At 48.8% G+C, this 72,089-nt stretch overlaps 2 protein-coding genes across 2 annotated transcripts in view; both read right to left on the bottom strand.

The window, feature by feature from the left end:
• Positions 1 to 22,376: 22,376 nt before the first annotated feature.
• LOC149359318 (juvenile hormone acid O-methyltransferase-like) lies at positions 22,377 to 53,143 on the bottom strand. The gene is made up of 4 exons (XM_089571572.1): positions 53,054 to 53,143; positions 48,103 to 48,720; positions 43,454 to 43,619; positions 22,377 to 22,558 (listed from the first exon to the last, which is right to left on the bottom strand). The coding sequence occupies exons 2-4, from the start codon at positions 48,655 to 48,657 to the stop codon at positions 22,377 to 22,379; spliced, it is 903 nt and encodes a 300-aa protein (XP_089427698.1). The 5' UTR covers positions 48,658 to 48,720; positions 53,054 to 53,143.
• A 6,009-nt stretch (positions 53,144 to 59,152) lies between these two features.
• The window catches only part of LOC149359317 (juvenile hormone acid O-methyltransferase-like), a 19,246-nt gene continuing 6,309 nt past the window's right edge, over positions 59,153 to 72,089 (bottom strand). Inside the window, exons 3-4 of the mRNA XM_089569021.1 lie at positions 68,919 to 69,087; positions 59,153 to 59,319 (exon numbers count right to left, since the gene is read on the bottom strand). Coding sequence (XP_089425147.1) covers positions 59,153 to 59,319; positions 68,919 to 69,087 — 336 coding nt within the window. The remainder of the gene's footprint in view (positions 59,320 to 68,918; positions 69,088 to 72,089) is intronic.

Here is a 72,089-nt window from a genome sequence, read left to right as displayed (position 1 = left end):
TTTTGATCCTGCTCCCTCCGATGCCTAGGACTTCATTGGGTGCTGCAGGAGCGCCACAATAGCGCTTAGAAGCAAACCCGCTGGGCTCTAAACTTTTGACAAAGGCTGTACGTATATAGCACGGGCGAAGACTGAGAAAAGATGTAAAAAGCAGTGGTGTTGCCAACCTTCAAAGCAGTGAACACTTCTCCGTTCGCCAAGTTCAATGCATTGTTGACTCCCGCGCCAGTGTTGTGAGGCTTCCCGATGATTATGCCAGGCTTAGTGGTTCCCAGCAACCTGCTATCGTGCAGACGCACTCATCGAGATGCCGCCCTGTCGTCACCGAGTGTCGTTCTCGGTTTGAACATCCAACGAACGCCGCCGAGAGGTAAGGGACGCCGAGGGACGGATACGGTGGGAGGGGCAGGCTTGAGCTCAGCAGGTGGAACGCTTGCAGAGAGTGATTGACGTCGCGGTTGTTGAGTGAGACGACGAGCAGACTCGGAGCGGTCGGATGTGGAAGCTCTGACTGCTCGCCTGAGAGATCGCGGTTGGGGTTGCTGTAAGCCACAGGTGGGACGCACACGGTGACGGCGGAAGCTTGAGACTCATGTGTGCATATGCGTCTGGCGACAGCATACCGCTAGGGAACAGAAGTGCGCCACAAACCGTCGACCTTCGTTCATTGTCAATAGTGTATAGAGTTTAACGACCGGACGGTATGGGTTGTGGTGTGGCATGTGGGTTTAACGTCGGGAAGAGACGCATGGGCTATGAGAGACGTCATGGTGAAAGGCTCCGGCGCTGGCATCACACAGCACGCGGGCCTTTGTTTATTTTATCTTCATCGAAATTACGCCGGGGCTGCCGGGAATCGACCTCTCAACCTTGGACTCGGCAGTCGAACGTAAAATCCACTGAATGGTTTAGTTTGGTTTATTGGGGTTTAACGTCCCAAAGCGACTGAGGCTATGAGAGACGCCGTAGTGAAGGGCTCCGGAAATTTCGACCACCTGGGGTTCTTTAACGTGCACTGACATCGCACAGTACACGGGCCTCTAGAATTTCGCCTCCATCGAAATTCAGCCGCCGCGGCAGGGATCGAACCCGCGTCTTTCGGGTCAGCAGCTGAGCGCCGTAACCACTGAGCCACCGCGGCGACTGATTTATCACACAATTGTCGCTACAGTTGAACGATTGCCGTCATATCGTTAGATACCCTGCTTTGCAGAGCTGTGGTTCGTGCTCGTTCACTCAGAAAAGAGAAAATGTGGTCAGGCTGCGTTTACACCGAACAATTTTAGCGCAAACTGTCTGTAATGCGGTTTGAGTGACGCATAGGCATAAGGTGTCATTGAAAACAATGTATATCAGTGTCTTTCACCCCGCGTAGATGCCCCAAAACTGTTGACCAAAGCAGCCGGTGTTTCAGCCACAGATTTACCATGGGCAATTTGAGAAGCAGTGGAGGTAATAGATTAAGGTGTCAGTGTGTTGCTTAGGTCACGTGATGCATACAAAAAGCTGCAAAATACATTCGTTGCCTTTCCGGCTCTTGATGAACGCTTGCTTCAACACTGTAGAGAATTAAAACGATGAAGCAGCGGTTATATCGCAGTGTTTCCATGCCACATTTGAGACAAAACCACACTTTGACGTCACAGTCATCCTTGGGCTGCTGAAACCGAAACTAAAACAGCATGACAGAAAAATTCGATTATAAATTATTTAGCAGTCGTAGGCGAATATCGCATGCAGATTCATGCATAGTAGTGTCTTCCGCGTCAGTGTATAGATGAAACATGCCATCAAAATTAAGTGTCTAAGCTCCTTTAAGGAATGCGTGGCGTAAGTCAGCATTGCGAGTTAGTGTAGCGTGACTGCCGCCAAGGACGCGCTTTGTGCTTTCGGCAGTGCAAGCAATAACTGGTAGGGTTGGGGCGACGTGGCACGAGCAAATGCAGAGTGGATATAACTAATGTTGAGCATTTTTTTTTCTCTGAATACCACTCTCAGACTGGATGATAACGACAGTAACACGCATTGAAACGGGAAACAAAAGCCCATCTGAAAGATGCCATCTCACATCTCTCACCTGTATTTGCTGCAAATGGCAAGGCGAACTACGACAGGAGGCAAAACAGGACATTTTGACAGTACACGGGCCTCTAACGAAATTAGACCACCGCAGCCGGGATCGAACCCGCGACATTCTGGTCAGCAGCCGAGCGCCGTAACCCCTGAACCGCCACGGCGACACATTAACCCTATCTAAGAAGAGACAAAAATTGCGAAATGAGCATTGGAGAATGAAAAAGCGGTCGAAAAGGGGCGAAATTCTGCACGCCAGATTATTCAAAACTGTTCAGTTCAGTCATCCTGGCGTCCCAGAATAACACAACCGTTTAGTTATTACATTTTTTTATTGGTCTCGTCCCATGCGATGTTTAAGAATTTTAGCGCCTTGGCTAATTAAGACAGAATTATTTTAGCGGCAGGCTACATGTGGAGCAAAACGCGACGTTGTGATGTTCTGGTGAGACTAAATTTAATGTAATTGTTTTATAACTTGCTCTAAACTTTACTAGTGTTTTCTAGCTCTCTAGGATAGTCCGAAAGTCCTAAAGGAATAGAGTCAATGAAGACAAGCGCGCAAAAACTATAATGAAAGCTGTAGAGAGACGCGAGCAACGCCGATGCCTTTAAGCGTTTTGGTGTTCTCAAAGGCACGCAGCACAGAACACGGAAGAAAATGGAAAAAAAAAAATATGAAAAGTAGAATCTGTATAGAAAGGCTTCTGAACCTCAGTGTCGCCCTCTGCCCAGCGGGGTTGAGAAGCTATTTGTACAACACATTCTGACAATGCAACAAACTGTGTTCGGTCTGAACTGCAAACAAATTAAAAACCAAGTGTTCACGCGTTACGAATCGCACTAAACAACAAGTCTGTTTTACACTGTTGAGCGAAAGAGCAACTGCTGGGATACGAAAAAAGAAAAAAAAATTGCGATGAAGGCAGGAAATTCAAAAATATTGCATAGGCAGGCTACACGCAGAACCCGATGGTAAAACTGCGTTGACTGCAGTGGGCCATGCGCGAAAACAGCGCCAGGTTCGGTCTTAATTCAGAGTCTGTCATACGAACAGGCCCACAAGATTATCTAGATTCCCATGGAGCCAACTTTGTGAGTATTCATGGCAAAGATGAGCAGTATAGTGGTTTTGAGACGGCGTCTTATTTTCCCCCGCGCACTGTCTCATTTTACCCCAAGTGATGGGGCAAATAGCTCCATTTCGAAGTTTCAAATTTCGTTAAATATTAAGGTGTTCCTATTGAGCTGTACTTTTCATAGTTAGTCAGCGTAATGCCAAGACGTTAGAGACTAATTCGACGTTTTTGTTTTTCGATATGGGTTAATTAAAAATAAAGGAGACGATTTGCAAATTTGTGTCACGTTTTGCCTCATTCTCTCCTAATTGCATCTCACGCTTAGAGAGAGCTAAATAACCTTTTTTATGGTATTCTAATTAAGAGCTGATTTGCATTTTAATATGAACGGCAGCCTACGTACTCATTGACATCAGGACAGCTTTCGACCGCATAGCTTTCCAAATTATCTTCACTCCGACCAGACACGTTAACCTTAGCATGTTTCATAGCTTTCTTCGCATCGCCAGTAGTTCTCTATCTGTAAATAATCCGTCCTCGAATCTTTCATCTGTTACCTCCAGTGTGCCGCAGGGCAGCACGTGCTAGGTTCCATAATATTTATTATCGATATAAAGGATTTGTCTAGTAACATATCTTCCTGCATGCGAATTTTATGCAGACGATTTCATTATCTACCACATTATTAATTCTACTAATGGCTACCTGGCATTCCAAGCTGACCTTGGATTTAACGCACTTATAAACGATTTATGCAACATGTGGTTGATGACCTGTAACGTATCGAAGTGCGAAGTATTCTAATTCAGCCTGCAAACAGTTTATTTAACTACACATATCGTGTTCTGGATGACTTAGTATCCGTCTACAAATTCCTTGGTGTTGAACTCTCTTCAGATCTTTCATGGCCTTCCATATTACATCCATAAGCGCTGTCACCTCGAACTCACTGGGATATCTACGCCGAGTCTCAGAAACACTCCTGCTAATATTCATCACCTATCTTTACTTATTTTTGCTACACAACTACTCAACTTTGCTTTCTCCGTTTGGTCTCCCTATTCTAGCGACACGTTCACAACGTTAGAATGTGCCCCAAATAGGGCAATACAATTCATTTAACTTAGCTGTAACTACCATTGCAGCGTAACTCATATTAAAACTAATCTTTCACTACACATTTTTGGAACACTTTCTTAACACTATTTCAGATGTCTGTAAACTTTAATACACCACGTTATTTTGACCTGAATGTTCTATCCCGCACGTCTAAATACTGCACAATAACTTCACCTTTACACAATCTATGGTAGTCCACATTGGATTTCAAGTCACCAGTACTTCATTTAGCTATGAGATTATGGAATAGAGTATCAGTCAACGCAGCTTCTCAGTGTAATCAAGATTCATTCCATCATTAACCCATCGCATATTTTGCTGAAGCCGCAGCCTAACATACCTTGGTTCATATGTCTTGTCCTTTCGTTGTTGCAGCTGTTAAGTGCCATTTGGTAATACTTTGTGTTTCCGTTTTCCTTTAGTACTTTTCCTTTCTTCCTGTGATCCATTTTTACTGCTTTTCTCATCGTATCCTGTACGATGCGACGACTTGTTTCACTGAGCGCTGACAATAACATCCGCCACGTGCGTTTTATTTTATAGCGCTATATGCTGTGTCTCATATTACCTCGTTTTATTTCCTTTCACCTTTGTTTGGTCCACTTCTAAACTATTCATGTGTTCAGATATTTTATTGCTATGTATTACAATATTTTCATTCCCGTTTATTGTATTGAGAGGTCCGTTTTAATTTGTTGGGAATGTGACGCCCCTGCTTCACAATGGCCTATGACCCTATAAGGTATTTCAAACAAACAAACAAACAAACAAACAAACAAACAAACAAACAAACAAACAAACAAACAAACAAACAAACAAACAAACAAACAAACAAACAAACAAACAAACAAACAAACAAACAAACAAACAAACAAACAAACAAACAAACGAATTGGTTTGGTTTGGTTTGGTTTGCGAGGTTTAACGTCCCAAAGCGACTCAGGCTATGAGGGACGCCGTAGTGAAGGGCTCCGGAAATTCCGAACACCTGGGGTTCTTTAGCGTGCAGTGACATCGCACAGTACACGGGCCTCTAGAATTTCGCCTCAATCGAAATTCAATCTCCGCGGCCGTGGTCGAACCCGTGTCTTTCGGGTCAGCAGCCGCGAGCGCCATAACCACTGAGCCACCGCGGCGGCTTTAAATAAATAAATCAATCAATCAATTAACAGAGCGACCAAAAACTGAAGGGGACACTATAAAGCTCCGCCTTAAGGGTATGACGCCATAACGCTAATGGGTTAATGCCCATATGCACGGAATTGATTGTTCTCTAGTTTACAGTCAAACCACTGGGAGTCTTACCATTCCTGGCTCAGTGGTACAGCAGTTAAGCCATGCGACACTGCCCCGGCAGGTGGCTCGTTCAAACACAGCCATCGATGGGGGATTGTGCGACCCGTGTTGCTCCTCCCGAGCAACCGCTCGCAACCCATCATAAATTTAAGAGAGGCCTGCCACGGTGGGCACGTCATGATGACGTCACAAGATCAAATAATTTAGGTGGCCCACCTGTCTCCTAGGTTGCTTTTCTGGGGATCTTTCGCTCGAGACGACGACGCTGGGTTTTTCGCTAAACGGGTACCTTAATTGTATCGCGTTAGCGTTGTCCACCAATTCATTTTGTAGGTTGATTCTTTAACTGTGCCGCAGTCTTACAACGCGAGGCTTTTAACGAATCACAATAGTAGTACGAATGCTGCTTCATTGGCGTGGTTCATTTTATGCCGTTGAATTGAGGAAGTGCACTTGACACCATCGGGATTTGTTTCTTAGCCGAGAAAAGTAGGAGGCTTCGTTGTCGACCATACACTTTCAGAAGTCAACAAGTTCCATTAAGGGGAGGTCTGTCGACCCTCGTTAAATGTGACCTGACGTGCATCCTACTTCCGTTATAAACGCTGTATGGTCGACCGGCATACTGGGCTGATTGACCGCACAGTGGAGTGGTGTGCCCTCTTTGCCCGTGTTTTTCCCATATTCGCGTTGTTTTTAGGCGAAGGACTGTTGCTGACAAGGCTTCATTTCCATCCTGATCGACTTTTACAACGTCACGCGTTGACCTGACGCAACAAAAAGATCCGCAAGACAGCGGTGTGCTGCGGATGCTTTACGTGACGTAACTTCATAGTGAAAACTGCATGAAATATCGGAGTGTAGTGGCGGACACTTAGTGCTACTTCCCAGAGCTCTAAAAGTGCCTGACAGAAATGGACAGTCCTGCTCGCTATACTGCGCGCAGAAGCTCGGCGAGGGACAACTACAGTGTCCTAAGGCTCCTCCATTGAGCTCGCACTATATTTAACAAAAAAGGGCCACAAGTGGGCTCTACCGCACTCTGCGTAGTTAAGTTGTTGTTTGACGCGATACGAATCACTGACCTGTAAACGCAACGGTTTTGCCCAGGACCCTTTTTCCCCAGCTTATCACTCCAGAGAAGCCGAGCCTCAGGCCGGTCGAGTAAATCTTGTAATCATTAGAAAACCTGTTGGTATACCGGCGGCACTGGCGATCGAGCTCAGCACCTCCTGAATGTGACGCGGATTCTCTACCACAAGTATACAAAAATCCAGGGTTCTTGGACATCAGTATTAATTGTGAGGTAACAGTGGAATATTCTAAGGTACTGTCGTGGAAATATTGAGGGTAATTGTGCATTCTACCGATGAGTGGCAAAATCATTTAAAGTTTCTCCATCGCTCGCATAGAGTAGTTAAGACTGCCTTAGCAAACCAATGGGGAGTGTTTTTAACGATAGCAAAAATGTTAACAGGCAAAAAAATACTAGCCTGCTGAGGGGATATCTGCGGGTATTATTATTGTTACAGTGGAATCTTACGATATATGAAAACATAGATTAATAAACTATTTTCCGTTAAAAATGCGTTTGTACAGAATTTCTTGGTGTGCTTCGGCGAAATTCAGCGGCAGGAACCGCAGGCAAATGACAAGGGCGAGAAGTGACGTGAGAGAAATTTTGGGCCACCGGTTGACCGTTCGTTCCGGAGCGACTCGGTCACGTCGTGTTAGACTAAGCTCACATGGAAATCGAAATAAATCAGCCAGCAGAAAAAATTCAGTCTGTCTCGTCGTCAAGAGCAGATGTAGGCATCCAATGCATTGTATCATTGAATGCATTGAATGAATGCCCTAAACGGTTGACACGCTGCATACATTTCCAATAGCTAAGCATTTCAATGCTAGAACACTCCACTGCTATTGATGCTGTAAAGAGGGACGTCTGCAATCATTTTGTCCAGATGCAGTCGACCCAGACTGCTTAACAAAAACTGGTGAAGCCAATTCCAACGCGGAAGCAAGTCTAATGGCTACGATATCACTTCTTCGCAGAGTCCGAAGAAAAAACGAAAGCTACAGTTAACTCGAAATTGGCGACGGAACCGAGTGATGCCGTTAGTAGCGCAAAACAGGTTCGCTGTTCTGTCGTCAGAGCTTTCTAATGAGACGAGTGAAGAAGTAGAGCTACACATGGAGTACACACAGCATAATTAGGGTTGTTCGTTTTCGGGTAAAACCCGATTTTACCCGATTTTTGCACCCCGAACGTGTTCCTAAAATATCGGGTAAAACCCTATTTTTCCCGATTTGTGAAACAATTGTGCCCATGGAATTGTGGAAACTGGGAGCCGTACTCGATCCGTTCCAGAAGCGGCTGCTGAGTCAGTCGTTTGATGACTACCGACCTCTCTTTATTTCCGTGATGGACGATGTAGGCTCGCTTCGCGAGGAGTTTAACCCGTACTTGCTGGAAGCAAGCCCCATAAATGAAGGTGTTGAAGTGATGGACTATTGGAACGACGCAACTGGGCGTTACCCAAGGCTAGCAAATGCAGCATTGTCATTGTTGTGCCTAGCTAATGGCAGCTGTGACGTTGAGCGAATGTTCCCTCAGCTAAGGTACCTGCAGAGTCTAGACAGGTCTCGGTTAGGAACCGAGATGTTGCGCATGCAGATGATTATGTATGTTAATAAGGACGTGTAGAACGTCGATGGACAGCCCTCGTGAATAAAATGTTTCTTTTCTCAAAACTGACCGTTGCCTCTCACTGCGAGTAATAATTACTTACCAAAGAAACGCCAAATTTTGCTATACTTTCTTGAGCGCAGCCCAAGATATAGCCGTGAGTGTTATCCACCGGTTAGAGCAAATCGAATAAATTATTAGTTTGCAAATTTAACCCGATAAAACCCGAATTTGGGAGTTTTTCCACGAAAAACCCGATTTCTCCCCTATTATCAAGCCGAAAAATAACGCCCGATTTTTACCCCCCAAATTTGGAAAAATATAAAACCCGAAAACGAATAACCCTAAGCATAATCATCCTCTACAACACTCAAGAATGAACAAAACAGAAAGCGCATGCAGCCGATTTGCGCTGCCGATGAGTTCCCTAACTAGAGTACTGCACACGCCAGCAGGACGAAATAGATAAACATATTTCAATGCTGACAGCTGAAATTTAAAAGCTGCGCCAGAGGAAAACCCGCTTAGTGGAAGAAGACAAGATCAGATCTGCAGACAGAGTTGCCTGCATACAGCAGATCAGCAAAGTTGGTGAATGTGACAAAAGTTAAATCAGCCGCTAACACTTCAATGAGGGAGGCGATACTAGGCACCTTTGCGCAACAGAAACAACTTATTCAAAGCAGTGTACACGATAAGGGATAGCACAATGAAGCTCTAGAGGGCTTTCCAATAAAGTTCGAGAAATTAGAACAAAGTTATTACACGGGAAGCTTCACTCCTGGGCGTTCCTGATACGGGAACAGAATCGGTTGAATGCCATAACGGGATATATTGGGTACCAGTGCCCTTCCATCCGTGATCAACGAGTAAGAGCAGAGATGGAAACGCCAGGAAAAGCTGCGGCATATATAGCGGCCAACATTCTCAAACACGAATTGATTTGTGTAGGTGGTGTAACAGTCAGCCGGAGGTCGCTGCTCTACTCACGCGCCCAAATAAAACACCACTACTACTAGTGTCATTCTACGCACGACCAAGAAACATGGTAGCCAATATCGGATTGGTTAAATACATTCGTATAACATACCCCGGAACACCTGTACTAATAGGCGGGAACTTTAACGCTCCGCACATGGCTTGGGAACACGGCCATGACTCCAAAAGAGGGGATCGAATTCACACTGCATTAATAGACATGGAGTTCACGCTGCTCAATCAACTCGAGGTAGCAACGCTGCCCGCAACACGAACGCACTCTTCAGATCTGGCGTGGTGGAAAGGTTGCGGTACACGTGACACGGAGGCAGAGTTAGATGCATGGGGTAGTTACCATACCACCATAACCATAGCTTTCAAAACGATACAAATTAAGAAAATTCGAAGAGAAGACAACAGATTAGTTCCATGGACTGACGAGACGGCAATGAGCGGTACTAGAAACAATAAACAGAAAAGCAATGCGCACCATCCCCGCCTTGCCTAAAGTCACGCCCATTCCGATTATCCAGGAATATGCATAGTTGAACACACTTACTGTACTTATTGAACATCGAAATGCAACAAGACACCTCAATCTTACGCCCGTTGCAGCTGCATAAAATGTGGTGACATAAACGGTGGTGGTGACAGCACAGCCTCCGAAAGTGGAATACCACACCCCAAGCTTTATAGTACAGCAACTCGAACAGTGGTTGATATAGGTCCAGGAACGTGTATAGCTTATACGGACACATTGTTCATAGAAAAGGACGGAAGAATGGCGACTACTAGTCCTACACATTCTGAGGGAATTAAACAACGGGAATACGTCTCGAATAATCCGGACCCGCTTGGGATGAAGCTCTACGCTATCCGTGGTGCGATGGAGAGTGCAAAATTACATACCGTATGTAAGAAAAGCGTATATCTACACGGACATCTTAGCGGCTGTCAAACAACATAAAAGAGTGACGAAGGCACTAAGCATCCCTCATGAGATATATGCTCTCAATATGAAAAATAATGAAACGCATATCCAGATACATTGGACACAAAATACTCGGACTGTTCACTAGAGGAAAGCAGGCGCTATTACACACCATGCTCCAAATACAAATGCCTCTCCGACTAGCCTCCCTTTTGATCTCCGCTCTGCTCTTCCCATCTTGCTGTCCTCTATAAGGAGGTGTACACGTGCCCTAATTCTCCCGTGCACGTACCCCCTCCCTCAAAGCGAGGTTGGAGGAGGCATCCCTTAGAGGGATAAGAGCTTGGGCAGCTTTTACCCCTTCGGTGACGTGCCGATGGGGCACTCAGGAAGGTGCAGAGCCAAGCAACTGTCCAAATGTTCCACGCCGGCCGCTGAGGTGGATCTTCGCCACCTTTTGTGGGCCTGCTCAGGAAAGCAGGACTCAAGAAGAAGGTTACTGGAAGTTGGACTTACGGCTACAAGGGAGGAACAGCTGTCGTTGATGCTAACGGACAACGCTAGAAGCAGGAGCCTGCTCAGGTTTCTGGAAGAGAACAGACTGCACGACCTACTTCAGCTTATCGATAGTCTCTTTTTATGCCTCAGGGCAAGTCTCTCAATAAATAAAAATGAGTAGCGCATCCTATCACGGCTTATGTATGGTGGTGCAGCTGCATCCGAGTCGTGTAGCCTCCGTCATTGCGCTCTTTCTTTGCTTTTCGTGGCCTTAACAACTTTTGGTGTGTGTCGACCCATGTGACAAGCGGCGGCCTCCGAAGAGGGGGCGGCGTCAGCATGCGCTTCAGATCGCGGTCGTGACCGCATTTATTGCAATTGCGTCGACGTGGCGGTCGACGAAGCAGCAGCGGCGTCCTACCGAGGCGAAGGTCGCAACGTTCTGCGTGGCACGTGCCGGAGCGACCTTCTCTTCTTCGGCACGTGGTCGGCACTGGCTGCACGGGTTACTACAGTTGCTGTTAGAGCTACTGCGTTCAGCCACATTTGCTTTCGTACTTGGCAGCGCGCTCGTCTCTCGCTGCATTCGTAAGATCCCGCTCTCTGTTCGAAGCACAGTAACGCTCGCTTGCTCTTGAGCGTCACTCACCGCGGTGGCATAGTGGTTAGAGCGCTCGGCTGCTGGCCCCGAAGACACAAAATTCAAGACAATTCATTCTTGGTTCCTCTTGTTACCTAATACCACATTACCAGCATTGCTGTATCGTAACATAGTAAAGGGGTCGGGGCCTGCGCAAAGCTTTCAGCCCCGAGTTTTTTTAAAAGCACAATCAATCAATCAATCAATCAATCAATCAATCAATCAATCAATCAATCAATCAATCAATCAATCAATCAATCAATCAATCAATCAATCAATCAATCAATCAATCAATCCCTTTTGACTCTGTAAAAGGCTGTGTAACCTGACTCTGTCAAAGGCTGTGTTATCTGATTCTCGTGCGCTTCGTCCTCTGAACTTGTGGAGCTGCTCATGATCGGGCACGTGCGCTGTGAGTGCACGGGCTCTACTTCCCCTGCGCGTGGCCTTGGGGTTCGAGTTTCCGGAATCAGTATAATTGCTGTGCGCAGGATGCGCCGGTACCTTGGCCGCACGCGTGTGCTTTTCTAGGGCAGACGTTGCAAAAAGGCCGGGTTGGGGCGCACAGAGTGGAAATGAGCGGTTGCAATCCGAGGCGGCTTGTGTTTTCTTCGGACATTTATATTGATACGAAGTTGCGAGGTCGGGAACGGGTTTATTTACAAGCGGGGATCGGGGACGTCACTGAACAGTCAGCGTCAGGCGGTCTCCACCACAGTCTCGCGCACCTCGAGTTCATCATCGTCTTTCCAGCGCACTGCAGTGCGGCAGCGCCGCAGCGCGGCGCAACACTTTGCCCGGGGCAGTCGAAGCTCGTCCTCGAGCAAGTTAGTCAGCGCCCGAGGTTTCGTCGACCGGGCAGTGGATGAGTCTGGCTCCCTGAATTTCACGAAAGACTCCATGATCACATATCATGGTCTCACCAATAATTTTAAACTAGAGAGAAGTATTTCCCCCCCTCCAGACAAAAGACTTACTAAAGGACAAGAGGTTACGTGGCGTCGTCTACAGACGAGATCGATACGCACCCCATCACTCCTCGCGCACATTTATCCAGATCTTTAGAACCCAAACTACAAACACTGTGGCCAACGTGCTACCTACGATCACATCCTGTGGGACTGCGAAATAGAGCCACCTCCGGGTGATCTAGTTACAGCTCCTTCTCTCGAGCGGTGCGAGACCGTGCTGGCTAGCTCTGACCCCAGAACGCAAGTTTTGGCGGTGGAGTGGGCTGACAAAGTCGTCGAGGGCTATGTACTCTCGACCACTTAACGCGACCTCTTGCCAAGCTCTTTCCGGCGAATAAAATGTTTTACAATCAATCAATCAGCGTTGCGATGGCAGCGTTTGGGTCGGGCTACGTGAACAACCTGGACCTTGCGAGAGCGGCGATTGCCTGGGGTGACTTTGGCGATTGTGTAGTTGACTTTACTCAGGCGATCGAGAACAACAAAATGGCCGCAGTACTTTGCGAGGAATTTCTGGTAGAGGCCCCGTCGACGCAGTGAAGTCCAGAGCCAACGTAGTCACCGGGCTCATACGTCCCCGCAATGTGTGCATTGTCGTAACGGCCCTTGGTGCGAACTTGTGTTTTGAACGTTCGGAGGCGAGCTAGTCGTCGCGCTTTTTCCGCATGGCAAAGGGCTTGCGAAAGGGACGGATCACGATGTCCAGAAAAGGGAAGAATCGTATCCAGAAAGGTGCGTGGTATGTGCGCGTAGAGCAGAAAGAACAGGGAGTATACAGGGTCGTCGTGTGTTCCAGTGTTGTAAGCGTGTTACAAACGGTAGCACGGTGTCCCAGTTCTTATGGTCGACCGCTACATACATGGACAACATGTTCGTGTGGGTGCGGTTGATGCGCTCCGTCAGGCCATTCGTTTGCGGATGGTAGGGCGTCGAATGGCGATAGTCACAGTTTCAGAGCCGTAGGAGTTGTTCCACAACATCGGCAGTGAACTGGCGCTCACGGTCGCTGATTACGACCGAGAGGAGCTCCATGGCGAAGGATCACCGAGTGCAGCAGAAAGGACGAGATGTCTGTTGCTATGGCGGACACGAGAACAGCTGTCTTCACGTAGCGAGTCAAGCAGTCGACGCAAACAATAATTCAGAGTTGGCCCGTGGTAGACTTGGGAAGCGGACTAAAGAAGTCGACCCCGATCTTCTCAAAAGGTGATTGAGGTGGTCTGATCGGTTGCAACAAGCCGGCGGGCGAGGCAGTGCGATGCTTAAAGCGTTGACACTGCAGACAGCCTACAACGTACTGCTAAATTGTCTTTTAAAGTCTAGGCCAGTAAAAGCCGCGTCCTGTGGAACGTACGAGAAAACCCTTGATGTTCGGCAGAAATATCGTCATGCATGGCATGCAGGAAAACGCCACGAAAACTGGCTGGGACAACCAGAAGCAGACATGCACCCTCCACGGAATAGTTCTGCTTAAAGAGCGCGCCCTCCGATATGACGAACGGCGTTACCGGTTTGATCAAACAACGGTTGGAGACTAGGATCCTTGAGTTGTTCTTGCTGAAAAGTCGCAAGGCTGGGAAACTCGGCAGAGACCGAAGATAAACAGTAATCGAAGTCCTCTTCGCAACTTGCCGTGTCTGGTAGAGGGAAACGGGACAAACAGTCTGCATCAGCATGGTGGCGACCGCTCTTATACGCCACAGTAAAGTCGTATTCTTGGAGGCGTAAGGTCCAGCGAGTTAGTCGATCGAAAGCATCGCGGATGCCAGCAAGCCAACACAACGAGTGATGGCCTGTAACAATCTTGAAGTGACGTCCATGTAGATGTGGTGGAAACTTTTGCACAGCAAAGACGACAGCAAGACACACGATTTCTGTCGTGGTGTAGTTAGTTGACTTCCGATTTGGTCAAAGTGCGACTTGCGTATGCGACCACGTGCTGGACGCCGTTGTGGAGTTGGATAAGCACTGCGCCGACGCCAACACCGCTGGCGTCGGTGTGGAGCTCTGTCGGCGCCGCCGGGTCGAAGTGGCGCAAAACAGGTGCAGAAGTGAGCAAAAACTTCAGCTGCTGGAAAGCAGGCTCATAGGCAGACGACCATACAGACGTGGCATCTTTATGAAGGAGGGAAGTCAAGGGACAAGTGAGTTGGTCGAAACCTTGGATGAAGCGGCGGAAATAGGAGCAGAGGCCCACAAAGCTTCTAAGGTGCTCCAAAGAGCATGGCTGTGGGAACTCCTTTACGGCAGCGATCTTCTGTGGGTCTGGCCGGATACCATCCTTGTCGACAAGAAACCCGAGAACAAGGGTTTGTCGTTCGCCAAAGTGGTATTTTTTGGAGTTCAATACCAGTCCAGCTCTTCGGAAGCAAGCCAGCTCCATACCTAGTCTTTCGTTATGCTCGCGAAAGGTTTTTCCGTAAATGATCACATTGTCGAGGTAACATATACAGACCTCCCACTTAAGCCCACGCAATAATGTTTCCATAAATCGCTCAAAAGTAGCGGAGGCACTGCATAACCCAAAGGACATGACGTTAAATTCATACAGCCTATCAGGCGTAATAAAAGCTGTCTTTTCCCTGTCCGATGGATGCATGTGGATCTGCCAATACTCAGAGCGCAGGTCAACCGACGAGAAGTACGACGCAGATTGAAGACAGTCCATGGCATCACCAATACTCGGGAGTGGGTAGACGTCCTTCTTCGTGACAGCATTTAACCGACGGTTGTCCACGCAAAAGCGCCAGGAGTTATCCTTCTTGCGCACTAGTATAACAGGAGCAGCCCATAGACTTGACTACTCCCGAATGACGCCTTTCTGTAGCATATCTTGAACTTGCTCGTTGATCAGGTTTCACCCAGCCTGCAACACACGATAAGGCTTCTGTCTGATGAGATGAGTGGTACCGGTGTTAATGTGACGCTGCGTGCGAGAAACTGACAGCGAAGGTGGAGTGGCTGGCTGAGCGAAATAAAATACCGGCGCATACTGGGCAATAACAGTCTGTAAACCGAGCCGTTCGGACGACGGAAGCGACTTGCTGATCATACGCATGATATTGAAGGAAGAGTCTGCTGCTCGACTGGAAGGCTCGCACTCAGACACGGATCGGATAGTAAGAATGTCATAAGCATGAAACCGAGCAAGTTTAAGCCCCGCGGAATCAAAACAGGTTCTGATGAAGCATTCACTGTCCATAGTCGTGCGCAACCGTCGACTACGGCAACAATGGCCCGGGGCACCGGAACAATCTGTTTCGCGGTGTTGTGCTCATCTGGCTCAACAAGAAAGTGGCAGGTGTCCGTGCGGTTGTTCGAAGAGTGAACAGGGACGAACATTGCTGCCATGGCTGGTAAAAGCACATCTTGCGTAACACTAAAGGCACAATCACTGCGGTCGGGTGAATTCTCATCCGCACCGCCAGAAAACATTAGGGGCTCGCGCTGAGGCGGCTAGAACGTGACCTGTTCGGAGCTGTCCCGGCTGGATGGTGGACCCGGGTAAGACTTGCTGGCAGCTTGTGGATGGTTGTCGTTGCGGGTAGCCATCAAGGAAAATGCGGGTGGTAGCTCGGCCAAGCGTCGGCTGCTGCGAACGGAGAGAGGGTGCAGGACGCCAAAAGCCCACTTCCACCAAGTGATACGAAGTTGCGAGGACGGGAACGGGTTTATTTACAAGCGGGGATCGGGAACGTCACTGAACAGTCAGCGTCGTTGTCGTTGTTGTTCACCTCGTAGACTGGCGCATACCCACACTGGGGGATCATCATCTTCTTTCCAGTGCACTGCAGTGCGGCGGCACCGCAGCGCGGCGTAACAATCTATTTCCCCCTCGAGAGCAAAAAAGCGCTCATTTGGTGCCCTTGGTTTCCCGCCGGTATAAGTGTGCGCTCGGCTGCCGCGCATCCCCAACAGCTGGCAACTATGCTGTTAACAAGTGTACCTACAGCTAAGATGAGCTGTAACCATTCTGGGTTTCTGAAAGAACTCTGAACACGCACTTTTCTATTTATTTTGTTTGATTATTCTGAATAACTCAAATACCTGATTGAGCTCTGGGCGGCGCAAACGAAACATTACGTGTTGCTTGGCGTTTTTTAGGTTGTCAGTATCAAACCGATGCACGATGCTGGTCGGACTACCTTTCGTGTTATCTTGCTATTACCACAGTTTGCCAATTAACACATTGACTGCTTTTAGACACCAAAACAAAGCGCCAATTGCGAGTGGCAGGGCCTTACTCTGCTCTGGCCTCAATAAGACAGCCCTGCTTAGAGTTACTAGAAAAGTTTTAGCTTTTAATTTTTTTTACTTAGCCATCCTACAAGGCTATAACGTGTACTACTTTTTGCCATTTTATTTGAATCACAGAACGGTTGCAGTTGTTTTATCGAGAGCCAGTTGTGCCACAGCGCCTCGCGGGACAGAAGATCATCAGGCGGGAACCTCGTCACACTCGCTGTGCGACTGTGCGCCCGGAGTTCATACCATGCTAGCCGTCGCCATATCCAGTTATAATTATTTCAACGTTCGGTACGACCCATAATCATCATCATCATCATCATGAGCCTGAATACGCCCACTGCAAGGCAAAGGCCTCTCCCATGTCTCTTCAATTTACCCTGTCCTTTGCCAACTGCGGCCACCGTATCCCCGAAAACTTCTTAATCTCATCCGCCCACCTAAATTTCAGCGGTCTCTACCTGCCCTAAGTATACATATTCTCTTACTACTTCCAGCACCTCGCTACCAATTGCGAACTGCTGTTCCCTTCCTAGACTGTTGAACATTACTTTGGTTTTCTGCAAGTTCATTTTTAGACCCGCCGTTCTGCTCTGCCTGTCTAACTAATTGATCGTGCTTTTCGGTTAATCTCCCGAGTGACTGAGCAAGGCAATGTCATCAGCGAATCGCAGATTACTTAGGTATTATCTCCGACTGTTCCGAATCCAGGCCTCGAAACACCTCTTGTAAACAGGCGATGAACAGCACTGGCGAGATGGTGTCTCCGTGCCTGACATCCTTCCTTATTGGAACGTTAATGTTGACTTTACGGAGGACTATGGTAGCTGTGCTGTTGTTATAGATATTTTCGAGCGTTTTCACTTACGACTCTTCTACACCCTGATTCCGCAATGCCTGCATGCCTGCTGAGGTTTTCACTGAGTCTAATGCGTTCTCGTAATCAATGAAGGCTATATATTGGGATTGGTTATATTCTGCGCATTTCTCTCTCACCCGCTTTATAATGTGAATATATTCTATTGTCGAGTATCCTTTCCGGAAGCCTGCCTGATGATTTGGTTGACTGAAGTCTAAGGTTGTCCTGATTCTATTAGCGATTACCTTAGTAAATACCTTGCAGGCAATGGACAGTAAGCTGATCGGTCTGTATTTTTCAAGTCCTGATGTCTCCTTTCTTACGAATTAAGATAATGTTAGCGTTCTTCCAAGCTTCTGGTAGGCTGGAGGTCATAATGCATTGCGTATACAGGGTGGCTAGCTTTTCTGGTGCAAGCTCCCCTGCGTCCTTCTACAGGTCTGCTCTTACTTAACCCTCACCAGCTGCTTACCCCTTTGCGTTGTTCCTAAGGCTTTCTTTACGTACTCTTTTCTTACTGGTGGGATTGCTGTGCTCTACTGCCTCTCTCATTAACGTTCTGATTGCTTTGGCTACTGTATAGGTTTGCGTGGAACTCTTCGGCTAATTTAAGTATCTTATTCATGTTAAAAATGACATTGCCCTCTATGTTTCTGAACGCATACATCTGTTTTTTTACCAATTCCTAGTTTCCCCTTCACCGCTTTTAGGCTACCTTTGTTCTTTAGAGCATGCTCGATTCTCTCCATATTAAACTTCCTTATGTCGGCTACCTTGCGCTTATGAACTAACTTCGATAGCTCTGCCAGTTCTATTCTGGCCGTTGGGTTAGGCGCTTTCATGCTTTGGAGTTTCTTAATCAGATTTTTGCCTCCTGAGATAGCTTGCCGGTATCCTACCGCCCACTTCTACCGCGCACTCCGTAATAATAGTTGTCAGATTATGGTTCATTTTATTAACAGTAAGGTCGTCTTCCTCAGTTGAAGCCGAATATCTGCTCGACAGTGATGTCCTTAGTTTCTCTGCTTTCCCTCTCATCGCTAACTCGCTAATTGGCTTCCGCTTCACTAGTTTCTGCCATTCTTTCTTTAAATCTAATATTATTTGAGATCTTACCTTTCTGTGGACGCTACAACAAACCTTTACGAGGACCTCCACGTCCTGCACGATCCCAGGGTATGAAAGCTATTTCACTTTTAGTCTCACCATTCGGGCTCTTCCTGTTCTCTCGTTTCCAGAAGAAGGTATTGGAGATCTGCAAATTATTGCTGTCTGGGAACTCTGCTAATAGCTTCCCCCCTGCTATTCCTGGAGCCTATGCCATAGTCGTCTACCGCCCGGTCTCCAGCCTGGTTCTTTCCTACCTTCCCATTGAAGTGGCCAATCTGTAGAGTGTACTGAGATTTTACTTGTTGATTGCCGATTCCAAGTCTTCACAGACGCTTTCAACGATCAGGTCATCATGGCTGAATGTAGGGGCGTAGGCCTGCACCACCTTCAGTTTGTACCTCTCGTTAAGCTTAATTGTGATAGCTGCCACCTTCTGTTAATACTATAGAACTGCGCTATGGTGCCAGCTATACTTCGATTGATGAGGAATCCCGCAACTAGTTCTCGTCTGTCCGCTAATCTACGATAGCACAGTACGTGCCCGCTCTTTATTACTTTATACGCCTCATCTGTCCTGACCTCACTAAGCCCTATGGCATCCCATTTAACACCATATTGAAATATACCTGCGCTTAAAAGACACGGACTGAAAGAAAGAGACACACACACAAAGCGTGTGTCTCTTTCTTTCAGTCCGTGTCTTTTAAGCGCAGGTATATTTCAATATGGTAAACCAACTCGCCCAAGAAACCACTCTGCATTTAATACCAGCTAGCTCCTCGAACAGCACTGCTAGGCTAGCCTCACTGTATAAAGTTCTAGCGTTAAACGTTGAAATGTTCCGTTTCCAACGGCGGCCTGTCCGGAGCCAGAGATTCTTAGCACCCTCCGCTGCGTCACAGGTCTGACCGCCGCCTTGGTCAGCTGTCCCGCAGCCGCTAGGGAGTGAGGGCCGAGGGTTAATTGCTTCGTTCATAGAAGGTTGTGGCCAAGTACCACAACAGGGCGGCCAAATCCTGCTCTAGCGAGGGAGTGCGTTGTCGGTTCTGGTCAACGAGATCAGGCCGCACTTCAGACCTGGTTATGGAATTCCAGCGACACGCGGAGTTTTTTTTTGAAACCCGGTGGAGAATTGCGCGGCGCCGGGATTCGAACCCCGGTCCTCTTTCACGCGAGGCGGATGTTCTACCTCTACGCCATCACTGAACTAATAGCGAGGGTACTAGAAACAGGAGAAATGAAATATAAATTTTCAGGACGAGAAGTATAGGAGCAAGCATTGAACTTCGTACGAATTTTAGTATGAAGTCTTTCTAGACACTTCAACGCCAAATGTCTGTTTTTAAAATGATAACGACATTACAGTACATCTGTATATCACTCGTTTTAAAGTGCCGCTTCGACATCCACGTGAACACGCAGAAGAAAATGAATTCGTCTTACAATTCTAAGTAAAGATCCTTGATTACGAAATCCCATCCGGGAACTCCGTGATCTGTTTTATGAGATACATTTTTATTTTTTCCAGGTTTTGAAATTTTAGCTGAATGCCACTTCCGTTATTCTGTTGGAGCGATATACACATTTGCGATGCGCAGTGTTCACTGCTTGACGTCTTTTATAAGTTCATTGCACGCTGATTGGCCTCCGTTTAGTGTCTTGAAATCACGTACGCTGCAGTATTAGCAGTTGGAATGCTAGAAATTTCGGTCGCAGGATAAGTTCGTGCCAACTGTTGCTTTTAGATAATCGCAGCGACGTAAACCCTTCTGCAACATGTAAAGTTTGTTTACTTCGGAGTGCTCTGAGGTAGTATTGCCGGAGCGTCCGTAGCGACGTGTTTATCAATAAGAAAGCTGCGCAGCCCCTTTTTTGCTCTGAAACAACCCAGGGGCAATGCTTCATTTACTTGTTTGTTATCATTCCTATATACAAGGCACCTGCAAAGGCACTGCTGCAGGGTGAGATAACAAACTATCAATCAATTCACGGAATAAAAGAAAATAAACAATAAGAAACTGGCCACACATAGTGCATGTTAAACGTTGCAAATTCAAAGAGGCAAAAAAGTAAACGCCACCTATCAGTGTGTAGTCTCCCATACACTGTGACTCTGCGTGCATTGTGTTGTATGTGAAAGACCTGGCACTACCGGCCCTGTTCTTCTTTTTAAATGGGCTCTGCAAGGGGCTCAATAAAGTTGCAGTATGCCTCGGATGTTAATGGACACCGCTTCATGAAATCCTCCAGTAAAAATTTTTTGAATGCTGTGTTAGAATCTGAGTTATCTATAGTCAAAATTTTGAATTTCAGCATTTTCGTGCCTTTTCGTACTTTTTTTTTTCACGCTAAAAGGTCGGCGTTGCCCCGCCGGTCAAACCCACTCGCCCCATCGTCGTCTGCTAACGCGCACATCGTAATGCGCGATTTATGCCGATTTATGTCGAATTGATGTCTGCCTAATCTTATGTTTATACTTGCCTACAGCTTTTTACATAGTTTCGCTTAATGAATGTCACCCTTTAAAAATCTCAGGTTGTGTAATGGATAGGGCAATAGTCTACTATGATAAAGGCCATTTGTTCGAGCTCGAATGTAACTGGATTTATTGTTTTCTCACGCCTTTTCACTTGTATTTAGTCCAACAAAAATGTCTGCTTTTTATTTCGAAGTTTTGAATTCAGCATATTTTTTCTCGAGTGCTGCTCTGCCAGGTACGGCGCAGTCCCAGTGTCCAGCGTCAGACTGTGCCCATAAACTGACCACACTGGGTCAGTGGCTTCCAGTGACGCTGGGTTTTCCAATACGAAATTCTCCCGGCCAAGAAGAACGCATGTGACGGGCTACCACTCAACTAACATATATATCTGAGTGTTGTGTGCGTTTAATGCGTGCGCTTAATGAGGGGTACTAACATTTGTAAACGACGTTGATTTCAGAAAAAAAAAAAAATTCCAGATACACCTGCGCAATGCCGAGTGCAAATGCTTCAACAAAAAATTCGCAACAAATAACCATAGAAATTCGTGTATTCTATCGAGGGTATTTCTTCTACTATTGTTCCCTCCTCTTCCCAGCTAGCCTATATGACATGGTTAACCTACCTATCTTCCCAGCCTACGCTACCAAGTATCCAAAGGACCATACACGTGAGCATGCGTACAGCGTACGCCTAAAAAAACGAGTTATTTTTCGTTAGGACTGATGCTTGGGCGAGTTGGTATGCTATGTTCAAGAAGAACAGCGCGAAATAGACAATGACTATAAAGGAAGATACACACAGACAGGCGCTGACTTTCAACTAAAGGCTTATTGCTCGGAACTTGGAAATAAATAAATCAGGCTCCAAACAACAAAATTAAAACGTACGGATGATACACTTGTGCATGCACACAAAACCAAAATGATACGGCAGCATTACTTTCCTGCAGATAGAAATTCTAATTCTTTTGTTGACAACGATAAGGAGGGACTGCTGACACATGCGTCCTTTAGCCAGGCGATTTCAGCGGCTTCAATAATATCTCGAGTCAGCGTATTGGGTTGTCTACTCAACACTTTTGTTTGTTGAAAGTGTGACCGGCAAGTTTTGCTTTCACAATCTCGGCAGTGGATGCCGAGATGCCCTTTAACAGTATTATGAACATTGTTATTATGTTCTCTCAGGCGCTCGTTCAGGCATCTGCCCGTCTGGCCAACGTGCTGTTTTCCGCACGAAAGTGGAATGGAGTAGATGACACCTTCTTGGCATGCAACAAACTGATTTTTCTGCTTTACAGAGCACTTTTGTGGTGCGAATTCGTCATTTGCCAGGTGAGGCACTGCAGCGCGGTGGCGGAAGTGCTGGAAAATAATAAATTCCTGTAATAAAAGTCTGACCACAGCAGACTAGGCAGCAGCCTCCGGCTTCTGCGAATGCGCTAGGATGAAGTCATAAGACAAGGCGAAGCCGCCGTCAGGAGCTCTGGAGTTGGGTTGCTCCAAGAGCGCGGACTTCCAGGCGTCCCGAAAAGCATCGCGCCTCTCCGGTGGCACATTGGCGTCCAGTTTGAGGAATGGGATGTAGATATCTGCAAAAAATTCAGGGGGCACTTTGACTGTCTAAAGTGCGTAGAGGCGAAAGCGTTTTCCGGACCACTTTGACTGCTTCTGTGGCACTGGTGGCGTCACATGTAATTGAGTACTAATTACTAAGTGACGACAAATCACTAATTAATGGTTAATTACTGACTTGTGCCTGAATACTAATTAACTGCTAATTAATAAAGCTTAAGCTTCGCCTTTAGGAGTGGAGCGCGACAGCGTGTGGGAGTCCACGGAACGCCACCACCCGTTCGGCGCGATGCCTTGCCCTTTGAACGCTTTTTGAGGAAAGGAAATGGTGCAATAATTCTCTGTCATCTCGGTGTACACCTGAACCGCATCGTAGAGGAAGGGAGGAAGTGGGAGTGGAAGAAGAAAGACAAAGAGGGGCCGTAAGGAAGAAAATGAAAATTTTATTTGAGGAAAGGAAATTACGCAGTAACTGTCTCACATATCTCGGTGGACACCCGTCAAAATTCACGGGGCCACTTTTTTCACCTAAAGTGCGGTCACTGATGTGTGCATAAGATGTTAAGCTTCGCCTCTAAGAGTGGAACGCGACAGCGTCTTGCAATGCTTCCAGGAGTCCATATCGCCCATTCGGTTGTATGCCTCGCTCGTCGGTAAATTGGTTTTTGAGGAAAGGAAATGTAACTGTCCCTCATATCTCGGTGGACACCTAAACCTCGCCGGAAGGGAAGGGAGGAGGATGGGAGTGAGCGAAGACACCGTATTCACTAGACGCACCTTTGTTCTTCCCAAACCATCAAGCTGGCATGGCGGAGTGGATAGCATGCTCGTCTCACACTCCGAAGACCGGGGTTCGATTCCCGAGCTCGACCAATTTCTTACTCTGTTTTATTTATATATATGGCCTGACTAGAAAAGTTAATTAGGCTAACTGAGTAATTAAGCAGTTAACTAAGCTCAGTCCCACTTACTTGGAGCATCACTATACGATCCCTTCAATTGGTTGCCTGGTTACTAGCCAAAGTACAATTGGCCCCGTTTGAAATTCGCGCACTGTGACGTCACGATCGTTTCGACCAACTGAAAAGCGTGACATTTCTGTCGACAACAGCTGCTTACAACGATGAGACATTAAAGGCTTTCGCCTTAAAAGAAAAAAAAAACGGCGTGCGAGAGATTTACGCGACCAGGGCAGTGCATCTGCGGAACCCAAAGGCTCCGCATTCAATTCGCCAGTTTAGCGCAGAGAGAGAGAGAAAACTTTATTTACAGAGGAATTCGGGGCACGCCCCAGGGCCCCCGCACGACCCCACTGCACTCAAGTGTTTATGTTCCGAAGGTCCATAACACTGGTAGCACGGCCGGTGGCGATGGTCTGCACGGCCGGGTCCTCCGAGCGCAGCAGGGTCTCCCAGTCCTCCCAGGTCTTGAGGTTCTCTAGGTCCCGCGGGGGAGGGTCCGCCGGGCAGAGGGAAAGGATGTGGAGGGAAGAAGCGAAGGTTGGTTTGGTTTGGTTTATTGGGGTTTAACGTCCCAAAGCGACTGAGGCTATGAGAGACGCCGTAGTGAAGGGCTCCGGAAATTTCGACCACCTGGGGATCTTTAACGTGCACTGACATCGCACAGCACACGGGCCTCTGGAATTTCGCCTTCAAGAAATTCAGCCGCCGCGGCCGGGATCGAACCCGCGTCTTTCGGGCCAGCAGCCGAGCGCCGTAGCCACTGAGCCACCGCGGCGGGGCAAGAAGCGAAGGGTTCTGGGCATAGAGTGCATGCCGGAGTGGGGAAGGAGGGATGATAATGGGCTAGGGTAAGGGGTGAAGGGAGTGTGTGTGTCTGTAGTCTGCGCCAGAGTGTTGTGTGTTTGTTATCTAGGGAGGGGTGGGGCGGGGGGTAGAGCTGGCGTAAGGCTCTGTGCGCCTGGGTCAGCTCACTGAATGAGTGCATGCGCTCCTTCGTGAATCCCCGATCAGAGGCCACCTGAGCCCGGTTTAAAGAACCTCGGGCTAAAAGGTTGGCGGCCTCGTTTCCGGGATTCCCGGAGTGCGCGGGCACCCATATCAGCTCCACTTGGCGGGGCGGGGGGGCATCGGGCGAGTCCAGTATGCCAAAAGCAGGGACATGGACTCGGCCTCGAGCAAAATTTAGAATCGCAGTTTTAGAATCGCTTAAAATGTACCGGGCTTCCGTGCGGGTTATAGCAAGGGCAATGGCGGCTTCCTCTGCAGCCTCTGGGGACGTGTCTGGAGGGAGAGGTAGTGTGAGGAGGGCGGATAAAGAGGAGTCCACCACAGCTGCTGTCGCTTCATCACCCGTGCAGGCAGCGTCCACCCACACGGCGTCCGGCTGGGGGCCGTACGCTCGATGAAGTGCTTTCGCACGGGCTCTGCGGCGCTGCTCATTGTGGGAAGGGTGCATATTCCTCGGGAGCGGCCTGATGAGGAGCTCTCGGTGAAGGGATCGTGGGATGGCGAGGAGGGTTGGGTCGTTGGCCGGTATTTTGGTTCCGAGGGTGTCCAGGATATACCGACCTGTGGAGGTTTGTGTGAGCCTGATGTATTGGGCCTGTCGGTGGGCCTCCACCAGTTCCCCGATCGTATTGTGGAGGCCCAGGCCTAGTAATCTGTCTGTGGGTGTGTTGAGGGGAAGGTGAAGTGCTACCTTGAATGCCTTGCGAATCAAAGCATCCAAAGCGTTTATGTCATGTTTGGATAGGTGTAAGTATGGGGTAGTGTACAGCACACGGCTGAGGACAAAGGCATGAATGAGGCGACTTAGGTCGCGCTCCTTCATGCCTCTATGACGTCCCGAAACCCTGCGGATGAGGTGCGATATCGCGCCTACAACCTGCTTGAGTTTCTTGAGGGTGGTGGTGTTTTTGCCATCGTTCTGGATGTGCAGGCCCAATACACGGAGGGTTCCAACCTCAGGTACCGGGTCACCATTCAGTTCAATGCCAATGGGGGAGCGGGGGCAGCGGTGGTTCTTAGGCCGGATGAGGAAGAGTTCGGACTTCTCTGGGGAGCAAGACAGTCCGATGGTCTGTGCGTAATTTTGGGTGAGGGTGGCTGCTTCCTGTAAGGTGTTCTCTATGTCTCCGTCACTGCCGTGAGTGGTCCACAGGGTGATATCGTCGGCATAAAGAGTGTGCTTCAGGTGGGGAATAGTGGCCAATTTCCGGGCGAGGGGGATGAGGGTAATGTTAAAGAGAAAGGGAGAAAGGACGGACCCTTGAGGGGTGCCGATACTCTGAAGAGTGTAGGAGGGGGAAGACAGAGGGCCGAAGTGTATCTCAGCTGTGCGGTCAGTGAGGAATGCTTGAATGTAGGCATACGTGCGCACACCCACATTCAAGGGGGATAGAGCAGTCATGATCGCCTGATGTTCAATGCGATCAAAAGCTTTGGAGAGATCCAACGCTAAGACTGCCTTGGTGTGACCCGGAAGAAGCGGGTCGAAAATGTCGTGTGAGAGTTGCAGCATAGCGTCCTGTGCGGATAGATGGGGGCGAAACCCTACCATGCTATGCGGGTAAAGATTGTTGTCCGCCATGTGACTTGTGAGTCTCGCTAACACAACATGCTCTAGGAGCTTCCCAAGGCATGAGGTTAGCGAAATAGGGCGAAGGTTTTGAAGTGTAAGTGGTTTGTTGGGTTTAGGTATGAATATTACCTTCGCGTGGCGCCAGGACTGCGGGAGGTTACCCTCCCTCCAGCACTGGTTGAAGTATTTCGTAATGTGAGTGATCGATTGGTCATCCAGATTACGGAGCATGGAGTTTGTGATTTGGTCTGCACCAGGTGCGGAGTTGGCGCGGAGAGTCAGGAGGGCCGCTCTGACTTCCGTCTCCGTGATTTCGGTGTCGAGTGTTGGATTTGCTTGTCCTGTGTAGTGCTGTAGAGGTATGGGGCCGCCTGGAGATGTGTACATGGTTCGAAGTGTGTCTAGAAGGGTGTCGGGATCGTCAATGTGTTCATGTTTGAGGCGTGTCACGTGGTGCTGTGTTGCTGATTTGGTGCGCGTGGGGTCAATGAGGTGTCGGAGGAGTTGCCATGCGCGTTTGCTGGACAGGTTTCCGGCGATGCCGTCACATATCTGTCCCCAGTTGGATCGGCAGAGCTCCTCAGGTGCCGCCGCGGTGGCTCAGTGGCTATGGTGCTCGGCTGCTGGCCCGAAAGACGCGGGTTCGATCCCGGCCGCGGCGGTTGAATTTCTTTGGAGGAGAAATTCGAGGCCCGTGTACTGTGCGATGTCAGTGCACGTTAAAGAACCCCAGGTGGGCGAAATTTCCGGAGACCTCCACTACGGTGTCTCTCATAGCCTCAGTTGCTTTGGGACGTTAAACCCCCATAAACCATAAACCAACCAGAGCTCCTCAGAGTGCTGTTGGATTTGTGTCTGCAGCGCGGCCAGCCGCTTCTTAAGCGTTCTGTTGTGTTTGTTGCCTTTCCAGCGTTCTAGGATGCTGTGATAAGCCTCCCAGAGGTGGGCTAGGCGTGTGTCAAGGGTAGGTGTTTCGGTTGTAGTTTCAATGTCTCGCGTGTTGTGGTGAACGTCATGCTTGAGTGACTGCACCCATTCGTCGATGTCTGCGATGGGAGTGTCTGGGAGGGCGGTGCGTACAGCGCGAAAGGCATCCCAGTTAATGAGTTTGTGTGTTGTATTTGCGTGACGGGGTGCTTTGTACGGGACAGTGATTTGTATAATGTAATGATCACTGCCCAGTGTATGTTGTGTTCTGTTCCAGGTAACGCCGCGGATGCAGCGGCTCGGCGTCAGGTCCGGACTGGTGTCCATGCTGACACTGTTGCCGATCCTCGTAGGCGTCTGAAACGTGTTGTGCACAGTGAGTTGGAGGTTCTGCAGGAGCAGCCAGAGCCTGCGACCTCGATGTGTCGTGATTGTGTATCCCCAGTCAGTATGCTGACTGTTGAAGTCCCCGCCGATGAGTAGGGGATGTTTCCCTGCTAGATGATGTAGGTCTCGCAGAAGTGATTCTAGCGAGGCCATCGGCTGGGACGGGGGGTGGTATATGTTTGCTATAAATATGGAAGGAAGTGAATGTGTGTGATGTATAAGTTCAGTGATCACGCAGGGCGTCTCAGACGTGATGTGATGAGTTTTGTAGGTGAGGCTGCGGTGGACAAGTGTGGACGCCCTGGGTGTGTTAGTGGTATCTGAATGTGTAGATGTGTAGGAGGGGAGTGTTGCCCGGTGTGCAGTCTCCTGTAGAAGTAGTATGTGGGGCGTGGGTGTAATGGTGGGAAGGAGAAGTTGCAGAGGCGCGCGCTTTGCCCGGAAGCCGCGGCAGTTCCAAGTTAAAATGGGTAGATAATTAGTGTTCCCCCCCGCCATATTGGATGGTAGGGGGATTGAGGATGGAAGTAAGACGGGTGTCAATTGGTATGTGTGGCTCAGGATAGGTGGTTCGTGCTTGCGGAGGAAGGATGGGGGGAGTGGAGGGGGTTTGAAGTTGGGTGAAGCGATTGTTAAGATTATGTTCCAAAAGTTCCATCATCTTGGTAAGCATAGCGTCCATGCGCTGCTCAAGTTTTTCGGTGAGGGTTGCGGTAAGGTGATTGAATCTGGCCTCGAGGCGTGCGTCTAGCTCTTTTAGTTTGTGGTCAAATTTGGCTTCGAGTGCTGCTAATTTAGCGTCTATTTCTGAGGGTACGGGAGGGGGTGTGGCGTCTGTGGTGCGTTGTTTCTTTGCGGGAGGGGTGCTCGATGTGTCTGTGGATGATGGGGTCGAGTTAATGACAGCGGGTGCGGGTTTAGGGGGCATGGAGGGGGCGGGGGTGCTTAGGAGGGAGGAAAGGCGGCTTACCTCTTCACGCAAGGCCTTGAGCTCCTGGTCTCTGGGATCTGCCTGGGAGGACTGGGGTGGTGGGGGATGACGGGTAGCCTTGCCAGAAACGCGGTCTGCCCAGGTGAGACGCGTGGCGTTCTTGCTGCCATTCTGCCGGCTTGTAGAAGGCGACCGGGAAGTCGTCGATCTGCGTCTGCTGGCTGTGCCTGGTTGATCGCAGCGGGAAAGCCGCGATGTATCCGGAGGATAGAGAGCGTTCTTCGGAGACGCTAGTTTACGGCCCCGTCCCTTGCAGTTCCCGGTGCCGGTCATATGAGGGCCGCCGCAGAGAATGCAGCTGGGGGTGCATGAGGGCACATCTTCCTTTGGGTGGGACTGCCCGCAGCGGGGGCACTTATGAGACCTTGGATGGACGCACACATCCGCCCGGTGACCTGGGACGCGGCAGTTCGTGCAGGCGTCTATATGCCCTCGGTACGGTGTGCATCTGTGGAGGGCTCCTCCATAAAGAACTGCGCGTGGGACAGGTCCAGCCCGGAAAGTTATTAAGATGGAACGCGTGGAGCCCATTCGGCGGGCGTCCACGATGAGGGCGTCTGGGTTGCCGGTGAGCAGGTCTTGCAGGAGCTCTGACGGGGTCTCATTCCAATAAGCATTGGAGATGACTCCGCGTACTGCTCCGTCCGGCGGGGCTATGTAAGGTGCTACGGCGAATTCCTTGCCTTGGTGTGTGATGGTGTTCACCCGAACCAGAGCGAGCGCGTCATCCTTTAGGGGCGTGCTTACGGTGCAGGTGTTGTTGACCGGGTGTACCCTGATTTGGGTACGCGCTGGCTCCTTAAGCTGGGACGCCGCTTGGAGGATGGCCTCTCGTAGTTGTCGGGGTGGAAGCAGGTCCAGCTGCAGCCCGCCTCGTGATCTAAAAACGATCTTGTAATCTGCAGCAGGAAGCGGTGGCTGCTGCCGCGAACGCTGCGCAGCTGTGCGCGTTGCTTGCAGGTGCGCTGACTTTTCAAGGCATGGAGACTTGGGGGTACCGGTAGCAGAGGCTGCGCCCTCCTGGCGTCGGGTTGTTGAAAGGACGTCCTTGGAGCGGGCAGGCACACTAAGAATGTGCGTCCAGTCCCTTGGGTCGTAGTCGTTGGGGTTTAGAACCTCTCCCTGCACCTGCACCTCCATGATGGCGTTGGTGGCGGAAGCGTCCGTCGGAGTAGGCCTAGCTCCCAGCGGAGAGAGGCCTAGCTCAGGCGGAGAGGTCACAGAGAAGAAAGGGCCGTGGGTGCCCGAAAAATGGCGCAGATCCGTGGGTGGTGAAATTTTGGCCGATGATGCTGGCGATTGGCAAATTCCGCTGTCTTTGTGCGGAGCCGATGTGGGGTGCGTCTGTACTACACGGCCCCCTCTTTTGCGCAATGACCACTTAGCGGAGGAAGTTGATCCGTCACAGGGACTTGTTGACTTTGTTGATCTCGCATGTTCTGTACTGTGTGCCCAATTAACAGCGGTTTGAACAGCGCCTAGGAAAAGAAGATGCGAGGACACGGACGACACATCTTGATACGTCTTCAGTGTCTTCTCTGTACATTTATTTCCTCGATGCTCGAACCCCAGCGAATGCGTACCATCTAGTCCGGATTGAGCTTTGCTCTACTTCCCCTCTTTCCATTATTTCATGGCTTCACTCCCTTTTCCGCAGTACAGGGTAGCTAATCCGACTAGTCATGGTTAACTGGCCTGGTCAACCCGTGCCTGTTTTTCCGTATCCTGTTTTATCTGTCTTGTCTTCGTCTGTTCCACTCCTGTCCACACTGCGGCGAACGTTGTGAACGAATGCCTCCCACACGGCGTCGGGGACGCGAGCGTTCGCACGGGGAGTCAGACGTGCTGTTCGTCGGCTCCGCTGATTTTCAGCCGGAGCAGCGGAAGTTTCCGCCTGACCCTAGCAAGTTCATCCCCAACGTGCACCGAAAGCTGTCGGGAACATCTGGACACCAGTTTTTTCCAAGGTGGGCCCGGTTAAACCCCTTTTTCGGGCAACACATGGCCCGATCGGGCCGGTGGCGCGGCTAGGCCTAACGGCCGAACCGGTACCCGGCACATCGGGGCCTCTGGCCACTGACGCCAGTATGGCTGCTCCGCAAATCTCCTGCCGAGGCTACGACCCCGAAAACATGCACTGGACAACGGTTAACCCAGCGGCAACCGAAGGCCCAGTTTCGGCAACGGTTACCCCAGCGGCAACCGGAGGCCCAGATTCGGCAAGATTTCGCAGCGCCGCGTTGAACGCCGCAGTGCTGCGCCGAGCGCAAGACCAAGCCTTAAAGCCGGCGTCCGTAGACGCGGCCGGCGTTCACGCCGGAAACCAGCAGTCACCCGCCCCGCACGCGTCGGGCCGCAGTCGGCGACTGCTCACGAAGTGGAAACCGCCTGTTATACCCAAGCCTGCTCCAAACGACTACGTCGTCGTCATCAAGCCCCGGACCCGCGTATCGTTGTACGAGACTTTCCAGGAGACCGGCTACGGCCGGGCGTTCACGGCTCTCCTGGGCACGCAACCCGCAACTGACCTTACCATAATACCGGTAAGAGAACACAACCTCATTATTGTTCAGACTGCGAAACCTGAGCTAGCCGACCGGATCATCGGCGAATTTGAACTTAATGGACCCGACGGGAGGGTCCCCCTTGTGGGGCACCTGCGCCAAGACGGCAAGGACGTCTGCTACGGCGTCATTACCGTCCGTAACTCTGAAACTACGGACTCGCTCCGTACTAGGCTCCAATGGCGCTACGGCACCATCGTGGAAGTGCGAAAATTTGGGACATCCAACAAAGCGAGACTGACTTTTGCCGGAACAGAGAAGCCACGTTTCGTGCACTACGATTCAGAGCTTGTACAAGTTAGGCCTTACCAGCGAACCATTCCAGCCTGCCGACATTGCGGTGTGGTCGGCCACCGCGTGGACGCCTGCCCCGGCCAGAGGCTGGACCGGTGTGGCCTGTGCGGACAGCAGGCTCTACTCGTTGAGGGGGTGCGGGCCCCTCACCAGTGCAACCCAAAGTGTTCAGTGTGCGGCGGGGCCCATGCCACGGGGGGCCCTGCGTGTACGGCTAAATATCGCGCTATCCAGCCCCCGCATGCCGAGCGCGGCCGTAAATCGAAGCGGAATCGACGCAAGCGTGGCAAGCGTCGCCCGGACAAGCTGAAGGCCAAGGCTGCCGACCAAGCCATGGACCAGCCTGTGAATTCCTCTACCGGGAGCCAGGGGAAACCTCCAGCTGCGCCACCGCCGCCTCAAGCCGGTGCAGCGAAGCCCCTCGGACCTCCCCAGAACGGCGGCTCCAAGACGTGGGCAAACGTTGTCAAGCAACACTCCCAGGTGAGCGGCGCGGGCAGGGCAGCTTCTCCCTTCCCTCCCCCTTCCCAATCCCAACCACGGCCAATCTCTGCCGAACAAAAAGAAATATCTGCTCTCCGCGAGCAGGTTGCAAATTTTCAAAAGCGCCTCGCAATAGCGGAGGCCCGCCAAAATTCCCCCAACCACACCTCTGCCTCACCCGCAGCAGAGGCAATGGAAAGCGACGCAACCCCTTCAGGACAGGCTGCGCATGCCCTCACGGCACTCGAGGCGAGAGTGAGCGCGCTCGAAACTCAAGTTAACAACAGAATATCCGCATTGGAAACGCAAATCAATGCCACACTTACGGCGGCACTCAACAAAATTAGCCACCTTGCGGCATCTATCCCAAACCTCATAACCGCTCAGTTCGCTCAACTCACCCGCGCTCCCAAGCGCGCTGGCCCGCTCAAAACCTTCGCAGGCCGGCAGCTCAAAGCGTCTAGGCGTCGAATCGCCGGAGAAGAAGAAGAGGTCCCCTGTGCCATCCCCAGTATAGAGAACGCTCCTCTCTTTGGAGCCACTGGCTCTCAAGCCTCCTCTCTCCAAACTCACAATTCTACCCTTGATCATGGCGGGCGCCCCTAGAAATAGGAAGCATCCGCGAAGCAATTCGATCCCTATTCAAATTGTACAGTGGAACTGTCGCGGATTCAAGGCACGCACAAAGCGAGCCGATCTACGCCTTTTCCTTACAACTTTCCCAGAATTACCTGCTGTGGTGGCCCTTCAGGAGCCAGGAAATGGCGCCACCCTTGCCAGTTACACGGTGTACCAGCAGGATGCGCAGAGCTGCCTCTGCGTACATAAAAATTACACGGCCTCCCAGGTTGACCTGGATCTTAGCGCTAATTTCTCCTATGTAATGGTGACGATCCTTCCGCTACGCAAACAGGACCCCCCATTGCACATACTCAACATTTACTGTCCCCCAAAGCTACCAAATGTTACATTCGCAGACATCTTCAGCCGGGCTTTGAAGGTCGCGAATCGGGATCCCCTCATAATCGTTGGGGACTTTAATGCTCCCAGCACCTTATGGGGGTACACACGTGAAGAGAAACGCGGACGCAAGTTGGCGGAGCTTGTTTCCACACTGGGCCTTACTCTTCACACGGATCCCGCGCAACCCACTCGTATAGGTAACTCCGTTACACGCGATACGTGTCCGGACCTCACCTTTACGAAAAATATTCGCTATGCAGATTGGAGGAACACCGAGGAATCCCTCGGTAGCGACCACTGCATAATTACCACTACAATCCATACCAAACCACTCACAAGACCACAGGCCAATGCAAAACTACCCGACTGGACCAAATTTAGGAGCAGCTACACCAATCCTCAATGAATAATGGACCAAGGATACTCAACGTGGTCCCAACACCTGTATCCCACTTGAAATCAGTCGAGCAAAATGTTCAACTCTCAGAGGCGAGCCCGGCGGTGGATAACCACCTCCTCCACCTCTGGGAGGCACGACACAGCCTAGTCCGCCGCTGGCGTCGTCAAAAACACAATCGGAAACTCAAAATTCGCATCGCGGATATCACCCAACAGGCGGCACAATACGCGGCCCAACTCGGCGACTCCAATTGGGTGCACCGATGCAACACTGCAGCTCGGCAAATGTCGAGTCGGAGTACGTGGCGCCTCTTCCGCGCCCTTATTGATCCGGCACAAACCCGTACTGAGACACAAAAACAGCTTCAAAGGGCTATACATAACTTCACTGGAGACACGGCCAAACTGACCGATGCGCTCCGCGACAAATATTTGAGTATACACCAGGATCCCCGTGGTCAGGCGTACTCGTATGCAGGTTCCGAGAACGCGGATTTGGATCAACCGTTCCAGCTCCATGACCTAAAAGCGGTCCTGGCTAAAATGAAGCGAGGTACAGCACCAGGCCGGGACAAGGTGACGGTAAAGCTTATTGCCAACCTCCCAGATCCCGCCTACGAAACTCTCCTCGATTACTTCAACACTATCTGGATTGGAGGCACAGCACTCCCCATAGATTGGAAAACGGCACTAGTAACTTTCATTCCCAAGCCAGGTAAAGCCATTAACACCGACAACCTCCGGCCCATCTCCCTCACTTCGTGTGTGGGGAAGCTGATGGAGACTATGGTCCGCGACAGATTGTCGGCTTTCCTGGAACAGCAAAACATTTTCGCAGACACCATGTACGGTTTCCGCCCACACCGATCCGCACAAGATGTCCTGTTGCAACTTCACAAGGAGATTCTCGACCCCGTCGAGCACCCCAGCAATGATAAAGTAGTCGTCGCACTTGACCTGCGGGGGGCTTTCGACAATGTGACCCACGAGATCATCCTATCCCACTTGTCGCAAACAGACTGTGGGCGCAATACTTTCAATTATATCAAAGAATTCCTTACAGATCGCCAATCCTATATCCGGCTGCAAGACACAGAATATGGCCCATATCAACTTGGCACACGAGGGACCCCACAGGGAGCTGTCCTCTCGCCATTACTATTTAATCTGGCCATGATGAAGCTCCCTACCCAGCTGGCAGAGGTCGCCGGTGTGCAGCACGCTCTGTATGCGGACGACATCACCCTCTGGGCAACACAACAATCGGTTGGAGACATCGAGACCAACCTGCAACAAGCGGCAGCTATTGTGGACGAATACGCTCGTCGCTGTGGTCTTGAATGCTCCCCGAGCAAATCTGAATTTGTGCACATACGCCCCAACTCAAAGTGCACAACCAAAATTGCCCTTTCCCTACTTAGCGGACCGATACCTGAACACGAGGAGATCCGGGTACTGGGGCTTTTCATTCATCATAGGCGCAAGATAGACACTACCCTAAACAAGCTACGTAAGGTGGGGGACCAGGTGGGTCGGATGCTCCGCCGGGTGTCCAATAAAAGGGGGGGACTACGATGCAAAGATGCCCTGCGGCTGGCCAATGCATTCGTGACCAGCCGGATTTTATATTCGGCTCCCTACCTCCACCTACGCAAATGCGATGAGAATGCCTTAGAAGTAGTTCTCCGCAAGATTTATAAGAGAGCGCTCGACCTCCCCATAACGACGTCCAACAAGCGTCTCCTCGGTCTGGGGATGACCAACACCTTTGGGGAGTTACGAGAAGCTCATCTTAACAATCAATACTTGCGCCTAAGCAAAACACCTGCGGGGAGCCGCCTTCTGACCCGCTTACACATATCCTACGCAACACATACAGAAGAACGGGTCCGCATCCCTGAAGCCTGGCGCTTTGCACTCCAGGTGCGACCCCTTCCGAAGAACATGACTGCAGACACCCATGATGGTCGCCGTCTCGCGCGGGCGGAGGCTATTTCTCAACAATATGGCCATAAGCCAGGTGTCTTCTATGTGGATGCGGCCGGCCCACACCATGGGGGTTGGTACACGGTGGCCGTCATCCACCAAAACACTACAGTTCAGGGCCTTACTTTCCGTGCCCCAAACATTACATTTGCGGAAGAGATCGCCATTGCACTGGCCGCCGCAGATCCAGAGTCCCGAGTCATTATTACGGACTCCAGGGGCGCCTGCCGCAATATTGAGCAAGGGTATATTCCAGACCGTGCTTTCAAAATTCTCCACGCATGCGAATACACAGGGTTTCCGACCCATCGTACCATCGTGTGGGCTCCGGCTCATGCGGGTCTTGAGGGGAACGAGGCAGCAGACGCTGCCGCCCGCGCGCTTACTCACCGGGCGTCGCCTCATCCGCAGCCTGATCCGGAATTTAATTTCAATCCGACCATCACCTTTAAAGAGATCACCTCTCTTTATCAAAATTTTCATGGTCTCTATCCCCCTCCCTGTAAAGGCCTCACCAGGGTGGAGGAGCGCTGGCTTCTCCGCCTCTATACCAATACTGTACTGTGCCCGGCAGTACTTAAGCACTTCAATTCTTCTTTCTCGGGCGCGTGCCCACACTGTGAGGAGGAGTTCTCGGACGCCTACCACATGGTGTGGGCATGCCCTTCCAATCCTGCCTACCCACCCCACCTCCACCCCACTCGAGAGGACTGGGAAGCTGCCCTGCGCGGCTGCTCCGAACTCCATGCCCAACAGGCATTGGTAGCTAGAGCCCGGGCCGCTGCGGAAGCTACAAGGATCCCGGACTAGGGATCCCTCCTAGTGTTTGTAAGGGGCGGGCCCTTCCGGCTCGCCCCATCGACCTCTCACTGTAAATAGGAATAAAAGTTTTCCTCCTCCTCCTCCACACGGCGTCGCTGGAAGCAGGACTCTCGTTGTTAATGCTACCAGAATATCACACGCTTCTGTATATCTTTTATGCCCGCTTATATCGTAAAGTAGTTTAAAAAAAATTAACATAGCATGAGAGAACAGGAGAGAAGGAAAAACCACCCGAAGCAAGTTTCAGAACACGGTACTCAACCCCGTGGTACCTCTTATTGACTATTCATTCTTCAATGAGGCTTCAGATTTGCAATGGACACAAGATATAGAGGAATTCGACCGCGGCGGCAGCGTTTCGATGGAAGCGAAACGCAAAAGGCGCCCGTGTGCTGTGCGATGTCAGTGCACGTTAAAGATCTCCAGGTGGACTAAATTATTCCGGAGCCCTCCACTACGGCACCTCTTCTTTCCTTTCTTCTTTCAGACCCTCCTTTATCACTTCCCTTACATCGTGGTTCAGGTGTTCACCGAGATATGTGAGACAGATACTGCGCCATTTCCTTTCATAAAAACCAAACCATTCGTAATTCTTAAAGGTAAAACATCAGCACATGCAGGAATAAACTTTTCCAAAGAGAAATTAGAATTTTTTAGGTATACCGCATCTCAGACGTGGTTATCTGATAAGATCCTCCAAATCGCCGCAGCCAGAGCCAAAGCAAAATGCTAATCAAGCAGAAAAAAAAAACGCGGTGTACCTGCATATATCCGGCCTAATGTCGCCTCTTTCTCTTTTTTTCTTTTCACTTCTCGGCTCTGCAAGGGCTGTTTTCGCTTTTCCACAGTCTTTCCCTGACCTCTTTTCTTGCTTCTGGCATCTTTCTCGCATAGAGCAGGCTTTTCCGTCACGGCTGTCCTTTCCCTCTCTTCTTTCATCGTTTTAGAGCGCAGCTCTTTGGCGTCCGTTCCTGGGTTTCGCGTCGGCGTCGGCGTCGGTGTCGGCCTCGTAACCAGCTCCGCCCCCAATGTCACGCTTTTCAATTGGTCGAAATGCTCGTGACGTCACAGTGCGCGGATTTCAAATGGGGCCAATTGTACTTTGGCTAGTAACCATGCAACCAATCAAAGGGATCGTATAGTGATGCTGCAACTAAGTTGGACTGAGTTTAGTTAATTGCTTAATTAATCAATTAGCCTAATTAATATAGAGGAGAATGAAGAGGTCAGAAGAAAAGAAAAGAAAAGAAAGACGCGCGCCGCAGCGACAACAGCGTCCGCGGAAGGAGACGCTGCTGAAAAAAAAAACAGATAAGTACGAAGCCGCGTTCCCTCCACCACCACGCACTACCCTACTCAGTAAGACGTTGCTCGTTTCATATACGTTGTGTCGAACATCCTAGACAGTTCCAACAATTGACAGGTTAATGACAGAACACGATGGATAGAAATACAATAATATAAATATGAAATAGCCTAATTAACCTTTCTAGTTAGACCGCATAAATCAATAAAACCGAGAACGAAATTGGTCGAGTTGGGGAATCGAACCAGGGTCTCCGGAGTGCGATACGAGCACGCTAGCCACTCCGTAATGCCAGCTGAATGGTTTGGAATGGCGCGTCTAGCTAATACGGCGTCTTCGTTCACTCCAATCTTCCCCCTTTCCCTTACGGCGAGGTGCAGGTGTCCACCCAGATATGCGAGAGAGATACATTTCCTTTCCTCAAAAAATAAATTTACCGTCCAGCAAGGCGTACAGCAGAATTGGCGATGGCGTTCTGTGGACTCCCTGGCAGCGTTGCAAGACGCTGTCGCGTTCCACTCTTACAGGCGAAGCTTAATATGTTAACCACACATCAGTAACACACGCAGACAGCCGATGGACGCGTCATTCGCTGGCAGCACTTCATTCATCATTCACAACCACATTCTTAACGTACGCTCCCTTGCCGCACATGCCAAGGACGTACACCACGATCACATTCTGCGCCATTCCTCTGTACTTTGCTTTGCTGAAACCTGGATGGATCCCGAAGAGCCTCTCGAAATCATAGATTTCCTATACTGCTGTGGTGCTCGCAGAGACCACAACAGAGCGGCGGGAGTCGCTATCTACTTGCGCACAGGTCTCTCTGCAATACCAGTCGAAATGTCTGGCACGTCACATGAAGTTGGCGAACTGTGCGCCGCAAAGTTGCCCAACGGCTTGCTGGTAGTAGCTGCCTACTTCGCCCCTACCGCACTCACGAAAGACGTCGTGCACTTCCTGCAACTCGCATTAACCGTCCATCGATCCACACCGATGTTAGTAGTGGGGGACTTTAATGTTGACATAAAGACAAACAGCAATTTCCTAACACTTATGCGGGAGAACATCCCGTTCCTCTCGCTCGTAACGCGTCCCACGGCTGTGACAACCTCGCGAGGCACTTGTATAGATCTCGTCTTTGAGAATCAAGCATTGGTGTACCAAGTCGAACATATATCAGTCTATTTCTCCGACCACAAAGCTTCCTTCATGACTGTCAAGAACTGTTAGTGGAGTCTTTGTTAAAGGAATACCTGTGAAAAAAAAAATTCTGTGATAGCGCATACATGTGTTGCTCGATTTCTTTGCCTCAGTCTATCGAAAAGGTGAAACAGCTTATTTGCTGCGCTCAAATTTCGCATTAGGAAGTAACGTAATCGTCGGTAATTTTTTGTTGCTAAAGCAACACTACGGGAGTCGCCGAGCCATTTCGCGGAGCTGAGGAAAGGCCATACTGCGCATGCGCGTGGAGCAGTGACGTCACACGGCGCACAGCTGGCGCGCCGCCGCCGTCGCTGCGCGGGTGACTCAGAGGTGCCGGCGCCGCGCTCGCTAGTTGCGCATGCGCAGTAGCGGCGCATAGCTAGCGTGCCGAGGCCACCGCCGCTGCGGCGCGCCCTCCATCGCCTCTCTCCTCATTGCTTTCGAAATCCTCCAGGCTTAACCAGAGCTAAACCACTGTAAATTTTTTATGCGAAGCATATTAACGTAGGTTTCGGGCCTTCGCGCGACGCCCGGCGGTGGCCACCATTGACCTTGAAGTGAGATCACATGATGACGTCACACCGGCTGCAGATGGGGCCTCATATCGCGCCGTCGGATGTCGCCCGGCGGAGGCCTCCACGCTTCGGTTCGCGCCGTCGCGCGCGACGCGGCGGCGGCGCCACCATCGCTGCATCACGTGATATGTGACGTCACGCCAGGGATGAAGCGGCGCGCGCCCGCCGTCGCGTCAGTCTCTGTGCCCGTAACCGCGCCAGCGTCTTTGCGCCGGGCGTGTATGCGGTCAAGATGCCTCCAAATGCTAAGGACGTTAATAATAAGAATGCAAAACGAATCAGTGGGGAAACAGTTTAGACTTGGTGTTGTGTAGAAATGCTCAAAGACAATACAGAATAAGTGACGTGCAAACCAAGAGTCATGCATTTACGGACCATAAGAGTGTGTTTGTCGGGCTGCAAAGAATAAAGTACGACGATTAACCTAAAACCACGTCTCCGTTACTTAGCCCCATCCACACTGAGGCAGCTGCTTAACATGCTTCGCATCCACTGGGCTTAACCTTGATAAGCCTCCAATTTTTGACCACTTGTTCGTATTCGGTTCTTTTGCCTCTGTGTTTCTCTTTGCACTGTTTTGAGGCTAACCCGGTTTGCCTTTTGCCCATGCCAGCATTCGCAATCTTCCTACTGGGATAAAAGCTCGTTAAAGTCCTGTTATGCCATCTTTACACCCTCCTCAAAACACAACCTGATTTCCTGTTGTCACGACGAAGCTAGCGTACGTCGTGATAAAGCTTGTGAGGAGTGCCGACGAAGTGGAGCAGGGGAATGCGCCGACAAAGGGGGAAATACTCAAAACATCGCTGCACGCGAGATTCGTGTGCCTCGGCCTAAGCGAGTGAGTAATGATTTGTTTTTCGGAGTCGTACCGAAACTTGAGGCGACGACAGGACGACTCGGGTAGATCGGCGCTGTGCGTTTGTCTTTTTTATTCTTCTCGGCTAGCCAGCCAAAGCGACTAACAACGGCGTGTGCATTTTAAATTGTGTTCGTTTCTTTTCATTGTATCTTCTAGTTAGCCACAGCTGCTCACATCGAGGCATGCGTTTAATATTTGAGGTTTTATTTTTAATTAATGTGGAGAGGAGAGGCCGAAATCTTTCGGCAGGCGTAAACTAGTTGTGTACATATTGTAATGAATAACTTCTCGAGGAAAGCCTTTCAAGTATCTCACCGTCAGAAGACCTGCACACCTGTCCGAACTCATCAGTCGCGAAGTACGTCCCTAGTGTCGCTCAGGAGACCCGCCCTCTACTACTACACGTCAACACCAGGATAACAACAGCATCGTCTCGACTCTACGACAGAGAGGGGGAAAAAATGGCTGAGGCTTAGCTAAGGTTAAGCTTAGTCAGATGCGAAGCATATTGATGGCTAGGCTTGGTAATACATGGCTTTCCTTGGTTGAATACTTGGTCATTTTAATACAACCACTAGAAGTGTAGCAAGGATTGCCGTGGCAGCTATAAACAGTAAACTAGAGGCTGCCTCGTAAGTGCCCGGAGAGCGAGGCAAGCTCAGCTTTATACCGCTGCTGTAGCGTCACGTGGTCAGCTGCAGCGCCTCTGATTTGGAGCCTCCACCGCCGCGGCCGACCGCGCGAGCCGGCAGCCCATCTCTCCTCTGCTGTGACGTCATGTTGTCACGTGGTCAGCAGCCGCGCCTCTGATGTGGAGCCTCCACCGCCGCGGCCGACCGCGCGAGCCGGCAGCACACCTCTCCTCTGCTGTGACGTCATGTTGTCACGTGGTGTCACGTGGTCACGCTAAAGGTCAATGGTAGCTCCACCGCCACGCTCGACGGGCTGTAGTGTAGCTCTAGTAATATGCTTCGCATAAAAATGGCAGTGGCTCCCGACCTCTTGCGGTCTTCCTCCTCGTAGTGAGAGGCCTTTGAAACTCCTGCAATCTAAACACGAATACGACTATATGGGAGAAAAAAAGTTGGTTTATGGGGGTTTAACGTCCCAAGGAGACTCAGGCTATGAAGGACACCGCAATGACGGGCTCTGGAAATTTCGACCACCAGGGGTTCTTTAACGTGCACTGACATCACACAGTGCACGTGTACACGGGCCAGTCACCAGTCACCATGGGAGGAAAGAGTTGGTTTATGGGGGTTTAACGTCCCAAAGAGACTCAGGATATGAAGGACACCGCAATGAAGGACCCCGGAAATTTCGACCACCTGGGGTTCTTTAACGTGCACTGACATCGCACAGTACACGTGTACACGGGCGTCTAGGATCGAACCCGCACCTTTCGGGTGAGCAGCCGAGCACCATGACCACCGAGACACCACGGCGGCTTCTCTAGAGAACAGCTTAGGTTCTTTTTACTCCTATCTGTTAAGAGTGTAGTACTGACAACCGCTCTCGCCTGTACGATGACAAGTCCTGTTGTCGAAACATTGAAGGGAGTGAGCTAGAGGAGGGCTCACTCTTTTTTTTGCTCCTCTCTGTTCAGAGTGTGGCACTGACAACCGCAGTTGCCAGTGCAAAGACAAGTTCTCTAGTCAAAACATCGGTTGGCGGACTCTCTCCTTCCACCCTTTCAATTTGTGCTATTAAGAATCCTCATCTTCTCTCCAGAAGAATGGCCTGAGGGGCGAGTTGGTGCATGATGAAATGAACGGCGGCGCAACAAGGACACAACAAGAGAGGGGACACCACATGCGCACACTACCAACTGTTTTATTGCATGGAAAGGAGGCATATTTAAACATACAGCTCACGCATGACACTAATCGCATTATCGCTCAGAACCCAACACGGGGAAAAGAAACACGTGTTGGGTTCTGAGCGATAATGCGATTAGTGTCATGCGTGAGCTGTGTGTTTAAATATGCCTCCTTTCCATGCAATAAAACAGTTGGTAGTGTGCGCATGTGGTGTCCCCTCTCTTATTGTGTCCTTGTTGCGCCGCCGTTCATTTCATCTTCTCTACGCCCTTGTTACCGCAAAGCAAGGCTCACCACTAAGAAAAGTGCGAATATTTAACAGCTCATCCTTAAGGAGAATCGCAGAGGCTGAATAACTCGACAGGTTTCTAGAACCACGGCCATATGCTGGTGAAGAGCAGGCAAGGAATAATCTGGGTCTGCTTCACGGTTTGCGGAATTTGATGAGCTGCTGTTGCTGACCTCTCTTCACCCTTTCCGGACCACCGGGCTGTATAATTCATGGCGGATGTCCGCCGGTGCATAGCAGGACTCCTCGACGGGAACACATTGAAGTCCGTGCTAGTCATTTATAATTAATGCCCATAGACTTCAGACTTCCACGTCTGTTGTGTCCGTTAGACTGCAGGCTACTCCTTTATGCTGGAAGGCGTGCTTTCCGTAAAAATAATTATAACGAAAAGAAGCAACCCACAGGTAGTACGAGAGCTTTGCAAGGAAAAGTGACGATGAAAAAGGCAATAGATAGAGACAAAGATAAAGGGGGTATTAATTGCGTTTATAGCGTTCCTTCGAAATAAAGCGTGCCATTTACAATGGGTCCGCCGCGTCATACTTATGAACATTTAGCACAGCTTGCGCGAGGGTTGAGATAGAGTATTTTTCGAGACGTTTCATATGCAAAAAAAAAAAAAACAAACGAAGCATTGTTCCTGAATCAGGATAGTGCCTTGGGACAAGTGGTTTAAAGACCGAATTCTGCCTTGAAAAATACTTTTTTTCTGGCCTTTCTCGGCAGATAGTTTTTTTGTATGCTTCTGTCCACGAGATACTGAAATCTTACGAATTCAGGTTTCAGTCATGAGAATTAGGAGAGTAAAAAATAAAGTGAGAGTAGTGATGAAAATTTTGCAGGCACTTAAGCTCAACCCTAAGGGTACGAAGCCATAGCGTTAACGGCTTCCTTCAGCTGACTGCGGTCCTCTTTGCAGATCACTTTGCAGACACTTACACTGTCGGACAAGACACACAAGGCCTACCTTTAACCAAATCGAACGAACGTGCCTGGGGGTAGCGCGTCTGACTCGGGGTCCAAGGGGCGCAGGTTCGAATCCCATCTCGCTCTAGTTTTCTCTTCAGTGCAATTAATATACTTTACAATCTTGCTGTCATAATGACGTTTGAGTCACGTTGCGACCTTATATCCACAATTTATGCGCCGTTTTGTTAACTTTATAAATCCGCCGTTCGATGTCTGACGTCACTACCCTTTCGACCAATCCGCATTTTCTCGCACGGAGGACACCGGCGCCGCCGGGTCCTGCGCTGAACGAAAGCCTTAATGCTCGCGTTAAAAAAAATAAAGTGAAGCAGAGCAGCCGCTTTTGCAGCAGGTCAAAATTTGCATTGGCACATGACCTATAATTGTACGCTCACTGGCGACGCGGAAGCTCATCCTGCTCGCTTGTTCTGAATAAGGGGCACCAAGTTGTTGGGATTGTTCTCGAAATATGAGCATTTACGAGCGCACCACTGTGTCCTAAGTTCTTCAACGCACTTACCGAGGCAGTCGTCCACGCTTGGAAAGGTCGAGACGCTGGAGTAAGTGCGGCAGGCGACCAAGTCCATTCCCGCCCCAGTGACGGCACTGCTCTCGCGGGCGATGAGTTCCCGCTCGGGAACTGGCTTGCCCAGGCTGAAGCGCCCCGAAACTACCGCTCTTTGATCCTGTGCAGTTTTGAAAAACATGCATGGCTTTGTGGCATTGTCGACGCAAGAACTCCGCGTTTTTCTGTCTCGCAGGACGAAAAGTGGCAACAACAGTTTTACAGCTGCCTGTGTGCCATGTGAGCAGCTATACCCACACTTGTACGTGGCCATATAACTAGACATTACGTGTTTACAAGAGGTCCCTCCACGAAAAGCATGGCTCCAGGTAGCCCACATTACCTGGGGGCATGCTACCTCGATTGTGAGCGCACAAGACACAGTTAGCGACCGAGCGTGGACCTTTACCCGGATCCTCGGGGAACGTGAACGATTGGTTGGGACAAAGACGTGGTTTACCCAAGCTACACTAAACCATATAGCTAATACAGACGAAAAAATTTTCAAAGCTCATACTCCCTCCACTATAGTTCCTTCGCCCAAGGCCGTATCCATCATGCCCCCACAGGTTATTTATCAGCGAGACGAGAGCGCCCTCTCATCGGCACATCCGACCACCGTCTACCGTCGTCACTGCTGATCCAAGCAAAACAAGCAGGATTTACCACTCTGCACATTAAAGACAATGCTCAAGTGTAAAATGCATGAAGCTAGAGACGTCTATCACAACAATACTTCGCCAACATTCATCAAAGAAAGGCGATCCAAATTTTGGAGTCCTAACTCGTGTTCATTCATTATTAAAAGTTACTTTGGCTCTGATGCTCGAATCATCTCAGAAACCTTAAACAGTTAACTGAAACCTACTTTCTGCCATGAGATTGACACTGAACGTTCCTTTGTCCTTCATTTTGCATAAGTAGCGTTTCTGAATATCGAAATAACTTTTTCTGCATTTCTGCATGGAATTTATTGCCCCTCTAAATATACCAGGTGTTTTAGGGAAGCCCGCCAGCAATTTTTAAAAATATGGTTTTTGAGATAAACAGCAGGTTTTTGTCTCATAGTGATACCAGTGTTGGCGGACGTGAAAGAAAAGGCGAATCCTGTTAACGAGTACAGTGGTTAACTAAATTCTAACAGTTAACATTTTAGCTATTACATATAGACGCTTGATAGCAATTAACTGCTTGTAGCCGGCTGTTAGTAATCGCCTAATTAGTTTTTAAAAATTTGAAGACGCGATTACCCTCGCCGCTATGGCTCAACAAATTTGGGCAGTTTCTCGCGCCATTCGAAAACCGCGAGCTTGCGGGGAGCGCAAAGCGATGTTAAAGTGTACTACAATAGTCTAGTTCACTTTAGTGATGTCCACCAAACCGACGCACTCCGTGACGCACGTGTCACGTGACATTCTCCTCTCGCCGTGTTGGAGCAGCGAAGTGGTGAGGAGCAGGGAGAACCGCAGCGTGGCGGGCAAAGAGAATTCGGGACAGCTCTCTAGTTCGCTACACTCTCAACACGAATATGTGTACGCTCTAAGCACGAAACTGTATGGTAGTAAAAAGGGAGTAACCTGTTCCCTAGTGCACCCTCTTTTAGGGGCAGGGTATGCTCATAGAGTTTCTTACTATTACATAGAGGGAACGCTGGCGGCGCTGCACTTCAGCCACCATGGACGCTCAAAGCATCATGGGGCGGTGAGCTACTTGTTGCGGGACAGTCGTAGCTTTTCGGGAACACGGAGTGTCATTACTAAAATGTTTCATTCCGAAAACGCTGTTCGTGTGTGCGCAGACGACTTTCGCGTGAACGCAGTGTGCAAAAGCCATAGTAATGAAAACTCAACAGCACACGACGCCAATAAAAGGTTTCACTTTTCTGAAATGCCTTTAAAAACCTCTTAAAGTGTTTAAGCAACAACATTTTTTTTGAAAACATATTTACTTTTAAAAGTGCGCCTGTTAATTACGAAATATTTGTTTCTTGTAGTGTTCATTACTTGGCCAATAGGAGAGCTAGCCATCTCTTATTTTGGGCAAATTTTGCATTTGCATGCTTTTCTGCTCGTTTGTTGCAATTTACAGACAGGATATTGATTGTTAGGACATTTTTTATTATCGAATAGCGCTTACTTTTGCATTATTTTTTGGCCAAAAGTTGAAGTTCTGCAGTCGGTAGCTCACCGCCCCATGATGCTTTGAGCGCCCATGGTGGCTAAAGTGGTCTCGAGGAGCCTTCATGCACACTCCCATAGACGGGTTGTCAGCTTTCCCTCTAGGTAATAGTAAGAAACTCAATGGGGTATGCTGGCCACGTTCCGTAGTAGATTTCGATCACTAAATTTACGGAATGCTTACTCTTGACAACAGAAGTATGTTCCCACTGCAAAGCTTAGTAACTACTGCTGCTAGCAATGGGAGGAGGCTTTTTTAAATGAGGCGCCGGTGGCCCAGAGGTTAGCAAGCAGATGAGGTTGAAACCGACGTTAAAATCATCCTAACTGCTAGAACTTTGCATGTATTGAAAAGGGGATATGTTTTCGTTGCCAACCGTAGGTATTCCGTATGTTTCGTGATGGAAATTTACTCCAGCGCTTGGACAGCATATCCTTACCTTGTAAAGGAAATACGCTAGAGGACAGCTTACTCCCTTTTTGCTCCTTTCCTGTTGAGTGTGTAGCTTTGCCACCAGGCGGCGCATTACAAGAAAATAGCGGCTGTTTTCTTCTTTTTTTTTTTTTCTGGGCAGAAACAAAAAAAAATTTGCGAGGACACTTTGGCAACTAAAGCGTTGAGAGGCGAAAGCCGAGGACAGTATGCCGTGATGACTTCCGGTGGATGTGACGTCACACCATTCTCGTGACTCTATCGATGCCCAAATTATACTTCTTTCGGGGATCTTAAGTGTTAATTACGCTCAATTACAGGTGTCTCCATCTAATTTGACACAAATCCGACGTTTTTCCAACCATTCTGTCACTATTTTCACTGTGCCGTGACGACTTCCGGTCGATGTGACGTCACACCGTCCAGTGGCTATATCGACGTCCGCGCTATTTCGACGCATTTTCAACATCATTGGCTATAATTAATTGACTAATTAATCTACAGCCATCAAACTTGGCGTCTAGGTTCATTTTTTCCTCTTCTATCTGAAGCAGCCATTGGGTTTCTTCTATCTCTTTTAGTTCCCGAGTTAAATGCGTGTGACACGCTTTGTTAACGGACGACAGTATGAGCCATTAAAGGCTTTCGCCTTAAATAAAAACTCTCAAGGCGGTTTTCATTGTTGAACTCAGCAACAGCTCGAGAGGTACTTCAATTTCGAGACATAGGGAAGTTACCGACAAAGAATTTGTTACCGACATGCATATGCGTACAGTTATAGACCACTCTTTATATTTCAGACATACTGTATTTTCAGGTAATTCTTCTCTCCCAGTTCTTGATAGTCAGGAAAGATGCCTTGTGATCTGAGTAGTGGCACGAGATGAGCTCGACGTGGCCCTATGTGAGATTCCGTTGGGCGAAATTTATGCGTGCGTTTTGGGGGGTCGTCAGATCAGTGGGACAAAGTTACGAGAGAGAGGAACTACGCCGTCATACTTGACGTCACTGGGTTTGGACCATTCAGCACGGTGCACTTCCATGGAGCGTTCATGTGACGTTATGAGTGACGTAACGTCACTGGGTTTGGACCACTCAGCACGGTGCGCTTCCCTGGAGCTTTCAGGTGGCGTTAGGAGTGACGTCTCCTCAAACCTTCCCTCCCTTCTTCCCCAGTAACAAGTGGTTGCCAATCCCCGGCTGCGCCAACTACTACTACTACTACTTCTTCTTCTTCTACTACTACTACTACTACTACTACTTCTTCTTCTTCTTCTTCTTCTTCTTCTTCTTCTTCTTCTTCTTCTTCTTCTTCTTCTTCTACTACTACTACTACTACTACTACTACTACTACTACTACTACTACTACTACTACTACTACTACTACAACTAATACTACTACTACTACTACTACTACTACTACTGCTTCTACTACCACTACTACTACTTCTTCTACTACTACAACTACTACTACTACTACTACTACTACTACTGCTACTACTACTACTACTACTACTACTACTACTACTACTACTACTACTACTATTAATACTACTTCTACTACTAATACTACTGCTTCTTCTTCTTCTACTACTACTACGACTACTACTACTACTACTACTACTACTACTACTACTACTACTACTACTACTAGCGCCAGTAAAATGTTAAACGCTCCTAAGTATGTGTTCCTTATTTCTTGCACATACACCTTGCAGGAAAAGGTGCATCACTGAGAATTGTTAATTAAAAGACTAGCGCATAAAACTAGGACAAAGACAGAGAAGCAAACAGGACGAGCGTTAATTAGCGCTCGTCCTGTCTGCTTCTCTGTCTTTGTCCTAGTTTTATGCGCTAGTCTTTTAATTAACTATGACACACCAACTAGCCCAGCTTTCTGCTTTGATCACTGAGAAAATTCGGGAATTCATTCTTTAATCTTCTTACTTGGAGCTTCAAGCAAAATCAAGAAGATTCGCTTCCCTTTTGCTCACCGGCATGTAGGCCCTCCACTCCTCGTCCTGGTACAACTTATGCCACACATCTCTGATGGAGGTCCTGGTGAGATAGACGACCAGGCACTCTCCGCCGTCCTTCAGCAGCCGGCAGATGTTGCGGTACGCCTTGTCCAGGTCCCACACGTAGTGAAACGTCATGAAAGAGTAGACTCGATCAAATAGGCCGTACTTGTCCACGATGTCCTGAGGATCGCCGTGCTCGATGTCCAGGATCTCGAAGGATACCTCCGGCGTCTGATAGTTTCTTCTAGCGTACTCCACCATACCCTGAGAAATGTCAGTACCGACGACACGTCTGAAGGGGCCCAGTCGCTGCACGAGACATTCAGCGAGGAAGTTTCCAGGGCCGCAACCAACATCGAGGTGCTGTTCCTGACCGGATGGTGTTCGTCTGAACTGCACGCTTTCTAAAGCTTCCAGGTTGTATTTGCGGCTGAAAGCATCATGCCAGGTATACGATTCGGGGTCGAGATCGGCAGTTTTTTGTGTCGTTTGCTCACATGGCAGCTGTGATTCTTGGGGCCTGTGCATAGCGGCTCAACGATTCACGTCCACCGAAGTTGGCTTTGGGTGACTGTGATGCGGCGTGAACAGCTGCATGAGAAAATAGGCATTTTTGCTGTCTCTGTACAATAAAGGTAAGAACGTTCACATGAGCTGCAAGCGTAATCGCCAGCGTACTGCATAACCTGAGCGGCCATTGCTAAGGGGGGACGCGGCTTTCAAATCACGAAAATGTTGGAAAACCGACACCAAGTGGTGACTTCTCCTCTCACACTGAGGTCGCCAGTCACAGCGAGGTGTGGCTGGTCGTATGGGCAGGTGCGGCAGGTGCGACACCGGCCGAGGCGGCTCTATTAGAGAGGATAAAGGTGACGGGGCAACGCAAAATCGGTGTTTCGGCAAATTAGGCCGTGCCCCTTGACGTCATGTTGTGTTTTGAACAAAGAGCGGTCTACTGATGGCGCTGGTCGCGAGGAATGCGGAGTGGAGCCGATGGTTATTCTGTACCTTCTCGCCATTGTGCTGGCGGATTGCGTTTTAAAAAGCGCAAAGGAGCTAGCCACATCAAGGCGTGTGTTTCACTGCCCATCTTGTAGTTAGATTTCTAAATATATTGCCCCACTTTATCCATATCGCAATACATTCATATAAGAACGCACAGTTCTCCTCTAAGCTTCGTCGCAGGACAAAATGCCTTGGTGTATCGGCCTAATCAGGCGTGACAAAATTTTTTGAAACATGGTAAGAAAATCGAGCCTGCATATCTATATTTTTTTCACGACAGCTTGACAGTAGTAGTAGTAGAAGACGTTTATTCGGCCAAAATTTACAGGCCGAGCATGTCGACCGCCTGGGCGACCAGAAGTCGCTGTTCTTCCTCCCCTTCAGCGCCAAGCCAGTCGAGCCAGGTGGTGATGGATAAAGATGGTGGGGGGTAGGAACCCGACTGCTGAGCAGCCGGGCAATAGAAGAGGCAATGGGCAAGGTCCGCATAGATACAGGGGCAGTTGGGACAGGAAGGGTCCGATCGATAGCGATAGAGAAAGAGGCGAGACGGGGTGATGACTGCATTCATTTGAACGTGCCGAAGAAGGCGAGCCTTCGGCACTGTGAGTGATGGATGAGGGGGAGGGTAAAGGCGTTTGTCGAGGCGGAGCTCGAGGTAGACCTCTTTTATGGTGCGGCGAAGGGTGAGTCTCCCACCGTCCTCCGAGGGCTTGGGCCAGGGGATCAACGGTGCCCGGAAAAGTGTGTCACGGGCGAGCTGATGAGCCAGCTCATTGCCGTCAATCCCTGAATGCCCAGGGACCCAGCGGAGGAAAACGATGGAAGGCTGCAATGCGGAGATCGCTCGTTCGACCTCCTGTTGAAGAGAAGGGGTTAGGGTGCGTTTCTGTATGTGGTGTATAGCGGCTTGTGAGTCTGAATAGACTGTGTACTCTTGAAGAGAGGGAAGGAGGGCAAATGACTTGAGGGCATGCGCAATGGCGAGGACCTCGAGAGACAATGCATCCGGAGGGCGTAGAAACGGCCCGCTGGTGTGAGTTTCAGGAGCGGGGAGGTGGGGGTGGTACAGGGCGTAGCCGCAGGAACCTCGAGGAGCCACGAAGGAGGCATCCGTGTAAGCTACACCCTGGGTATCAAAGAGAGGGGAATGGTGCTTTGCGGCCGCATGACGACGGCCGGCGTGCAGAACGGGGTACATGTTGGACGGAAGGGGGAGGATCCGAAGATTGGGAGCCGGGGTGGGAATAGGAGAGGTAAACGGGGAGCAGGGAATGGGCGAGATACCCGCTTGAGTCAGTAACCACTGACCCTGACGGGTAAGGGAAAGCCGGGCAATCTGCGAGTCATGATGGAGAGTGAGCAGAGAACGGAGAGGATGAAAGAGGCCTGTTGCAAAGATCTTTGCAGTAGAGGTAGGGATAGGGAGGTTGAGAGCTGCCTTGTAGAGGCCCACAAGGGCAGTCTCAAGAGCGTTGAGTCTGATTGAAGGAAACGTAGGGTGCAAAGTACAAGACCTTGTTGAGGGCCAGCGCGTGGGCAACTCGGCACGCATGAGCCTCGTGGAGACCTGAGCGCCGAGTGACCACGCGCCGCAGGAGGTGAGTTACGGAGTGGCAGGGGGTGACAGCACGGTGGAGGGCTTGCACGTTCTTGGCTGCATGCAAAGGAAAGCCAAGAACTTTGCAGTGCGTGACGACAGGAATGGGAGAGCCAGAAAGGTGGAGAGAGACGAATTGGTTGTGTGAGCGCTGGTATGAGGAATGGTTGAGGAGAAGGAGCTCGGATTTTTAAGGAGCAGGAGAGAGGCCAGCAGTGGTGAGAAAGGAGTCGATGAGATCTAGGCCACGTTGCAGGGTGTCCTGTACGAGACCGGGAGAGCCAGACGAACACCAGAGAGTGATGTCATCGGCGTAAAATATATGATGCAGGTCGGGAATTTCAGCTAGCTGGGAGGCGAGAGGGGCCATAGCAAGATTGAAAAGGGTAGGAGAGAGAACAGCACCTTGAGGAGTGCCTCGGGTGAGGTTGTGGCGGTCGGACAGATAGGTGTCAACTCGAAAGCGAGTGACACGTTTAGAGAGGAATGAGCGGATATAACAGTACATGCGGGAGCCACAGTCTAGGGAGGCGAGTTGGGAAAGGATGTGGTCGTGGCAAACAGCTTGACATTCATGAGATACGAAAACAAGATCACTGAGATAACCGGTGTTAATGCGCTGCTGTCGAGTCTGATCACAAATAGTATGCAAGCAATTGCGATTATGGGACGTGGGTTGCGGCTCCTTAGAGTATTGTTTTTTATCGGTACACGTGCCGTCCTTACACAATGCTTTTCCTGACTTGCGAGCATGGGTGAGGCCTCCAGCGGAGCGCTCGTCACGGCTGTGTACAGATATATCTGGTAGCACGCAGCCGCGGCAGTACTGTCGGGCGCGGACTAGATTAGGAGTATTTTCTTACAGGGGGATTTCCTTACACGTTTGTTTCTTCAGCTGCTGCCAAGCCTCAGACTATGGCTTGCTGGCCGGGTGGCCATCTTGAGCTTTTCGGATTAAAAAAATTGGTCTGATAAGGTGGGACATTGCGCTACGCGTTTCTGGAGTGCCGCTATCGCCGGCGGCATCCTCCCGTTGTGGGACCCCGGAGGCGCTTGAGCAAGAGACTGTATGGCACCGGGAATTCTGGTGTCAGGGGTCAATGCTCATTAGAGGTCCGAATGCCAACAGCCTGGCCGTCATCTTTGTTCACACGACGGCTAGCATTAAGCTGATCAAGAGCGCCGGCGGTGTTCTGTTTCAAGTAAACGAGGCCATTTAGAGATTCGCCAGGAACAAACCGCAGCTTCTTCCGTTCTCCCGTCCTTTCTGACTAAGCCACCCGCGTTCAGCGACGCTCTGGATATGAGCGCCTCCGCACCATTAGAGAAGCGCCTCCCTCTTGCTCAGACTAAATCTTCCCCTTGTACGTAGTTATTGGAAAGCAATTACGGAAATTCAAAACCTCAGGAAAGCTTATTTCACCTTTCAGACTTAGTGATTCTGGAGCCCCGCACAACAGGTAGTAAAGCGGAAAAGTGCGGAAAAGCAAGCAAACACTGCTTTCGCAAGAAGAAGCTATGAAGCGTATATTTTCACCGCCCAGGAATTCTCAATTAATATCTACTGTCTTTTGATCCATGCGTACGAAGAAATGATTTGAATAGTTTAGAAAATGTCTGTGCAAAGACTGAAGGTATATCGCACTGATGAAGTAGAATATATCAATGAACATCTTTTATTGGGATGATACCTCCTTAGATTGTTCAAAAATTATGTTTAATTAGCTTAAGGAGCAAATAAGGTCAATTGTCTGTTTTACGCTATTGGCATTCTACAGTCGGCGTACCTCAACCATAAGTCCGAGATTAGTGCAAAAAGTTCGATGCTGGGGAGGCGCTGTCCCCTCCGGTGGAATCTTTAGAAGCGAATATGACGTCATGCACACGGTATGGAAACTGTATGGAATTAGGTGGATTTCTTATTAACTCTGCTTGGTTATTTGGTTTGGTTATTGGGGTTTAACGTCCCAAAGCAACTCAGGCTATGAGGGACGCCGTAGTGAAGGGCTCCGAAATTTCGACCTCCTGGGGTTCTTTAACGCACTGACATCGCACGGCACACGGGCCTCTAGAATTTCGCCTCCATCGAAATTTGGCCGCTGCAGCCGGGATGGAACTGGCGTCTTTCGGGTCAGCAGCCGAGCGCCGTAACCACTGAGCCACCACGGCGGGGCGCTTATTAACTCTGTACAAAAAAAAAAACATGGATATTCATATATACTTTCATACTTGATGGACTCCATATTCCCATAATTCTATACGAGCAGCTTATATGGAGCGGAAAGAGACACCGGCAGAAAACGAGATGCTGTTACAAACCTGTGAAAAGAAGCTCCGTGTCGGAAAGCACCGCACTTCATTCACGTCGAGCGCTTCGCCGCTGGTTGTTTTTTATGCGTCGGCGACGTGGCCCGGTATGAAAGGAACTGCTACGGAATGTACCACATTTGATAACAACAACGCGGCGTGAGCATTTGGGGCCGAGCTGTATGAGGGGAAGGGGGTTCTGACAACAGAATGGTGCCGCTAGCTTTCAGCAGAACCCAAGAGAGTCGAGGACGAAAAATGTACAGTACAGCACATATTTGAAGCACTCCCCGTCCTTGCACCTGTTGCTGTGGTGTGCACAGCTGGCATGAAAAAAACAAAAACAAAAATGGAACAATTTAGCCTGCGCAACGCATGGGTACTGGCAAACGGACAACGATGCACTATACGCACCAAATTTCTTACGCTAAATTTTGCCGAACTTTCAAGGAAACAAATCAGCTTGCTTTTACCTTCGCTAGTACGCTTCCTTGACGTTCGGTGTGTTTTTACAAGAGCTGGTGCGCAGCTCGACGCGGTCAATTTTGGAGGGAAAAGAATTGAAAAACTTGTTAAGCTTTTGAGCCTTTTCTATCAAAGAGCTGCCTAATGATACTCCTTGAAGCAATTTTGAATTCTACTGCAATTTTTTTTTATGTGTCAATAAGACAGGTACGAATACGTGTCACGTTCAAATTTTTTTTTACGAAGTCACTGGTGAATATGTGTACTCTGTTTTCTACAAGACTAGTGGTCGGAATGGCTTGAAAGTGATGCCCTTCTATTTTTAGTGTCATTGTGAGTGCACTTTAAACATTTATATGAACGTGAGATATCCATACAGCGTGCGCATTGTAAAGGGTTTAACGCCCGAAAGCAACATATGTGCTATGAGAGAGACCATAGTGGAGGACTCCGAAATAATTTAGATCACGTGGTGTTCTTTGTCGTTCTCTGATATCGCACAGCACATGACTGTTTCCGCATTTCGCATGCATCGAAATACTGCCGCCGCTGTAGGCATCGAACCGACGACACTGGGCTCAGCAGCAACACGCCACAGTCGTCATACTTTTTTTGGCTGCTCATTACAGCTGGCACTTATGTATTTGAGGGTTTGTCTCATTGACCAGGCTGCTGCCATGTTTTGTTTAATAGCTACCAACCCAAACTTTTTGCTAAAGTGGGACGACACCGAATGCGTGCTTTCGTTACTCTGCTAAGACTTTTTCGTAGGGAGGTTTGCTGTCTAAGAATGCCCGAATTCTCGCCGCTATTTTTTAAGGCTTATCGCCTTTTTTTTGTTGACTGTGGATCAAAGTGCTTCTTGATTCGTTGTTTTTGCCGGAAGCCATTCGAAGTTTCAGGCCCAAGTTGTTGTCATTGCCTGACACAGGAGGTTGTATTTGTACATTTCAAACGAGCATTTAAGATCAGTACGGAAAGGAAAGCTTCTAAAATTGGACCTGTAATCACAAGCGTCATTGTGAGGGAACGCTGAAAATTGAAAACTTCAGGAATATAATGCTAGAACCCGGCAGGTATGTGAGCATGGCAGCATTAAGCACGAAGTCATGAGCACATGACGGGACACAATGGTGATGTTGGCAAAATAATAAGACTGCTGTGGTTCCCTTTGCATGAGGTCAAATTCAACAGTCGTGTAAACATCCGACATTTGGCATTTAGAGCACAAGGATCTTTCTCTGCTCTCTCTCTCTCTCTCACACACACACACACACACACACACACACACACACACACACACACACACACACACACACACACACACACACACACACACACACACACACACACACACACACACACACACACGCACACACGCACGCACGCACACACACACGCACACACGCACACACAAGCACGGTTTCGGTGTTCAGAACCAGTGTTCACGGATGGAATTGTTCGCGGTAAAGCGATGTGCCACTGCCCTTCTGCAGCAGGTGCTGCCAAGGTGCTTCGGTTGAGTTGTGACCCAGGCTGCTCTTCCCAAACAGCCTCTCTCTCTGTCTATATATATATATATATATATCGCCACTGCCCTTCTACGGCAGGTGCTGCCAAGGTGCTTCGGTTGGTTTGCGACCCAGGCTGCTCGGGAAGAGCAGCCTCTCTCTTTGTGTATATATATATATATATATATATATATATATATATATATATATATATGATCCTGCTCATCTGCCCCCCACGCGGTGCGCAGGCGAGCAGCCTGCCACACAACAGGCTACAGAGAGACGAACACACAACGGCGAAATGCGTGGAATGCCCACGTTTCGACACGATGACTTGTTTTCGTCTGGGACGGAGACAAGACAAGGGCAGGGCCTCTTGCCAAAACATTGGCAAGCACCCTGAGGTTTTCCCTTCCCCTGTTCACTTGGTGACTAGCAGTGAACACAGAAAACAACTCACCTTCGGCGGTAGCAAGAAGTACCCTGGGCGGTCATAAGGCCGAGAATGCCGGTCGCTCACGGCCACGCTGAATTGAAAGATACGACAGCGAACTGTGGCGAAATGGCGCCTGATACGGTCACCACCACCTCTAATGCCGCAAAAACTTCCCTCTCATGATCATCACAGTTTCCATGTCCAACATTCCCGGATAGGATAGGATAGGATAACTTTACTTAGCTCTAGCACAAGTGCTTTTATGCGGTCAGGTCAGTCCATCCGCAACGGTCGGTTGCCCCTATTCCAGGGCTCCGCTGGATGCTGCCGTCAGCTGAGCTCGCCGTATCAAACCGATCTGGTCATCGAGGCAGTCGCTGGAGAGCAGACCTTCCCATTGCTCCGCACTTGGGTTTGGTGTAACTGGGAGGACGTCGACTTTTTGGCATGCCCATGTTATGTGATACAGTGTAGGTTTTTCATGGCACCACGGACAATTGTGTGCGTAAAGTGTGGGGTGAATTTTACTTAGTGTGTTTAGATTTGGATATGACCCCGTTTGGAGTTGTCTCCATGTGACAGCCTCTTCTTTAATGTAGAAGAACTTCTTGCTGGGCGAGTTGGTGCATAGCTTTCTTGGGAGAGAGTCTTGCGCTCTTTCTGTCTTCTGCCTCTTCCTGTGTATGTTTTTTCGTGTGCGCAACGCCATCCCAAGAAAGCCTCTTCTCTGTTTAAGGATTTGTGTGGCGGTGGGTACCGCATCCTGCTGCCTTTGTAGTTGCTGAGTACGGCCCAGTATACCCGAGGTACTGGCAGGGATTCCTCAAGGTCTTTGACGTTGGATGCTCGGTAGTTAGTATATCCTCGAGCTATCCTGTCCGCCTCTTCGTTTCCTGCCACCCCCGTGTAACCCGGTACCCAGATGATCTTATTTTTGATCGGCTTGTGTGGTTCTGCATGTGTTTGTTGCGTCTTGCAGTCTACAGAGCGGAGTATGCGGGGCGCTATGTGACCGACTCTGCCGCATAGATAGTTGCGGCAGGCTGCTTGTGAGTCAGTAAGAATTGTCAGTGACCTCCCAGTCCGATAAGAAAATTTTGAATATTGTAATATTGTCAGATTCTGCTATGGAAATATTGAACGGAATGGTCCGTTCTTCTGATATGTTGCAGTCTTTCTTTTATCTTTCGCATCGAACAGTTACGACTGCCGTAGAAAAACCAGTGGGGAACTGTTTGGATGACAGAAAAAAACGTTAATAATAAAAAAGCAAGACTGTCGTAGGGTTATCTGCGGATATATTGATTTATACTGTGAAATCTTGCATTATACGAAAAAATTGCGTTCATAAACTGTTTCCTGCTCCAAAATGGTTTTGTACAGAATTGTTGCGTATAACAGCGCTGTGGTCGCGCTCTTATACGCAACAGAAAGAAACAAGGTTGCTAATCCAAAGTTAGAAACAAAGAGTGTGAGAACGTGGGAAAAGGAACGACAGAAACTTTCGCCACAGTGTTTTCTATCAGCCATTAATATAGCTCGAAAGGTTTAGGCCTTTAAAGACGCTAAGAGTCCGCGAGTTTTTTCTTTTTAAGCACCCGAAAAACTGCTTTTTCATTTATTTACGGCTACATTCTGTTCTTCCTGTGTCCGGTCTGCTGTCTTCCGCCATTTTTGTCGGCCCGTTCGCACATGCGCGGTGGTGGACCCTGGCTGTGCACCTGCGCTTGTCCTGCACAGACGTGCACCTGTGTATTACATATGCGGACACCGAACATCGGGAAACGGGCTAACATCCGTCATACAGTTAAGGCTTTAACGCATGGCTTTCAGTGGTGACCCACCTCCCCAATACAGGTTCACCTGAATAGCCAATTGGCGCCCATTTATTTAAAAGCCTAGACGATAGCCTTCGGAGACATATGGGCCTCTATGGGACCTGTCTTAATGGAAGCGCATCGAGGATACCTACTGCAGGAGGTAGTACTCTGCTGCATGCAATGAAGTATAGGTAATCCAGGCGTAGCACGGACGTGTTTGCGAGCTTTTGTTTTGCCAAATAATCAATTTTACACAAAGTTAAGTGGTTTGTACAGACAACATAATGTTGGGCATTATTATAGCGTTATCTTAGCAGACAAACGAGCTTTTAAATTTTTTTATCACAAGTAATAATAATAATAATAATAATAATAATAATAATAATAATAATAATAATAATAATAATAATAATAATAATAATAATAATAATAATAATAATAATAATAATAATAATAATAGAGATTTATTCATCACAACCATGAAAAGGGTCTAGGAAAAAAGCCAGCAAGGCTTGACGAACCCTCGGCCCCCACATATACAAAGGCATTAGGGGAACAAAGAATACATATTATGCAACAGTATCACAATAACAAAAATAGCTCCAAAAACTTATGGTGCACACATTCAATCAAAAGGAAAAATGAAAAGATTATAGAACTGATTTTTGAAGCGTAGGAAATGCTTACAAAGATTCCATTTTTATGATGTGACGTGTTTAGTTGTTTTCGTATCTGGGAGGCAATCATTTGTAACCCGTAATTTGTTCTTGGAGTTTTAGTCTGCCACGGGGAGTGCTGTCTAGAGTTATACAGCTTTTCGCTCGGCGTTAAGCAGGCCAGTGTTCCTAAATAATCAATATGACGATCGCTCCTTCTTATACCTCGAAAACAATTGAAAACTTAAGATGTCAAAAATTTTCTTAATACCTACATGCATCTTCAAAGTCCTTGCTCGCATTCTGGTTGAGATTGAGCAGTAATATACATGTTATTGCCTTCTTTTGACGCAGACGAATTTTGTCAAGATTATTTAGAGTGGTCGTGCCCCAGACAAGGTGACAATAATTAAAATGGGATAAAAACAAAGATTTGCATAGGAGCTCCTTAATCCTCGCTGGAAGCATTGCTTTCAGGCGATATAGTCGTATGAGAAATCATTCCCCAGAGAGAAGTAGAGAACAAACTTTATTAGCAAGATGATGTGTGCTCCGCTTTAGCACGGGGTTCTTAATCCAGAAACCCCACTATATGTCTCTCAACCCGTCGCGTCACTCGATTCGGTTTTTGAGCTGCGGCTACTAATTATGTCTGGCAGTGATGAAACTCGCAATTTTTGCAGTTCGCGCTGTAGCCGACTATCGCTGTAAAACGACTACTGCTAAAAATGCTATTTCAGATAACCGCAGTCATGTATCCCGATAATCAGTGGTTTTGTGGATTTGACCCCGACCTGGAGCCTGAAACGCGCCGTCAGGAAAGAGACGAAGGACGGAGTGAAAGAAAACAGAAAAATAGACGCTATAATGATGGGCTGCGGATTGACTTCGATCAGCTGAGGCTCTTTCACGTGCACTTACATCGCGCAGCACACGGAAACCTTCTGCATTACGCATACATTGAAATACAGCAGCTGCGGCAAAGATTTCTTCGAGGGCAAACGCAAAAACGTCATTACTTCACGGCCTGGCTCAGGTGCCCATCGACAGAGCGAGTGTTACTGTCCGTTCCTCTCTCACACAAAAAAATTTGCAATTTTTTGCAGAATAAAATGCATAAACAAACAAGAGGTACGTCAGAGTGCACTTTTTAGCCCTTGTGATCACAAACTAGCCTACAGGGAACCAACTGGACGCGCACATTACACTTTGGATTAGTGGTTTCATGGCTTCTGCGCGTGAACAACGTTGAAGATGTAAGTGACGTGACACTGTCCTCCAGATACGGAACTTGTCCTCTCTCGAAGCAGGTCCAACCAGAGGTTCCTAAAAGCAACCCGTCTTTCAGGAGGTACGCCGTCGTATGCCTTGAATGCTGTCATGAACGGGTCTGCGCAGAGAAAAAAATATATCGCATGCAAGTGACTAATTGTCCAAGCCGCGAACACGCGTTGCAAGTGTTTGTTCAATGTGCACGTAAAGTTAACTTTCTCGCACGTCTATCACGTACGCTTCTGAATTAAGGAAGCTTACCTTATTCTAGTTTTTTTCACAGGAGTTTCACACCAAAGAATTCTGGACAAAAGCATTTTTGAACGGGAAAGAGTTTATGAGGGCAGTTTTTTCATATATTGTGAGATTTCTCTATAACAGTCATTATGTACAGCCTTTGTCAAAAGTAACCAGGCTGCATGGTTTGCTTCCCATTCGTATAACAGAGCCTTCACGGCTTTCTTAAAGATAAACAAGTTTTTTGATGGTGAGAACAGGGGTTCCTCTTACCATACAGAGATTTAGAGCTTGAGGGCTGGCATAATAGCTTTAATATACGAGTGAGAAGAAAAAAGTACAGCCTGGTTACTTTTGACAAAGACTGTACATCTCACGTCAGCAGGCTTGAATTTGATCACTATTAACGTTTTTTCTGACCTCAAAAGCGTCTGTGTCTTCGTTCTTGGAATACCGTTCCGTCACCATACGCATCGGCAAGGAACGTGTTGGCCCCTTCACCGTAAAGAAGGGTTTACCTCAAGGATCCGTGCTTGCCCCAGTAATATTTAACATCGCCCTGCTTCCTTTGGCATGGAAACTTGCTACTATTCCGGACATCTTTTATTTGAGGTATGCGGATGATGTAAAGGTTTGATCAGTACACACAGGCCTCACCCGTCAAGAAGTAGGCCTTCAGACCGCTCTGGACAAGACCTCTCATTGGTGCACCAAGACTGGCCCGGCGCTGTCGATCGAAAATACAATCTTTATCGGTATCACAAACCGATGGGGTAGACGCCGCTTTTTGCTCACGCCTATACAACTGTCCTTGAGGGGCCAACTTCTTACTACAGCCTCATCGATGCCAGTGCTAGGTGTCAACCTGGACAGCTCTGGTTCTGCAGCACCCTGAGTTCGATCTGCCCGACAGAGGGCCGCAAATACGTTGCACCTATTTCGCGGAATTGCCCAGAAAACAGGTAGTGCATGAGTTAATAGGGCTCGAACGTTAGTCCGCTCTGTGTTGCTGCCTTTTATGCCTTTTATGCTCTGTTTATGCCGAAGGGCATTATTGCATAATAATAAAAAGAATCCTTCCTTATTGATATTCTATACCAGTCTTAACTGCTTAATCCGAGCGATGAGAACGCTATAAAAAGATTTTGCGACATATAGGAAGAATGGACCATCATCTTTAATATTTATATACAAGTAACTTAGTTTTTCAATATTCAAACTTTTTGTCCAAGAATGTTGGACATGCATTCCGAAAAAAAAATCATAACCGATCTGGCCCGTAGTTCTTCCGCCACAGTGAACCTCGAAAAGTGTGGCGGAAGAACTATGAATCTTCAACAACTTTACGGAACTAACAGAAGCCATCCGTGCATCTCAAAAACTAAGACTTCAGACCACCCAAGCAAGACGAGCTCTCTTACGGCGAGTGGGCACAGTTGCGGACATCCGTGCACTGGATGCTCAATCCTCCTTAGAAAAACAACACAGGAAACATATAAGCATGGCTCTGATACCGAAACATATGCTCAAAGACGTTCACACAGGCAGACAACGAGCGCGAGTATCCTACCTGCGCCGACGCCTAGCCAATTCCCCGAATGTGGTTTATGTGGACGCCGCAACATACCCGGACCATGAAAAGTACGCAGTGGCGGCAGTGGACCACCGCTTCTCCACTGTATTCACTACTTCTGTAAGAGCCGAAACACCAGTTGCCGCGGAGTCTGTCATTTGTTTTTACATTTCTTTCGATCGTATCAGTTTTGCACAGAAAACCCGTGAAGACTAGTTACAGTGACACATACAGGACAACAAAGGGGGCGTACCACTCTCGAGATAGTAACATCTTTGATCATGTGATGGAGGTGGGTACATGCAGCCTGCTAAGTATCCCTCGTTTTCAGCGTCCTATTTGAGAGCAATGAAGACACCGTGAAAACTACCGCGCGATTGATAGATGACAGGACGATCTTGCTAGTGCTCTTCCATAACAGTATAAGTCCATGCGTAAAAGTAAGTTCCTTATTTCAGTGATGGAACATAAAGTGATACATAGCAGCCGCGGTGGCCTAGTGGTGATGGCGCTCGGCTACTCACCCGAAAGACGGGGGTTCGATTTCTACCGTGGCGGTCGCATTTCGATGGATGCGAAATGCTAGAGGCCCGCGTACTGTGTGATGTCAGTGCCCGTAAAGAGCCCCAGGAGGTCGTAATTTCCGGAGCCCTTCACTACGACGTCCCTCGTAGCCTGAGTCGCTTTGGGACGTTAAGCCCCCATAAACAAAACCATAAAGTGATACCTATGACACGAAAGTCACACACCCACGCACATACACATGTACTTAAGCGCATAAGTAAGCTTGTTTCCAGGGTGCAAATGAGTCCGGTGCCTCTGAGAAATGTCGAAAAAACTTTCCTATCGGGCCGTGCAGCGGCCACGCTAACGTGCGTGGGACACAATTAAGCTGTAGAGAGGGATTATATGTTTGATTTCTTCACAAACAGTAAATCATGGCCACGTTGGACTCGTCGATTTTCTGATTTTATACGAGCGGTAGCACCTTCTCCGAGGCAGTATCTGCGGATGCGCCTTTCCGGGCCACGCGGCGGGTAAAAATGACAACGAAAGGGACCATACCACAATGTAGGCTATGTGTGCCAAATAACAACGGCCACAAGTCTCGCTCGAATGCTTCGAGAGGCAACAATCGGCGTGACTTTAGATGGGCAGACATCTCGGTCGTCATTACCTGTGATGGCGCTCAGGTGACCACTGTACCGGAAGCGGGAAGAGTGGGTGAGGGAAGAAACGCGGATTTATGACATTCTTGTCGAAAGGAAGAGGAAGGAGTGGTCTGGGGTAGCGCATGTAATGCGAAGCCAAGATAACCGCTGGTCCTTAAGGGCAACGGAGTGTATTCCAAGAGACGGCAAGCGTAGCAGGGGGCGGCAGAAAGTTAGGTGGGCGGATGACATCATACGATGGCCGCAGCTGGCACAGAATAGGGTTAATTGTAGAGACATTGGGGAGGCCTTTTCCCTACAATGGGCGTAGTCAGGCTGATGATGATGATGATGATGGTGTGAAGGCAGTGGATGTCGATGACCAAATGCTCCTGTGTGTAATATGTTTCTACAGCTGGCAGGAATACCCGAGAATCGATGAAAATTACCCTTTGTTTTGCCCGATGCCTTAGAATACACATCAATACGTAATGGGCATGAACAGATGCCCATTCGCTGAGTCCCGTCGCTATTGGAATTAACGCTGATGGCAGCAAGAGGGTACTTTCATGCGCTAGTCGGTACTTGTTCATCAGGTAAAATCACTGCGTGACTGAGACAGGACAAAAGGAGTCAACCGACAGCCTAGGAGACTATAATAAAAGGTGTTGACGTTATAGAGCAATAATTATAAATGTGACAGCCCGCACTGCTGCGGCTGGAGAAGTGCTCAAAGGTGAGGTATATTGCCGCCAGGTGTCCCCGGGCGGCGCCTAGAGGACGAAGAAGTGAGGGACTTGCGTGCCCTCGGAGCTGGGACTCTGCTTCTCTGCTTGCGGCCTGTGCCTATCCCATTTGATTCCGGTTCTATTTGTGACAATATTAAAGCTGGCCAAGGATTGCTGGTCTTGCTAATCCAGGTTGCTTGGCTTCTTGTCAGGCTATGCTCAGCCGATTCAGTCTACACCACCAAGGTGAACACAGAGTTGGAAAATTTTAACCTGCCGCACTAATTATGGCCGACAAAGGCTTCATTATATATTTCCACGCTTGTTAAATGACTATATAGATCAGGGTATCGAGATTGCTAAATTAAAGTTTTCCGATTTCATTGACATATTTATTGACATATTATTACTGACATATTGACTCGACTAATTTCATGTACTGCGCTCGACCTATGTTGTGTGGTGTTTTTTATTTCAAGTCGGTTGCTTACATCTTCTAATATGTTTTCATTTTTGGTGTACATTTGGTTTCTTACGTGAAGGAACTAGGTGCATCCTAGTGCGTTGTATTCTTTCTTTCGCGTGCTTTTCACTGCTGTCAATGCCCGCTAATGAGGCCAAGGACACCTCAAGCCGTGTTTGAGAGGCTTTTCTCTTGGCCTCTTTTTCTCTGTACAGGGAGGAAACAAACAAACGAACGAACGAACGAACGAAAAAGCGAGCGAACGAACGAACGAACGAACGAACGAACGAACGAACGAACGAACGAACGAACGAACGAACGAACGAACGAACGAACGAACGGACGGACGAATGAACGGACGGACGGACGGACGGACGGACGGACGAACGGACGGACGGACGGACGAACGAACGAACCAGAGCGAACGAGCGAACAAATTAACGATTGAATGAATGAATGAATGAATGAATGAATGAATGAATGAATGAATGAATGAATGAATGAATGAATGAAATGTTGAAACATTCAGCCAGATCTGATGCTTTCAAGGCGGCTGTGAACTGCGTCCACGGTGACTGTCCGCTAGTAGTGTAACACGAGCAGGCCGCAAACTTAAGATCCAGAACTCTGGCTGTCACGCAGTGTCCAGGTTCCAGGTTGCGTTCCACACACCGCACATATATGTGAGGAACCTGTATCGGATCTTCAGTCGGTGACGCACGCATGCGCACTAACCACCGGCCAAGCTCTGGGGAGCACGCCGTTATCTGATGCGCGATATCCCACTCGCCCTCTTAAGCACAGAATGGGCTATAAAAACACTCGCTGAATAAAGGTGTTCGTTCACTGTTCCCTTGCAGCGTCGACGTTTGACTTCGGCCAGTCATGAAACAATACATGGTGTGAGAAGTGGGGTGATCCTCAAGCCTGCTGTTCTGGGATTCCACTCGTAGTGCTCACCCGCCGACGGACGACCCGCAGCAGCTTTGCAGATATAGAAAGCATCGAGCCTCCAGCACCACTGATCCTGTCCGGACACACCGGAGGAGGCTGGAAGCTGTTCCACCAAAGGTTTAAACTCTTCCGAAGGACTGAAGCGGCGAAAACGGCAGTCTTGCTCAGCGTAGCAGGCGAAGATGCGATAGAGATTTACAACAATTTCTCGTTCTTGGAGACAGAAAGCAAACAGGACTACAAAGTGGTTGTCGCCATGTTCCAGGAATACTTCGCCGAGAAATAAAACGAAGTGCACGAAATGTATGTGCTTCGTACACGCGTGCAGCAGCCGGCAGAACCTTTCCAACAATTTTTGCGAGAGGTGAAGAAACAGGCGAGGTTCTGCAATTTCGGGGCCCTAACTGACGACGTGGTTCGGGACCAGGTCGTTTTCGGCTTAAACTCGCCCAAGCTACGAGAGAAAATGCTTACAGAAAAGAATTTATCGCTCGAAAGGGCTGTGACCTTAATCAAAGCAGGTGAAACCGCAGCTCGCCAAAATGAGATATAGTCCAAGACAAAGGAAGAGGCCGAAATCGACGCAGTAACTTTAAGAAAAGAGTATCAGCCTGCAACGTGCACGCGTTGCGGCCGCACACATCCGCCAATGCGCTGACCGGCATACGGAAAAACTTGTCGTTCGTGCAACAGGCCAAATCCTTTTGCCTCGTGTTGCAGAGGGAGAACTAATCTTCGTGAGGTACAGCAAGACGGTGACGACGACTTCGAAGTTTTAGATGTGGCGGTCGATAGCATTCCGAGTGGCCGCGACTGGCTTGTGGAAGCCACTATAGGAGGAAAGATCGTCACATTCAATGTTGACACTGGTTCCCAAGCGAACCTCGTCCCGTTATCAGTCTATCGAAAGTTAAATGTCACTGCGCTTCGGTCAAACGGAGCAGCCCTGCGGTCGTACAACGGTTGCATTATCAAGCACTGGGGAACCTTTTCGACGCTCGTCGTCATTGGCAATCGAAAGTAAAGTGCTGAGTTCTTCGTGGTAAAAAAAAACAACAAACAAACCACCAGGCTATTCTTGGATTGGAGGCCAGCGAGCGTTTTGGTCTAGTTCAGCGGAATATCGACGCTGTAGCCACAACCGCTTCTGAGGAAACTTCCCGCCAGTTCCCGCTCTTGTTACATGGAACTGGACGCCTCCGGCGGGAATGCAAGATTGAGCTTCGCGAGGATGCTACTCCCATCGTACAGCTGGCTCGAAGAGTGCCCCTGTCTCTTCAGCAGCTACTGCATGCCGAGCTGGACTAAATGGAACGAGAGGGCATCATTCTCAAAATGAGCGACCTGACTGCTGACTGGGTAAGTCCAGTCGTCATTGTGTGTAGAAAAGACTGCAAGCTAAGAGTATGCCTTGACCTGAAAAAAATTAGTGACAGTCTCAAACGGGAAGACTACCAGATGTCAAGGCGAGAGGATATTGAGGCAGAGCTCACAGGCGCAAAATTTTTCTCGCGTTTGGACGCCAGTGCTGGTTTTAATCAAGTTCCCCTGGATGAGACTTCATTCAAAATATGCACATTCTCCCTACCCTTTGGGCGTTACTGTTTTTTGCGTCTCCCTTTCGGCATTGCCTCAGCCAGTGAAGTGTTTCAGAGAGCACTAAACGAGGTATTTGATGGTCTTCCTGTAGTTCACGTGTATGTTGACGATGTGTTGATTTGGGGCGCAACCCCAGAAGAACATGACAGGCGCCGACGAAATGCACTAAAAGCAGCTGAATCCGCTGCAAAGTGAAGTTTGGTGAACAAAAGATCGCATTCCTGGGTGACATAATTTCCAGCAAAGGCATCACGCCGGATGCAGGATTAATTTCCAGCATTCACGAGATGTCAAGGCCAACAGACAAGCAAGCAGTACAGAGACTGCTTGGGACAACTATTTTAGCAAATATGTTCCAAGCTTGGCCCAACGAACTTCATTGATAAGGTCTCTTCTCAAGCAAGACGTGCGGTTCGAGTGGACTGCCAACCATGAAACAGAATGGCGAGGAATTTGTGATGCGCTGAGCGCAGCTCCGCTGTTGGCGATTTTTGACCCAAACGTGAACGTAAAAAGTTACATCAGATGCCTCGCAATATGGCATTGGGTCGGCTTTGCTGCAAAGGCTTGATGACGAATGGAAGCCAGTAGCATATGCATCAAAATCGTTAACCGAGACAGAACAGCGCTATTCTCAAATTGGAAAAGAAGCTCTGGTGGTTGTTTTTGGCTGTGAACGATTTCGTCACTTCGTTTACTGACGCTCTGTGATCCTAGAGAGCGATCACCGGCCCCTTATCGACATAGTAAAGAAGGCGATAGCTGATATGCCACCACGAGTGCAGCGTATCTTTCTGAGGCTTTTAAATTTGATTACACAATCGTATTCTTCCTGGCAAGTAAATGGTCCTGGCAGACACCCGTTCCTGGAGACGGCACCGCCATGGATACCACCGACGTCGACGTCCATGCCGTCAGCGTGGTGTGACATAACGGCCAACGACTTGCACGTGAGGCTGCATGCGACCCGTATCTCAAACTTGTATTGCAAAACAACCAAACAGGACAAGCCGTAGAGGGACAACTCGCGTCAGCGGCCTCTTGAGCTTTCGGTCGTGAAGGGATACTCCTCAAGCGAACACAGGTGGTAAATCAGGCTCGAATGCGAGCGGAAATCTTGCAAAGAATTCACGCAGGGCACCTAGGAATCGGAAAGTGGAAAGGAAGAGCAAGGTAGTTAGTCTTCTAGCCATGCATCAACTCTGATATTGAAGCGCTAATACAACGGTGTGCTGTTAAGGCATGCTTACAACCACCCTGCTGAGCCACTCATGCTTTGATCTACAACTTCACAGGCTTGGTTGCGCGTTGGTGTTGACATTTTTCAGTACGGTGGCAGCCATTACTTGCGTGCTTACGATTCTATGTGTAACTAACTTTCCAGAAGTGGAAAAGCTGCGTGACCTGTCAACGCACTCTGTGACTAAGGCTCTCGGGCAATGTTCTCAAGATACGGCATCCCAACGAAGGTGTGTACCTAAAATGGCCCCCAGTTTTCTAGTCGAGAGTTCGCCTGCTTTGCCAAGTTGTACGGCTTTAAGCATGTGACTTCAAGTCACCGTTTCCCGCGTTCAAATGGTCTCGCCGAGAAAGGTGTTCAAGGGTGAAAAGGATCATGAAGAAATCGAACAAAGCAAATGAAAACTTCTGGCTGGGTTTGCTAAGCTACAGAGTCAGTCCCTTGGAAGACGGTCGGTCTCCTGGCGAACAAACAAACGAACAAAAGAGCGAACGGACGGGCGAACGGACGGACGAGCTAATGAATGAATGAATGAATGAATGAATGAATGAATGAATGAATGAATGAATGAATGAATGAATGAATTAACGAATGAATGAATTAACGAATGAATGAATTAACGAATGAATGAATTAACGAATGAATGAATGAATGAATGAATGAATGAATGAATGAATGAATGAATGAATGAATGAATGAATGAATGAATGAATGAATGAATGAGGTGTTGAAACATTCAGCCAGAGCTGACTCTTTCAAGGCGGCTGTGAACTGCGTCGACGGTGACTGTCCGCTAGTTGCAGTGTAACACAAGCAAGTCGAAAACTTCAGATCCAAAACTGGCTGTAACGCAGTGTCCTGGTTGCGTTCTACACTCCGCACATATATGCGAGGAACCCACTTCATGCTCAGTATTGCAAATGTAACAGTACAGCTGCAACAATGGTACGCAATGGTACAGAATACTTTCTGGTGTAGTCGCCCTGATCGGAGAGTGTGCTTTGTTTGGAAGCCTAATATCAGGAATGGGCCGGCGACAGACAGTATGTGAGAGTATCGCGGAAAATTTGGGGTGAAAGGAGCGCACAGGGGTGTGTCTGTGTCGTAAATAATGGCATGTAGCTCGTGCTGCAATAACGCTTGTACGTCCATTTTTGGGAAGAAACCGTGCCGAAGCACATTCCAGAACACATTCGCACGCACATGGGACGCGTCCTCGTACACGGCGAACTTCATCCCATTAAATCGCCATACGGATGGACGTTGTCTTGCTCGGGCTGCACCTTCCTTTCACTGAAAGCGGCAACGTGTAAGATGCTCTTCGCACAATCGTATCGACCACACACTGGGGCGACGTTTCGACATTTCTTGCGTTTGTTGAAGTAGGATAGCGAGATTGATAATAGGATACCGAGAAGGCTTTGTACTATGTGGTTTGCGAGGAGGAGTGGAGGCACTCGATCTAAACAATGACTGTACTAAGGCAGCTCAGTGCCAGTTCTGCTGTGCCTAACAACATCTCCACCTTTTTTGGCACCTAGTGGCTCTTGTTGAAGGCCAGTAGGTTTTGCTACTGATATTTCCTTTGTACAAAAGGTGTGAAGATCTGATGTACCATGTCCAAAGGGCAACGACAGTTTCTTCAGCTAACACTTGAGGACATAAAGCTGTAAACATAACAAATATATGGTGAGGCTGAAAACACACACACACGCACACACACACACATACAAAGAAAAACAAAAAGAATGCTGCCGCAACGAAATTCTTACCGAGGTAATCCTCCAGCCGGCGAAACGCCCATAGGCTCTCGTACTGCTGATAGGAGATACATTTAAGACCGGCCGCTGAGACGCTGTCCTTTGTCTCGGCTTCTAGGATCCCAGGAAGCCTGGTGGCTTCGTTGACACACAAGGTGCCTGGGAAGAGTTCTCTCGGATTCTGTTAAGACGGAAGAAAGGATGCATGCATAAAATAAGTTATGTACGTTGTGTAGTAGACGTGTAAATGGTTCGTAATTTGCCTTCACTGGCTGCACTAAAGCGTTTTTGGCCCTCCAAATTCATTAGACGGATTTTCTTCCGGAACATGACGTGCACAGATTTCTGCCCACATGGGGTGCACTCGAAGGGCGGGGGTGGGCGGATAGAAAGAAACCACGTATCTCGCGCCTTGAATGCATGCATACCGCAGATTTCATCCAGCGAAGGAGATGAGACTTGTTTTGTAGTGAACATACAAAACAAGAAATAGAGATCGAACAATTCTCTGCCTTTTTTTTTAATCGGTTGCAACATCGGCTTGGCACCCTGACGTGTTGTAGGACTGAGCGCATACCCTCCAAGATGTGGTTGGCACCGAGAAAGCTGCGTTTTTGTTGTGTTCACAGACACGAACTGCACGCTAGCACATCATTACTATGTGCATACTGTTTGACTGTGCATAATGAAGAGAGCTATGCGGAGATAATGGTGTTTTTATCATTGTTCGTTGAAGACATAGAAGCCAAAGACGTTTTGTCCTTTTATTGAATGCAGGTTCTATACCTTTGAATTCAGAAATCCAATCTAGCTATAGGGCTTGCATTTGCCACATATTTACAGCAACATTTTTCTCGCTGGCACTGAAATTAGCTAAGCTGGAGGATTCAAATTCGGCTTCGACCTCACCTTGCTAGCAACAAGGGCACCCATGCCTTTATATGCATGTAACTGCGTACTTGGCCTTGAAGCTAGGAAGGTAGACTACCCATATTAAGCAGGTGAGCCGGGAAAAATAGCAAAGCAAAGCTGTGGGTTCTATCGTCGCCGCGGTGTCCGTATTTCGGTGGATGCTAATTTAGATGTATGCTGGCTACGACGCCGAACGCAGGAACGGGAGCCTAAGAGCTGCGCTCTAAAATTGGAGGTGACATTTAAGCTCCGCCTTAAGGATATGACGCGATAGCCCTAACAGGTTAATGCGCGTATATATGCAGATTTGGTCATTCTCTACATAGCATTCATAGATCCCTGGGAGTCCTCACACTACTCCTGGAACAGTGGTGCAGCGGTTAAGCGATGCGTCACTGCCCTGCGATGGCAGATGCTGACACCGGTTGGACTTGTGCGACTCGGGTTGCTCTTCCCGATCAACCTCTCGAGACCAATCATTAATTGAATTACCACCTGCCACTATGCGCAGTTTGCTCACAATCCGGTTACTGTGCCCGGAAAGGGCACTGTAACTGTCTCACTTCTCGGTGGAAATCTCAACCGCGCTTCGAGGGGAGATAAAGGACTGCATGAAATAGGAGGAGAGAACGAGGCACCCTGTTGGAGGGGCCAGATAAATTTCGACCACCTAGATCTTTCAACGTGTACTCGCGTCACACTGTATACACAGAAGTCTTGTACTCGGCTTTATCGACACGATGCCGTAGCCATTGCTCACAGTTTGTGAGACGTAATGGGAGAAGTAAGACGTGAAGAGAAGAAAGCCACACTCAATCCTGCGGCATTCATTCCGGAGTCTCGTCCAGCTTTCGTGGACATGTCCGCAATTTTTTGTTTTAAAAGAAATGCAATGTTGCTTCTATAGCGTTAGAGGATCTCAGACAGGGGCGCTATAATTGCGATATGCTTGGGATGTTAAAGAACGCCGTTTCACGAACATTGGCCAGAAAAAAAAAATTGAGTGCGCTTTGTAGAAGCTGAGTTATCTGTAGTCAGAATTAGAACTTCAGCGTCTTCGCGCCTTTTCCTCTCCTCTCGTCCCTTTTTGCACGCGGGAAGGTCGGCGCTCATCCGCCGGCCACACCTGCTGGGGCGGAGCTTCCTGACCAGCTGGAGACTTATCGGCCGCGGCCATGGTAGTTGCCTGACGTCTGAAAGAAGTACTTTGATTTGGGATAGTTGGTTCATATCTTGAAAGTAGTTCGGACGGCGCGAAAACAACAAAGACAAAGGAGACACGAACACAACAGGACGGGCGCCAACTTGCAACTGAAGTTTATTGCACCAGACCCCTACATTTTATGCATCACCCCAACCATATCTCGCAAGCCTATCACACAACAACAAAACGAAATTGTCATCAAAAGTCCTAACACCGGAAGTAGGCGCAACTATTACAGACAGATATGCGGTCTGCACTATACACATGATAACATTTTCCTTATTTTATAAGTCTCAAGATTAGAAGAGCGCGCAACCCACATGAAAGCAATTCATTCTCAAAAGAAATACACACGCTTGAACAAGGCAACCAGAGCGCAAACACAACAATCCTGATTTAACACAAATTGTGATAATGAAAGAAAGACCAACAACAAACGCGAAACATTTTTGGTGGACATGAAAACTTAAACCTTCGGGGAAACCTCCCAGCTTCAATGAACTATTTCTAGCGTCAAAATCATTGAGAAACCTCCCAGCGTCAAAGATAAAACGTTAAAATCTAAAGACAGCCTTCGAGAAAAGCCACCTCAGCGTCACTAATTGAAATTGAAGGCCTAATCACGCATGCGCTTCCCGCTTTCTTAATAAAAAATGCCTCCACTACTTCCCGCTCAAATCTGTCTTTACCGCTCTTCAAAAAAACTGTTTTGCTCAATTCCGGACTACACCCTTTGCAAGTCTTGCAGTGGTCAGCAAGGAAACTTCCATGCGGAATGTGCGCTAACAACATGGAAGTTTCCTTGCTGACCACTGCAAGACTTGCAAAGGGTGTAGTCCGTAATTGAGCAAAACAGTTTTTTTGAAGAGCGGTAAAGACAGATTTGAGCGGGAAGTAGTGGAGGCATTTTTTATTAAGAAAGCGGGAAGCCCATGCGTGAGTAGGCCTTCAATTTCAATTAGTGACGCTGAGGTGGCTTTTCTCGAAGGCTGTCTTTAGATTTTAACGTTTTATCTTTGACGCTGGGAGGTTTTCTCAATGATTTTGACGCTAGAAATAGTTCATTG

Source organism: Amblyomma mixtum, chromosome 2, assembly GCF_055824585.1.
Source record: "Amblyomma mixtum isolate Tamu chromosome 2, ASM5582458v1, whole genome shotgun sequence".
Classification (NCBI taxonomy): Eukaryota; Metazoa; Arthropoda; class Arachnida; order Ixodida; family Ixodidae; genus Amblyomma; species Amblyomma mixtum.
The sequence above is the reverse complement of the archived record's forward strand: the minus strand, read 5'-3'. Positions and strand labels throughout refer to the sequence as shown.

Coding starts and splice junctions, on each gene's coding strand:
- LOC149359318 (XM_089571572.1), bottom strand. CDS start 48,657: ATGCACAGGCCCCAAGAATCACAGCTGCCATGTGAGCAAACGACACAA. Junction 43,620..48,102: donor AGTGGAGGGCCTACATGCCG/GTGAGCAAAAGG, acceptor AAAACTGCACAG/GATCAAAGAGCGGTAGTTTC. Junction 22,559..43,453: donor AAGCGTGGACGACTGCCTCG/GTAAGTGCGTTG, acceptor AATTTTTTGCAG/ATATCTACATCCCATTCCTC.